General features: G+C 45.9%; 1 protein-coding gene and 1 long non-coding RNA gene across 10 annotated transcripts in view; both read left to right on the top strand.

The window, feature by feature from the left end:
- Positions 1-5,880, top strand: part of LOC149746814 (uncharacterized) — a 14,919-nt gene extending 9,039 nt beyond the window's left edge. The window contains exon 3 of the long non-coding RNA XR_016388633.1: positions 5,235-5,880. This is a non-coding gene — a long non-coding RNA (uncharacterized LOC149746814). The remainder of the gene's footprint in view (positions 1-5,234) is intronic.
- A 9,842-nt stretch (positions 5,881-15,722) lies between these two features.
- ANKRD10 (ankyrin repeat domain 10) lies at positions 15,723-49,069 on the top strand. 9 transcript variants are annotated; one of them, XM_089899364.1, is made up of 7 exons: positions 16,004-16,106; positions 17,495-17,739; positions 19,483-19,745; positions 23,465-23,556; positions 35,082-35,317; positions 43,715-43,804; positions 47,359-49,069. In XM_089899364.1, exons 3-7 carry the CDS (start codon positions 19,605-19,607, stop codon positions 47,832-47,834), a joined length of 1,035 nt encoding a protein of 344 aa, XP_089755490.1. In that variant the 5' UTR covers positions 16,004-16,106; positions 17,495-17,739; positions 19,483-19,604; the 3' UTR covers positions 47,835-49,069. The 9 variants fall into 9 exon arrangements, with proteins under 9 accessions (XP_022432459.1, XP_022432450.1, XP_022432457.1 ...); XM_022576746.3 differs by lacking the exons at positions 16,004-16,106; positions 17,495-17,739 and adding exons at positions 16,500-16,867; positions 17,771-18,263; XM_022576742.3 differs by lacking the exon at positions 17,495-17,739 and having other exon boundaries at positions 15,737-16,106; positions 19,593-19,745.
- Positions 49,070-71,138: the final 22,069 nt, after the last annotated feature.

The following is a 71,138-nucleotide window of genomic DNA, read 5'->3' on the forward strand; positions in this document are numbered from 1 at the left end:
CTCCATCATGGTTGATCTCACTTATTTATTCTGGAGTGTGTGAAACGTGACCCTGGTTCTAACAGAAAACGTGGGACACTGGGAAGTCTCACTCCACCCCACTCCCTGCTTTCCACCCGTCCCCTCCTGCCTCCTGTAGTTAAGCAGCCTCACTCCTTCCTGGCTTGTCCTTCCTGTATTGTCTTGGACACAAATGAGCAGGTGTATGCAAATGCTCCTTTTTGGGTACAAGGTTATTCTGTTTACTGTTTTATACTGTATGTTTTCTTTTTTAATTGAAATACAGTTGACACACAATATTATGTTAGTTTCAAGTGTTCTACATAGTGATTTGACATTTGAATACATTATGAAACAATCATCAGGACAAGTCTATTAACCGTCTGTCCCTAAACAGTTATCACAGTATTATTGACCATATCCCTTATGCTGCATATTACAGCCCTGTGGCTTATTTATTTTATAACGAGGGGTTTGTGCCCCTTAATCCCCTATTTTGCCATCCTCCACACCCCTCTCCTATGGCAACCCCCCATTTGTCCTCTGTATCTATGAGTCTATTTTCATTCTGTTATGTTTGTTTGTTTTGTTTTTTAGATTCGACATATAAATGAGATCATAAAGTACTTGTTTTTCTCAGTCTGACTTATTTCACTTAGCATAATACCATCATAGTATATATCTTCTTATCCAGTGTTTTTTAAGCCACTTTATTGAGCTATGATCATGTATGTTTTCTCATAACCTCTCCTTTCTTACATGAAAGGTAGCACACTGTAGATATTTTGTACTTTCCTTCTTTTAACCTAACAATATATACTGTAAAGCACTCCATGTTAGTTTGCAGAAAGCGTCCTCATTATTTTTTTTTACAGTTGCATAGTTCCCCACTGTGTAGACGTTAATATAGTTTATTCAACCACCCTGCTATGCATGGGCTTTCAGCTTATTTCCAATATTTTGCAAACAGTGTTGAGATGGATAACTGAAGCGTGTGTGTTTTCATTTTGTTGGAATGGTATCTTCAGGATAGATAGCTACAGTGGATCGCTGAGTCAAAAGACGAGTGTAGTGCGTGTGTGGTTGTGTCTGAACCACCAAACAGCCCACAGGAGGCTGTACCGGTTTGTGTCCCCACCAGCAACATATGCGAGAACCTATTTCCCCACAGCCTGGGCTGCAGAGTAAATCATCAGACATTTCCATCTTTGCCAACCTGACAGGTGAGAAATGGTACTTCGGAGTTGTTTAAATTCACTTTTCTCTAAGTATAAATGAGTTGGAACATCTCATGTTCATGGGTCATTTTTATATATTTTTGTGAATTATCCGTTGACATGTTTTTCTCATTCTTCTATACCTTCATTTTTAAGAATTCTTTATACATGAGGGATATTGGTCTCTGTCTGTGATGTACGTTGCAAACATTTTCTCCCAGTTGGTCAATTGTCTTTTGATGTTGCCTGAAAGTTTATAAACACAGGCTTGTGTGTGTGTGGGGGGGGGGTTATGGTTTGAATTGGTCCTTTCAGCATGTTCTGGTCAAGCTGGGAAACATAGCTTTAGAGCCCTGGCATTGACACTGCTGAGACACTTGGTAGAAACAAATGCAAAACTACTTTGAAGAAACAGCCTCAACCAAGCTACACATGATTTCCTCAGCCAAAAGCATCACCAGAGATGAGCTTATAATTCACATACGAAACATGTAAGGAGGCAGTGCACCACGGGGGAGAGTAAAAATAGCAGGTTCAGACAGGAAACTCAGATAATGGAACAACTTCACAGTGTAGGATGAGCACGCTTTGGAACTTTTTCTTACTTTGAGGTTACAGAAAGCTACCAAGAACATTGTTCCCACCCTAACAATGTGCTGTTTGTGATAACAAGGTGATATTTTCCTGGTCCCTATATGTTGGGTATCAAATCCTAGACGTTGTAAATATTACGTTCTTTTGATTTAATCCTCTGGAGAACCATTGATGTTTTTATTTTAGCCATCATTCCACCTGATTAGGTTCCCATGGTATATTTTGTCTTGCCGTGCGTGGGTGGTGGTTCAGTCTGTCACTTTTTTATTTTTTTTGGCCCCGTAGCATGCGGGGTCTTAGTTCCCCAACCAGGGATTGAACCCGTGCTCCCTGCAGTGGAAGCTCGGAGTCTTAACCATTGGATCACCAGGGAAGTCCCACAAATCTTTCACTTCTCAAAGTGTTTGCTCTGGTGGTTTGAGTGTCTTGTGTACATACGAGTTCGAGGGTGAGGCTGGGACTTGTGGGGTTCCGTACATAGAATTAGGAAATCCACTTTTCCTGCGTTCTCCCCTCCTGAATTCCCTCAGGCACTTTCTGCTCCCAGGGACTCCTAGCCTCTTTCCTGCGGCCAGGAAGGTGGATTTCTGTCTGAGTTTTGGTTCTCATGACACAGCATCTCACCACCGCTGAGGCTGAGCCTTGGGGCAAAGCCAGGAGAGAAATGAACACAGACACATGAAATTCATTCCCTCATGGGTAATGTTTCCACACCTGCTCTCTTCTCCGAAGCCTCAGGTCGTTCCTATGTGAACTCTGCGGAGGTTCCGGTTGTGATCGTTGGGAGAGATGACACAGACCTTACACAGGACTTAGAGCACCAAGAGGATACCTAATTCCCACTTGGGCTTTTTTAAAGTTTCATGAAATGCAGACCTTCCACCCATGAGAAAGTGCTAACAAAATGGAGCCTGAGCTACATAGTGTGACCTCCCCTGGGGACCTTTTACCTGCAGTTACTGCTTGACCACCTCCTACTTCCTCCCACAGCCCGAGTCAGCTTTTTGTTTTTTTTTGCTGTACACGGGCCTCTCACTGCTGTGGCCTCTCCCGTTGCGGAGCACAGGCTCCGGACGCGCAGGCTCAGCGGCCATGGCTCACGGGCCCAGCCGCTCCGCGGCACGTGGGATCTTCCCGGACCAGGGCATGAACCCGCGTCCCCCTGCATCGGCTGGCGGACTGTCAACCACTGCACCACCAGGGAAGCCCTGTGTGTAATTCTTGATCTTGATCATTGTGCTTAATTATTCCTACAGAAGAGGACCAAGAAATACTTTATCAGATTAAAAGCCTAGCAGCTCTGGAAAAATCACTGAAAGTCTTCAGAAGGCTTTAGGTAAAGGGAACTGGGGGCCACCCAGCGATCGATAAGTGTGGAGGACGGGTCCTTGTGCTGGGATTCTCTTCCCTGGTGAGAAGGGACGTAAGGCGTCCACTCGAGGGCCCTGCGTGCCCTGAGAGCAGCTCTGGAGGAGCAGGCGGCGCCGTCCCGGGGGCACCAGCGTGGGCGCGCAGGGGTCTCCTGGCCCACCACGTGTGCGTTCCAGGAGTCCCGGGCCACCTGCGGGCGTCGCCTCCCTTCCCGCTGAGCCGAGCGAGGCCATGCCTCTTTCCCAGGAAGAACTGGGACGCAGGGCCCCATGACACAGCCACGTGCGGTGGTCTCCTGCCCCCGTGACCGGGCCCAGGGAGGCCCCGCGCGGCCTGTCGGATGCGCCCTCCTCTGCAGGCGCCCCCCACCCCGCCTGGGACCCCGCTTCCCCCCCCAGGCCTCTCCAGCTACAACCCCCTCACCGCTGAAGTCAGTCGCTGCATTCCCCCGCGCCTCCTGCCCTGGGCCCACACTTGTCACCAGAGCCTTCCTATGAGCCTCTCCCCTAGGCTGGCCTCCTGTCCCCCGGGCCTCTCCGAGGTAGACTTGGCAGCCGCGTGAAGGCTCCAGGACACTCCTCCAGCGCACCTGTCACCCGCAATCGGCCTCACCTGATGAGCCCCGAGCACCTGCCTCACGCCAGGCACTGTCTCAGTTCCCGGCATTTACCACCTCCAAGCCCGACCCAGGGCCCCGCCCTTGCCGAGCTCTCATCCTAGGGCCTTGGGGAGGCTCAGGGGGCCTCAGCGGCCCAGCCTGTGGGAGCCTCTGGGTCCTGACACTTCCCATCGTTTGCTACCCCAGGACCCCATCATCCTCAGACAGTAGGGCCTCCACCCTGTCCTCGGTTCAACGCCCCTGAGGACGGGGTTCCAGGCTCGGCGCTGGGACCTCCCAGGGGTTCAAGGTGTTGCCAGGCACAGGCCCAGCTGCTCTGAAGTGGGGCCTCCCCGCCTTGGACTTTGGGGCCAGAGCTGGTCTGGGGTGCCCCCCACCTCCCTGCCGGCTCTCTCCCTTCCTGGCTCACTGAACGTCTCCCCTCAGCCCACGCGCCCCACTTCCCTCCATGCAAACACGCCCGGGTCGCCTGGGGCTCTGTCCTGCGTCTTTTTTTTTGGGGGGGGGTAGGAGTTTATTAATTAATTTATTTATTTTTGCTGTGTTGGGTCTTCGTTTCTGTGCGAGGGCTTTCTCTAGTTGTGGCAAGCGGGGGCCACTCTTCATCGCGGCGCGTGGGCCTCTCACTGTCGCGGCCTCTCTTGTTGTGGAGCACAGGCTCCAGATGCGCAGGCTCAGTAGTTGTGGCTCGCGGGCCTAGTTGCTCCACGGCATGTGGGATCCTCCCAGACCAGGGCTCGAACCCGTGTCCCCTGCATTGGCAGGCAGATTCTCAACCACTGCGCCACCAGGGAAGCCCTGTCCTGCGTCTTTAACATCCTCTGAGCCCGACCAGGGTGACGCCCAGCACCTTAAACTCAGAACTCCCCGGCCAGCCTCCTTCCCCCACTGGATGCCCACCTCTCCCGTGTCCTTCCAGTCCCCTGGCTCCTCTGCGGAAACTGAGAAGGACTCACTGAGGTGATGTTCTGACTCCCAGCTGGTGGGGCTGGGTAACAGTTGAGGGTGCAGGATTTAGAGCGCCCCAAGCTGGGTTCAAATCCCCATCGGGCCCCCAGTGAGTTGTGTGACCTTGGGGTAACCTTGGGCACATCCTAAGGCACAGCGTCTTCGTCCTCAAAGTGAGGTATTCAGAGCACCCGTCTCATTGGGGTGCAGGGAATTGAACGAGGTGACGTTAGCTGAGTGCTGAGCCCACGGTCTGCACACATACCTGCCCACCCAGACCTGTGGGAGGGCCGCACCTCAAGCGACCCCAGGAAGGCATTTGTTCTGAGTCAAGGACCACAAAAGAGGGGATCAGCGCTGCCCCTGGTCCCGCACTCCCCAGCCTCACTGGGGCTCACAGGGTTGAGTGAACCGTGGGAGGGTCTGCAATGCAGGCTCATAGGGACACCTAGAATTTCTCAAGAAAATCTCCTCTTTCCAAACAGGAAATTCTCTCCAGCAAAGAAGAAAGAAGTATACAAGTTTGTTCGAGGGAGGCAAAAACCACAAGGGGATGCAGAACCTAGCCTGAGAAACAAGGACTGCTCACTCACCCGCCGCCTCCAGGCAGAAAAACAAAATAGAATTACTAACGATTCTGTGTAAAGGAGAATTGTTTTATTCAAGGAGTGCCAAATAAAATGAACCTATTTAACTATTAAGTTAGAGGCAGTGTGGTTTTTTTCCTTAAACAAAAGAAATTAAAATCTAATTGAGCCTGAAAAATGTGTCCAAAGCTTCTATTGTCTACCAGGATGAGCTCTGAGAAAAACATAACCACAGAGGTTGTGCAGTCGTCAGTGTCCTCCAGAGAAACAGAACCAACAGGATGTGCATATAAATGCAGAAAGAGTGATTGTACAATAATTGTGAAGAATTGAGTCACGTGATTATGGAGGCTGACCAGTCCTGAGAGCTGCAGCTGGCCATCTGGATCCAAGAGAACAGATGGTGTGGTTCCAGTCTGAGTCTGAAGCCTGACAGTCTGGAGACCCAGGAAGAGCCGATGTTTCAGTTCAAGTCCAAAGGCAGGAAAAGGCTGAGGTCCCAGTTGGAAGGCCATCTGGCAAGAGGAATTCCCTCTTACTTGGGGAAGGGTCAGACTTTTGTTCTGTTCAGGCCTTCAGCTGCTCAGATCAGGCCCACCTACATCGGGGAGGGCAATCTGCTTTACTCAGTCCACTGATTTAAATGTGAATCTCATCCAGAAACAACCTCATAGAAATGCCCAGAATAACGTTTGGCCAAGTATCTGGGCACCCCGTGGTCCAGTCAGGTGGACACATAAAATTAACTATCATATCTGTCCAATCTGTCCGTGCAGAACCAGAGCCTATGAAGTCCTGCCAGCCATCCCTTCCATGCCCCCCTCCTGCCGCAGCATCGTGCAAGGTGCACAAGCACGTGTACAAAGTATGCAGACACATAGAGTACGTTCCGTTGCTTTGTGAAGGCTCAGAAAGCGCACACTGGGTTTCTGTCGTGAGGAACTGAACCAGCTTTCCAGGGAGCCACATGGTTTGACCCTCACAGAGGGGGGGCTGACATCCTACCTCCCCGTGGCCGCGTGGCCACGGTCCGACCCCGAGGGTGCTTAAGTATTTTGCATCTGATCCCTGAGTGAAACCAAGATCTCTACAGAGAAGAAAGCCTTCCAATCCCCAGGAATGACCCACTTTCAAGTAATTTTCACTGCACTGGAATTCTGGTTTATCAGAATGACGTTGGCTACGGCACAGAGAGATGGACATGCTCTAGGGTCTGGCCCTGACTTTGCACCATCAGTGTTTTAGCTGCAGAGGATTTGGCCCACCAGCATTTTCTGGGAGAAGATGAAAAATTTCGTTCAGCAACTGTCAGCGTGTCTTCCATGGTTTCTTATCCAGACTGGTTCTGGTTGTGGATGAGCTCAGCACATTGAGGTGAGCAGGCTGGAAAGTGATATTTGGGTTAAAATGTGAGATGGCCCCCATTTCTCCGGAGAGGTGGGTCTGGAGAAGGTCGTGAATCCTGCCTTAGAAACAACCAAGGAGAGAGAACTTCTGTTCTGAGGTGCAGACCTGGCAATGGATTGGTGTTTGTTCTAAAACCCCACTTATAAAGGCAGCTGGCGATTGGATCAAACTAAACCATCTTATTTGTAATTGCCGGCTGTGCACACTTCTCAGGACAGACAAAACCCTTCTCCCCTCGTTCCCTGATGTCACCAATATGACTGTAAAATAGAGGACTGGGGGATTGGAATCAGAGAATGAGGTCTTTAATCCAACCCCGAGACCCCAGACGAGGAAGCTGAGGCGCAGAGAGGTCCTAAGACTCGCGAGTCACCAAGTAACTCGGTGGCCGAGCAGGAAACAAATAGCTCTGATTTCCAGCCTCTCCTATTTCTATGGCATCATTCTGCAGCTCCCTATCAATAAATGGATGTTTCAGAGTCGTTACTTCTGTTTTTTTTTTCTACTTGACTCTAGTATTAGTTTGCTCGGGCTGCCATAACAATGTACCACTGATGGGGTGGCTTAAACCACAGAAATTTGTCTCCCAGCCTGCAGTCTGGAAGTCCAAGATCAAGGGCAGCATTGGCTCCTCCTGAGGCCTCTCTCCTTGGCGTGCAGACAGCCGTCTTCTCCCTGTGTCCTCACAAGGTGTTTCCTCTGTGTGTTTCCAAATCTCTTCTTAGAGGACACCAGTCAGAATGCATTAGGGCCCACCCTAATGGCCTCATTTTTAACTTACTCATCCTTTTAAGAGCCCATCTTCGGATATAGCCATATTCTGAGTTCCTGGGTGTTAGGGCTTCAACATGTGAATTTCGAGGGGACACAGTTCTGCCCAGAATGCCTCGCCAACATTTTTAGAGTATTTTGTGAATTGTTTTCATGCACACAATGCCATTGATCCCTCACCACAGTGCTTGAGAGGGAGGTGTCACCTCCACTTGAGACGTTAAGTGACATCATCACATGGCCTGTGGTGGACACAATACCTTAGCAGGCCTTCTAATCCAGAGGCCAGGGTCTTCTCACTAAATGTTCTAAAATCATGACCATCGCTCTTTGCCAATCAGGATGTATAGATGTAATCAATTTACACAGCCCTGCTGTCCCCAGGTACGACGAGATATTATAAGTCCTTTTCATGACCTTCTGTAGGTTAACGAGATGCTTGACTTTGACCTTCCCCTGGTCCACCTCTGAACCTTATAACTCCTCTAAGTACAGCAGTTTCCAAATCCTGAAAGTGTAATGATTTAATATTTTGACCACACAAAAGTGTCCCCAGTCTAAGCGACAGCATCCAAAACAGCTGAGTCAGCGCATTGGGTCCCCGGCGGAGAGCTGAGCCTCTGTTCTCTGCAGACCTGCTGTCCAACAATGTAAACATGCTTAACGCTACGGAGATGTGCACTTAAAAACGGTTAAGATGGCAAGTTCAATGTTATGGTTTTTCTAACCACAGTAAAAAAAAAGAATACCTTAAAATGTATATCTACAGCTACATCATGAAGAAAATAAGAGAGCCCGCAGAACAGGAGAAATTTGTTGTAATCATCTATCTGATAAGGGACTTGTATCTAGAATATAAAAAGATCTATTGGGGGGAGGGATAAATTGGAAGATTGGGCTTAACATATACACACTACTATATTTAAAATAGATAACCAACAAGGACCTGCTGTATAGCACAGGGAACTCTGCTCAGTATTCTGTAATAACCTAAATGGGAAAGGAATCTGAAAAAGTATAGACACTTGTATATGTATAACTGAATCCCTTTGCGGTACACCTGAAACTAACACAATATTGTTAATCAACTATACTCCAATATAAGATAAAAAATTTAAAAATAAGTAAATAAAACGATCTATTACAGCTCAATAATAGAAAGACAAATAACCCAGTAAAAATGGGCAAAGGCTCTGAACAGACAGTTTTCCAAAGAAGAAAATGGGCCTTCGGTCTAGACTGGTGCTTAACCAAAGGAACCGGTAGTCTTCCCTCAGTAGAAAAGTATCCTCAGCTAGTTCCTTTGATTTATTGCTAGATTAGCTTCCAACCTGCCAGAGCTGACTGACAGGCACGAAATGCAGGGTTCATATATGTAGTTTAAAATTTTCCACTAGCCACACTAAAATAAACAGGTGAAACCAGCTTGAATAATCTATTTTATTTAACCCGATGTGTCCAAAATAGTATAACTTTAATATGTACCCAATATTAAAAGTTATCAGTGAGATATTTTATATTCTTTTACTAAGTTTTTACAGTTCAGGATGCACTTTGCATTTGCAGCACATCTCAGTTGTAGAATTCGATTTTCACTGGGAATATCTGATCTGCCTTTAGATTTCAGGGTAGTTGTAGTCGAAAGAGAAGCTACCCGTAACCAAGTTGTTTTCAGGTTGTTTAAAAATACTCAGCATTTTCCCAATAACTGAATCAAGTTTGAGATTTCAAATTTAAATAAATTAAATACAATTTAACATTCCAAGTCTGTGCCATTTGGATTTTAAATTCAAGGAAAAGGTACTGGCCAGTTTTAAGGCAGTGCTGTTGTTAGATTTACATCTTGAAAAGATCATCTGGCTGCTGGGCAGGAAAAGTGGAGAGGCTGTCACACTGGTTTAAGTGAGAGAGTGTGGCTTGGGTGGTAGGAGGGGAAGAGGAAGGGAGGGGGGCCCCTGGAGGCAGGGCCACCAGGACCCACGTGAGGGCGTGTGGGGGAGTGGAGAGTGTTGACCCTGGTGCTGGACGTGAGCCACTGCAGAGAACCCAGTGCGGGTGAGTGGGGGTAGCAGGTCTGGGGCGACCCAAGCATCTCATCTGGGGCATCCGTGGAGACGCCTAGCAGAGATCCAAATGCAGATGGGGACTGAATTTATAAGACAGGGCTGAGGGAGAGGTCAGGGCTGAAGATGTGAACTTAAGGATCATAAGACATAAACAGTATAGGAAGGCATGGGATGGGACGACGTTGCCTAGGAAGGAAGTATGGAGAGGAACAAAAGGTCTAGGACCCAGGTCTGGGGTTGTTGAATATCTGGAGGTGGAACAGAAGAGCTGGAGAGTCACGGAAGCCAGGAGATCAGGGGGATTGGAAAAGGCGCTGAGGGCCAACCCGCTGAGCGCCCAGGTAGGTAAAATTAGGATGGAGGATTGATCACAGGCTTGGCCAACAGGAAGTTGTGTGCTGAGCTTGACCAGGGCTATTCCAGGGGGTCCTGGGGGCTGACACCCAGCTGGAATGGGCTGAGGAGGGAACCTGAAGCAACAACTATGCAAATGCTTTGAAGTTAGGTTATGAAAGGAAACAGAGGGACGAGCAGTGGCTGAAAAGGTATGCATGGGAAAGAGAGCTGTTGTCCCAAGGCAGAGCATCACGCTAGCGTTACTGAGCCAGCTCACCTGTTGACGGTGGTGATCCATGCAGCAGGGCAGGAGAAACCCCTGATCACTGGCTTACTGGATACGCACACTTCCTTTCCGTGAACTGCCTTTTCACATCCTTTGCCTGCTTTCTTTTGTTGTTCACCTTTTCTCATTTCTTTGTAGACTCTTTATGCTGAATACGAATGCTTTATTTGTTGAAAGACTTGCAAACTATTTCCTCCGGTCTGCCACTTATCTTTCACTTTGTTTCCGGTGCCTTTTGTCAGAATGAAGTTAGCAATTATAATATAGTCAGAGCTGTCCTTTTCTTGTTATGGGTTGCTTCATGAGTCTTGTTAAGAGATCCTTCACTACTCTAATGCCGTAAAGATGGTCTGCTGTTTCCTTCTGAGCCATTTTCACTTTTGCTTTCACATTTCTGTCTAATCCACAGGAACTAGATTTTTGAGCGTGGTATGAGCTCTTGGATTCACCTCTCTTCTCGTCCCTCATCCACGGAGGCGACAGCCTGCTCTCTGCTGTGCTTTGAGGAGCTAAGAGCAAGGGCCCACCCTACATTTGGGATGAAGGGGCCAGGGAAGGGCCATGTCAGGTCAGTGTGCTGTCACACCAGCAGCCCTAGGACAGCAGTGCCCGGGAGACAGGCAAGCTCTGAGGGGACACTCAGGGCAGCTGGCGCACGTTCTGAGTGGCTCCAGTTTCTGACAACAAGACCCCCGGGGGCCTGGACACTGTAATTTAGTCTTCAAGAGAAACAAAACATCTAGCAGGAGGTAATACCTCATACCAGGAAGACTTGGTAACTGAAATGTTTATAAATTGCTGGCGGTGGGGAAAATAATAAAGGTACTTTGGAGAACAGTTAGTAACCTAGATCTTCTCAATCTGAAAACACTTTCACATCCACACCCTCCACTGACCCTGACAAAGACCCTTTTGCCAAGCTCGGGTAACGTTCATCTTCTTTCATGAATGAGGAGATGAAGCCAACAGGCTGAGAAATGCTCCCCCAGCAAGGAGACCCGTTAATATGCTTTCTTCACGCGTCCTCGCCCACAGACACAGAGAAAGGGCGAAGGGCTGGAATACTAGCCACAGTGCCCTGGGCCACCGCTGCTCGGGCCTCCCTCCCCCTCCCCCCCATGCTCCCAGGAACGGGGTGCAGGGCTCCAGGGAAGCAGGATGAAAGAGGCACCCACGTGTTGGTCTTCCAGGTAGAGACCACCTTGGGACCAAGTGACCAGAGCTTTTTGCTCCCACCTGGCCTCCTGGGCAAGAGTACTTTTAATTTGACAACTTAACTCCCATTATTTCCTCAGGGGGCTAGGATTATACTCTCCGCGGTAACAGAGATTCCTGTCTGGCTCCATGCTCTTGTTTCTGGAACATTCTTAAAGAATAAATTCAACAGTGGGAGTGTCAGGATGGGCAAGGAAGACGTGACAAACATCCATCGCACCAGGTGCCTGGGTCTGGTCCAGCGAGCAGCTGTCAGCAGCTTCCGCCCAAAGGCTGTGGTTCTGCCTGGAAGGCCGGCCTCAGGGTGGCCACTCAGGGCCTTCCCAACCTGCTCCACGGAGGGGCCACCAACCCCGCCCACGGGGACAGCCGGGCACGTTTAATATTAGCCATGACTCGCTGGGGCTTTTCTCTCCAGTGATAACACTGGGAAATGAAGGAATCAGCTAAGACATTTTAACAGACTGTGTGGTTGCCAAATTAAAGGTCACGGGGTCAGGAGGCGCGAGCGGTCATCCTCAGCGGCCAGCAGGACCCTGCTCGGGAGCAGCCCAACCCGGCTGCCCCCATCTCTGGGTGCCGGCCGGCCAGCCCGCTGTTTCCTTTCCCTTCTGCAAACCTTCACCCTCCGTCCCCATGGTTCCGCTTTCACAGTCTGTTTCTGAAGGGAGTGCAGACCTTCTGTTTCTATTTCATTTTAAGAACGTTTGTGCTAATCACTTTTCTAACAAGATATAAGTAAGACAGGACAAGCAGTAAGATTCCAGAACCTTAAAGTTGGTTATGGCCAAGATCCCTGGTCCAGGGCGTGTCTCTCTTTCTGAAAAGCAGTGGCCAACGGATCTGAGTCTAGCCTGCATTTCACATCACCACTCAGGAAATTTGCACTGAGGGTTTAATGGGGCCCCCTGTCCACAGCGTGAGGACAAGAGAAGGCAACTGTGAACCAGGAGGACAGGCCTCCCCAGAAGCCACAGAGCTGGCCCCCTGATCACGGACCTCCAGAGCTGTGAGAAACACGTTTCTGTTGTTTGAGCCATCTGGTCTGCAGTACTTTTGACGGTAGCCCAAGTGGACCCAGACTCTTACGTCCAATTTTAAGCAGATTTGCCTTCTTCACAGATGGATCCGGCAGCGTGGTGGGAGGTGGAGGGGCGGGGAGAAGAGGCAGCAGAGAGAACAGAACAGTTGGGCTCTGGTCCCGCTTTTAGGCCAGGCTGAGGGCACCATCAGAGTGGACCCTCCTCCCCGCGCTCAGAAGAGTCCCGCCGCCATCTACCAAGTGTGTGGACCCCTCTGTGCATTTCTCACAGGAGCTTCCTTCCACTGAGTGCTGCCCACGTGAGCAATTCCTCACCACACGATCCTTTTTTGGAAAACACAATGCCAATCATAAAGGCAGGCTTGAGTTGGGTTTTGTTTCTAATACATATATTGAGTTTTGAATCTTTCTCTTTTCCATCATGTATTTGAATCATATCTTCAAATACCCAAGTTTGCTTATGTTAAAGAAAAAAATTATTTCACGCTGTTAAAGAAGACATTATTCAGAGACACTTGTTAAAGCATGGAAAGGCGGACTTGATCCAAGAGGGGGCCTCATATGGGTGGAGGGACCCCTGCAGTGGGACTGGTGAGACCTTGTTTTTTTCTTGCAGTAGAGGAAAGAGCTCAGACTGAACTCTGAATGCCACACGGGCAAGCGGGAACTCACAGCCAAGGAGCAGGGTGGGTGTCGGTGGATGGAGAGTTACTAAGAGGAGCCATCAGGGTCAATTAACATCCAGGGTTCTGGCTAAACCGACCTAAGAGGACTCTGGCTGAAGGCAAGCCAGGGTGAGCGGTCATCTGGGGGGGGGTGTGGGAGGGCGAAGAACCCAATTAGATTTGGAGGGTTAGCAGAGATGGGGGCCAGGGGATTCTAGCCAAACCAACTTGGCAGGATTCTTGCTAGAATTGGACAATGCTGAGATGAAGACTCAAGTCCAAAAGTTGAGGCCTCATTGAAACTCAGGGGATCCTGAGTAGAGTTCGGTCAAGGAGAGAATCTTTGTCATTTATTTATGGTTGCTTTATCAAATAAGAAACAAAGGATGTGAGTCATGAAGGCACTCTTTCTCCCTAGAGCTCTTTAAAAACAACAGTCCTAAAGAAAATCTGTAATTAGTAATAATTATAAGAGTTGGGCAAAACCTGGGACCAAGCAATTGGACTGTTGACTGTAGCAGTACTCCCTAGACTGCCCTTTATCATTCTCATACCCACAGTTACCATGCAGCATATTTTAGAGGTCCATCATCATATTAATCTATTTCTAGATAGCTCCTTCAATATGTATATGGTCCGAGTAGCCCTGAGAAACTGGAAAGTCATCTTAGCTGAGGAAGGATGAACCCTAAGCACCCTATCACTGTAACCTGCTTTGTTTTCTGAGACCTTAGGGCTCTTTATGCAAAATAAATCTCAAGGTTAAAAAAAGTCTAACTGTGGGTTGGAAACTGGTCTGGATATTATTCTAAGCTCTGCCACAGGCAGGCAGCTTGTCCCTGAGCAAGTTCCTTGGCCTATGTCTGCCTCGGCTTCATCATTCGCAGAAGGTAGGGTAAGGAATATTACTCCCCTCTCATTATTATGGATGACAAGGTGTGCTTATGTCCTTCTGCAAAATGGGCTGCCTCTTTCCTAGGAAGGGTGGAAGTCATCGCCCAGGTATATATCTTTTTTTTTAATTTTTTAAATTTTATTTATTATTTTATTATTTGAAAAAAATTTTTTTTGGCTGCTTTGGGTCTTCGTTGCTGTGCGCGGGCTTTCTCTGTAGTTTTGGCGAGCAGGGGCTACGCTTCGTTGCAGTGTGTGGGCTTCTCATTGCGGTGCCTTCTCCTTGCCAAGCGTGGGCTCTAGGTGCGCGGGCTTCAGTAGTTGCAGCACGTGGGCTCAGTAGTTGCGGCGCACGGGCTCTAGGGTGCACAGGCTCCAGTAATTGTGGTGCAGGGGCTTAGTTGCTCTGCGGCATGTGGGATCTTCCCCGACCAGGGCTCGGGCCCGTGTCCCCCGCATTGGCAGGCGGATTCTTAACCACTGCGCCACCAGGGAAGTCCCAGGTATACCTCTTAAAGAGATAATTAGATTAAAAGCATCATGGTGTTTACAAAGAAAAATAATTGAATTCTGGAGTGGACCAAGCTCGAAATGGGTTTATAGCATACTTCTACCTTTTTGGTCCAAACAAAAAAGTATTGCTCGAATTACTGAAATTTCCTTTCTTGCCTCATCTAACTGATGGGAGACAGATTCTAAGTCTTGTTCACACTTCCCATCCATGAGTACTTGCTCATTAAGGTGAGATACCCGCTACGTTTTCTCCTTTGCTGTGTCTGGAGCATTTCCCAGTATTTCATCCACTATTGTACTCAACCCACGTTTGTTGTGTGATGAGTAGATGACCGTGTTGCATATTTATACCATAAATTAACAATTTCCGTTTGCTAGGCGTTAGGTTTCTAATTTCTTGTTTTATTAACTAATGCTGCAATGTGCTACCGTATGCATCAATATCTTCCCAGACATCTGGTTACCTACTTAAAGCTGAATTACAGTGATTTAGAATTTTGCAGAAGAAAAAAGGAAAGCAGTATATACAAGGAAAACGAATATATACAAGTGAAACAGACCATAAGGTTACAAAAGTACTGTAAGGAAATAGCCATAAACGTTAATAGTGGTTATCCCTTGACAGTGAAATTACTGATAATCAGAAAAGAATACCTTAAAAAAAAAATCTGTGATCCTCAATCATTGAAAGAGAATTTAGTATTTCCTTGCATTATGCCATGTTTCTCAGTGCTTTTGCCATGGGTTCTCGAAAACATGCAGCCCACCTCGCCCGACAAGCAGGACAGAAAGCGCGGGAACTGCCCTCAGGTCCCCGCAGACGCCCCGCCTGATTAATTGAGCGAATTAGAGCTGCGCAGCCAAAACCTCAGAGGGCCGGGCCCAAACCCCAAACCTGCGCCTCCCGGAGCTTTTTATCAAGGGGGGTCCGGACACTGTCGGGCCTGGGGTCTGGACAGGAGACGCGGCGCAGAGCCCACGCCGCCTGCAGGGCACCGGGAACGGCCTGGCACAGTCCCCTGCCCTACACCCCGCCTTACCCCGCCCCCTGCTCCTGGCCCGGCCCCCCGCCCCTCCCCGCCGCTCCAGGAGTAGGCCCCGCCCCACGGCCCCCGGTCTCCGCCCCCGACGGCCCAGGCCCCGCCTCCTGTCCCGGCGTGTCCCGGCGTCTCCCGGCGCCAGCCCCACTCCTGGCGCCGCAGGCTCCGCCCCGCCCCGCCCCTGTGCGCGCTCTGCTCGGCAGCCGGCGGGACGCGGCGGCGGTGCTGCCCTCGCTCCTTTGTGCTCGGACGGCGGCGGCGGCCTCTCGGGTCCTGACTGGCGCGTCTTCTCTGCTCGCCAGCCCGCGCTCTCCGGTGACGGACCATGTCGGCGGCGGGAGCGGGCGCGGGCGTGGAGGCGGGCTTCTCCAGCGAGGAGCTGCTGTCGCTCCGCTTCCCGCTGCACCGCGCCTGCCGCGACGGGGACCTGGCCGCGCTCTGCTCGCTGCTGCAGCACACGCCACGCGCCCACCTGGCCGCCGAGGACTCCTTCTACGGCTGGACGCCCGTGCACTGGGCCGCGCACTTCGGCAAGGTGGGCGCGGGCGCTTTAAGGCGCCATCTTCCGCGGCTTTGCCCCAGGGTGTCGGAGGAGGCGGGGGCCGAGGCGTGGGGGGCGCGGGGCGTGTCGGGAACGCGGGGCGCCAGCTGGGTCGGCCGCCCAGGCGCCCCGAGGGGCCGGGGCGCATGTGCGGCGGCGCGGACGGTCTGGGCCCAGAGGGGCGCGCGGGGAGTGCCGGGAGCGCGGGCGGAAGAGGGCCCGGCGGCGGCGGCGGCGCCCGGAGGGGCCCGGGGCGCATGTGCGGCGGCGTAAGCTTCGAACGCCGGCGGCTTCCCGGAGGCGCCGCCCGGGCGGGTGAGGGCTCCTCGCCGCCGGCGGTGCTGAGGGCCGGGCCTCCCGCGGCGGCCGGCTCGGGTCGAGGTGCGGAGACGCGGTCCGCGGGGCGGCGCGCGAGAGTCCGGAACCTCTCTGAGGAAAACCTCTGTGAGGAAGGCCGCGGGGCCTCCTGACGCCCCTCCGACGGGGACGCCCGGGCGGGAGACCGTCGCGGCCCGAAGGTCGCGTTAGAGGGTTTCCGTGGTCAGCCCGTCGGCGCCCCCCGACGGCTGGGTCGGGGCAAGGTGACGCTCGGACCGAGTTGCTGGGGGCTTCCGTGTGGAATGTCGTCCGTGCGCTGGGGACTCGGCTCGCCCGGCTTAGGCAAACCTGTGGTGTTTGAAGTGTCACGAGATTGGAAGGGCAGCGTGCTGCTCTGAATTGTGGAGAGCTGCGGCAGCGTTTTCCTCGTCCGTGCGGTAAAGGGGGTTATTCGCTGGGAGCGGTGGCCGCAGAGGGAGGTGCACGGTGCTGTTGTCCAGGGTGGCTTTCGTGACGAAGACGTGGAGACCCCCGTTCGGGGCCTTCGGAAGACGTTTTCGCCCTGACAGGATGGGGTTGGGTTGAAGTCAGGAAACGCTTTTGCGGAGACACAGGCAGGATGATGGTGAAACGTGTTCCCGTCTTGGGGTGAAAAGGTTGTGTTGTGGTTAGCTACCTTTCTGCACCTGACGCGGCCGCTTCGCTTTGCTCGAGGTGCGGCGACGCAGGGGCTGAGCGCGCTCGCAAAGTGAAGCCAGGTTTACGTTAGCGAAGGGAGTGAGAGGGAGTCGTGACGGCAGCGGTGAGAGGCCGGCCGCCTGCGCCCTCGGCCGGGGCTGGGCGACAGCCCGCGGCGCCCGCAGCGCTGCTCCCCTCGGGCACCCGGCGCCGAGAGCGAGCGCCCTCCTTGCCGCCCTTCGCCCTCTGCCCTTGAACGCAGGCTTCCCCAGGCCGAGGGGTGGTCTCCCCGCCGAGGGCGCCTTGTGCACTTTTACAGTAAGCTGCAGGTAACGCTCAAAGCGTTGCTTCCCGGCATCGCTTGTGCCTTTGTGTCTTGGGGACAGGCGCCCTCGTAAGAGGCAGAGGCACGGCTTTCTGGGAGACGGCTCCCCTCGGGATTCCGATCCTCCCAACCCTGGTTGAGAAGGACGCCCAGTAGGACCATCCGGTACGTCCTGTGAAATGCGTCGGCCTCGTGACAAGTGGTTACTTAGACTGTCTCCCAGTCCGAGGCTGCTTCGGGCATCTCCGGGGATTAACAGTAGCCGAGAGCGCTTAGAGCGGTCGATTCACGCCTGTGTATTTTACGGTAAGAACTCACGGAGTCTCTGCTTCCGTAGAAGGCGAGCGGTAGGTGAACCCCGGAGACCAGAAGCTGCAACCAGAGGCATTTACTTCAGGGTGTTCAGTTGTCGTTAACCACAGTGAGCGGAGAGTCTTGGATACAGAAGGGGCCGCAGAAAGTGTCGTTCGGTCTGTGCGAAAAGGCTGTTCGGGCCGCACTCCTGAGCGAAGGCTCCGGGTCCTGTGCCCCTGCGCCCTGCCCACAGCTTCCCTCCGCTTGTGGGCCTGGACGCGCTCGCTCTGCTCAGCCTGGGCGACAGCCAGCCGAGCGAGCGTTCCGCGCGCTGTGAACCCCTCCCAGCCCTCAGGCCGCGTTCCTAGCGACGTGCCAGCTCTGCACGAGGGTCCTCACCTCCTTATGAGGCTTGCTCGCTCCCGGAGGACTGAACGTTATTCAGGAACCCTGATCACGCCTTGCCTTTACAAGCTGTCGCGCTGAACGGTATCTGTACAGAATTCCAAACCGGGTTTTCCACATCCAACCCACAGGTAACAAATTTTAAGTCCAGGGAGCTCTCGGTTGATGTTAAGACTAACCGCTTCTGGCGTACCAAGCGATTTTCACCCGTGTTTCATTTTTGTTGAGCTTGAGACCTGCTCATCTTATCACTAGGATTGGCCGTCATTTTTCGCTCAGTACGTTGATAAAGGCGATAGATAAAAATATACCAAAGTGGTACCTCTTTATCAGCCATTACCCTCAGATTCAGACTCTGGAGGACAGGTCATGTTCTAAAAATCAGTGTACCACCAGCTGTGAGCGTTCATCTCACAAAAACGTTGATGGCAGTGCCCTGTCCTTTACAGGGAAAGGCTTAACTTGCTGAAAGAGGATAAGAGACACGGGGTGAGACCCGACTGTAGCTGCTCTTCGCTTGAGGCCTGTTCTCAGGAGGAGAACTGTTGGCAGTGAGAGCTTTTTCGCCAGCTGCATCGTGCTTTGGGAGGGAAACGGGACCCTGAGGACATGCTGGGCGGAGCAGTGTAAACCTTTGAGGACGGCAGGCCTTCTCCCGCCGTGCTTGGCACACGGGAGGCACTTGCTAAATATTTGTTGAGTGTGCTGGTTCTTCTTCCAGAAGCTAGTACGGTACCGATGCCTGGCTGCAAAGTCCTGTCCTGACCCCTGTGCCTTTTTGTTTTAGCCACCTGCCAGGGGCAGAGCTCACCTGTGCTCTAGGCCTTTCTGTCTTTGATTGGGGGGGGGGGCGGTCTGTACAAACAGTATGAAAAGCCGAAGCGCTGCCCTCTCCCTGGCTCCACACATCTTTTCCCTAAGGAGCTGATCTGGAGCTGGGCCTCAATCGAGTATTCAGCCAGTGCGGCCAGTGCAGGCTGCAGAAAATTGTCTTTGACCGTGAAGGGTTTACCGACCAATCACTTTAACAGTTTTCTTCTTTAGAATAGAGCGTGCAAGTGGCAAACCTCAGTTCTGACAAAAGTCTGTGAATATGCAATCTAGTCTTTTCTGACTTTGGCTTTTTTAAACACTGAGGTATAGTGGATTTACAGTATTATATTGATTTGGGCTTTTTCAGTTGTAGGAAAAACAAAATATTTAAACTTGTGTAGTGTCAGTTGTTTCGACTTTCTATTCCTGTGTACCAACTTTGTTTTACAAGGACGAGGGAAAATGTTCTTTTAAATAGGCCTTTTAAAATTTGTATGATACTGGGAAGGAATGACTTAACTTTGTTTTCTTAAACAGAAAAAAAGTGTATGCCACTCACCTCCATTACAGAACTGAGATTACCTGTGTAGCGTTTAACAGTGTACTGACGTGCACGCCTGTCTCGTCCCCTCCTGCTGTTCTCCAAGCTGGAGTGCTTGATGCACTTAGTGAGAGCCGGAGCCACGCTGGACGTCTCCACCACCCGTTACGCACAGACCCCAGCCCACATCGCCGCTTTTGGGGGACATCCTCAGTGCCTCGTCTGGTTGATCCAAGCGGGAGCCAGCATTAACAAACCGGTAAGGGAGTGCCCATGATTGACGTGCTTGGTTTTTGTTTTCTTCTTCCAGTTCTAATTACATGGTGTGGAGTATTAAATTCAGGCGTTAATTAGAGTTTGACATCTTTACCTGTGGGCTAACTGGAACTTACGTTCGTGAAGTTATTTGTGGATAATTGGCCCGTCACATAGCAATGCCTTGTGTTCAGAGTGCTTTCGCCTGTATGTGACTTACTGTGCCCCACAGTGAGTTGCCCAAGGTCACAGCTGGTGAGTGAAGGAGCCTGGCCTTGAGCCTCGGTTTCCTGGCTCCTCTGCTCACAGCTGCCTTAGCTCCGTTTCCACAGATAATTGTGAGAACACATCTGTTCCAGCACGAGAATGGCAGTTAAGTCATCTGCAGTCATCTGTGTGGTTGTGGTTCAGGTAGCGTGAGCAGGTTGAGCAGCACGAGTTGTCTTCAGGTACGGGCTGGGGATGATGGTCAGACGCAGAGAAGTAGCCAGGTGTCCTGTAGGAAGTGACTCCTGGACACCAGATTGAGGAAGGGTGTTTTAGCAGTGGTTTAAAACAAGGGTCAGTGAGAAAGGGGGGGGGGTGAGGGATAAGGGGGCAGTTTGTTCTCTTTAAGAGACTGGGTGGGAAGGGCGCGCGAGGAGAACCCTGGATTTTAGGCCTGTTTCTGTCACTAAGCTGCAAGCTGGATGTGGGACAGCTCTTTGGGTCACCTGCCACCCTCCACTCTTCATTCTTTCACGCATGCTCCTCTACTGCTTTGTTGCTTTGGTCCGTGAATTCAGGAGTTACAAGTGGGCGACTCTGTACCATTGTGGTGCTAGGCGTCGCCTGTCCCCACTAGGCTCCTTCCTGCTCGTGGATTCTCCCCCCACCCCCTTTTCTCCTGGTAGAAGGGGCACGCCCTGCTTCCTCATCTCTCTGGCCTTGGACAAGTGGTTTACTGGTTGTAACTCAATCTCCCTGTCAGTAAAATACGGATAGCCCATGAGTAGCAGTAATTAATATTTAGTATTCATGTGGAGTTTTAAGTATAAATTTTCTATACGATGATTTTCATTAAATTGTTACATAACACTTAGAGAGATCTAAAGAAATTGTGTAACGCTGCTTTTCAAATCTTTTTAAACCCAGAAGCCCCCTTTTCATGTAATGATTTATAGCGGCTCAGTATTTTCCACAGGTAAAAGGTTTGACACTCTCCTCCTTCCCCCAGCTGCTCTAGACAGCACCACGTGGAAATCCCTCCTCAACTCTGCTCCCAGGGCAAGAGTCCCCAGATCCCACTCTCCTTACAGCTCTCCTCTTGTGTTTAAACAGCCCACCTGGCTCAGCATCCCCACGTCCTCTCACGTACGAGGGTATCGCTTGGGTTTCTTAAGTGTCTTGGCACTGCTCCCGGAAGGGCCTTGGTTAGCTGTGGTCTCGTCCGAGTCTCGGCTGTCGGTTTGGACTGCTGCGACAGGCACTCACTGACCCTGAGGCCCCAGTAGGCTTTCTGTTGGCTCATCTCAAGGTAGACAGTTTTTCTCATTTCCCACATAAACTTATGCAACTAGATGCAGGTTTTTCTTATTCTTTGCGTGCCTATAATTTTTTGAACCTTAGCATACCTTTTTTTCTTTTGGCATGTTAGTTTCTTACCATTCTAAGTTCCTTTTCCTCAAGTTTAATAGAGACTTTCTGTGCCATATCTAAGGTGGGCATGAGGGGTTACTGAAGCTCAGATGTGCTGTCTGGAGGCTCGGTGTTCGAAGTTTACCCAGAGAGGAAGTGAAGTTAGATCTTAAGTGGTGGCTGCCCGTGGCTGTCGCTTCTTGTAAGTCATCATCTCTTTAGTGACCCTTCTAGAATGGGGCTGGCATTTGGTATTGCCTTTAGTTCCTTGTAACTAGATTAGAAGTAAGATTGTTTTAATTAAAATTCAAGGTGACTTGTCCGTTTTCAGATCTCTGGCACCTCTCCCACTGTCCTTTATGACTCAGAGTTTGCCAGCAATAGTTCTAGAATCATATTACAGACTATTTGGTATTTTTGAAATATGACTGGTCTGAACTTGAGCTGTGAGTAACCTTAAAATGGCTCTTTGCTCTCATTCTCTTGGTTGCAGTTTTCTTTAAATAGTGTTTATTCTGCCCTTCCCAGCTTAAGTAGGCTCCTCGTATAACACACAACAGGAGCAGGGTAGCTTCGCTTTTTTCTCTGGCATCTACTGCTGTCCCACCCTGTTCTCGAAATAGTATAGAAAACATTTTTCTTCTGGTACCAAAGATAGCTTTTAAAATCCTTTTTGGTTTTCTTGAGTTTTTGTGGTGTTTGTCAAAATCTCACCTAAATCTTAGTTCTACTTTTCCTGGCAAAACGTGTACGTAATTTTTATTTGTCCTTATTATGTACCTCCTCTCTCCCTTCCTTCCTCTTTTCAGACAATAGGGTAGGTTTTCCTTTTGTTTTTTAAGTCTGATTTCACTAGATAGTTCCCTGTATAGCCTCATGATTTTGTTTCTTTCTTCAAAATTGGGACTATTCTGTTTGGAACTTTACGTCACTTTTGAGCTTATACATAACTTTTCCCTCCAGTAAGTGGTTGAGTCTCTCATATTATATTTTTCTGTGAAATGCTCTACCACTCCTTTCTGGTTTAGTCCTCACCTCAGTTTTCCCCCCGTGAGTTAATATTTCCAAGTGCCATGCACTGTGCACCATTGCCCCACTCCTGCTTTATGTCTTTATCCCTTAATTATGTGTAGTTTTCTCCTGCCAAGTTCGCATTCAGTGGTGATGGGATGTGAGTGATTCAGGAACTGTTGCTGCTTAGTCAGTTGGCATTTCTGAGGCAGAAAGTCCTAAATCAGTTTTTCTAATGGAAACAACTTCCTTCTGTTAATCGCTGTATCTTTCTTTACCTTTGTCTTTTTACCTGAGAGCCTATGAAGGAAATTGTGTTTCACATTTTTTTTTGGTCCATTCATACAGTGTAAAGTAATTCTTTTTTTTTTTTTTTTTTTTCTGATTCCTGTATGAGTCTTCAGAGTCATTTCCCCGAGTCTGCTCATTTCCTATGCCTCCTTCAACATTGTTTCCTGAAGGGTCAGTCAGGTTCTGATGCATCCTTTCCAAAAGTCCTTGAACAAAGTCCCCCATCACAGAACAGCCTGAGTTGTATACAGAGCTGCCTGTGTTTGACCCTATGTTCTCCCTTCCCATTTTTTTTCTTGACCCTTCAACCTTAGGGGTCTTGTCTAAAGTATAGCCCTAATTCAGGCTCGAGATAAAAAATCCAGGGGGAGGCACTGGTGTGTCTCGACTCAGGCTTTCCTATGGTGGCCATAGGTGAACGTGGGTGGACTAGACCAGACGTTAGCTATTAGGCCTTGATTACTATTTTTTGGTCTGAAGATAATAATTTTGGGTGTTATATGCATCTGTGCTGTGATCCATCATAAAAATTATTTCTAAATTGCCACCTAGAGTGTACGTGCTGTCATGGTTGGAGAGGCCCCATGATTTTTTTGTTCTTGACCTAAGAACTCAGGAGAACGTGCTCCTTCCTTGGTCTGCTTTTATTTTCTCTTCACGTCTACATTTCTTTGTGTTCTGCTTCAGATTTGGCTCACCTTAATCCTATTTCAGAGGAATGAGATGGTACGTGGCCTTTGTTAATTAACTTTAGAATGTGGAAGTCTTGTATGGATCTTAATGCTTTCCTTTTTGTTGTTTCAGGACTGTGAGGGCGAGACTCCTATTCACAAGGCGGCTCGCTCTGGGAGCCTGGACTGCATTAGTGCCCTGGTGGCTAACGGGGCTCATGCCGAGTAAGCATCTTCATTTATTCTTGCCAACCAAAGATGTGGTCAAGGGTGTCGTGTTTAGAGACAGGATTTAGAGCAAGCAAAAGTTCTGAGCTTTGTTTTCAATATTGGTAATAGAGTTTTGCTTTTTAGATCAGTTGGCGTTAGTGAGCAAGTTGTTGTGTGAGTTGAGTTGACCACTAGCAGAAGGGGCTGAATCCCAGCAGCCTCAGCGTTCTTGCCGTGAGAGAGAGAGAGCATATTAGGGTAGAAGGAACAGTTAACTCATTAAATTTGGAGCCTGGCATTGTTGACTTTACCATTGACTAATTGTGTCACTGTGGGCAAGTCTTCAAACTTTGCCAAGTTTTAATTTCAGAATGAGTGCCTCGAATTGGATTAGAATATCTTTTCAGGCCTCTCTGGCTCAAAAAAATTCTTGCAGACAGTTAGCTTTTCTTAATTTTGCTAAAAAGATGGTTTCCTCATCTTTTAGCAGATATGAGAACATCTTATGTTTTAAAACCTGTTATGATTGTTCAGTGATTTTATAATTCCTTGTAAAATGGAACTGTACACATTAAAGACTTAAAAACTCACTCTGAGTTTTTGATACTGATGGCATTATTTTAGAATATCCTTGTTTTAGCCCAGTTTACATCAACTGGCTAATTTCTAGCTTGAGAGGACAGTATTAACATTTAAGTGTATTAATTTTAAAATGTGATCTTGTATGCAAATCATTAGCTAGCCATGGCATTATACGTTTATTTCAGTATTTAATTCATTTGTATTAACTTTCTCTTAAAGATTCATTGTAAAAATTTTTCTTCTGCAGTTCACAGCATTAACAAAATGGATGCGGTTTTCACCCTTAAATATTGAGTGTAAGCTATAGAGCTGTAATAACCAAAATAACTATGATAATATCAGCTTTTTTGTTTTACCTTGAGTGTCTTGAATATTTTATAAAAATTAATTACAAACCACTTTATTCTAATTGGAAATATGAAAATTTAGACTTTGGGAGAAATAAAACCCACAGAACTGACTTAGTTTAACCCTTTGGTTTCCACTTCATTGTTTTGACTCTGTATTATAATAAATATTGAAAACAGATCCTGGACAGCAGAACCATATAGGTTAATGAAAGGCCTGTCTGATACCAAGGGCTATCAGTAGGCTCTTAGTATCTTAGCTTCTGTTTCATTAAGTATTATTGTTAAGATTAGACATTAGTTTGGGCTTGGATCATTTACTTATGTAGCCATTTAGTGTTATAAATATGACCTGTGTTAACTGTTACATTGCAGGGAACCTTGTGAGTTCATATGTAGTTATAATTTAAGGTAACGTAAAAACAATTGATAATATGAATATATATTACACAGTTTAGAAAACATCAAGATGATTCTCATTGCATTGCTTTAAAGCAACGTTGTAGATGCAGTTTTCTTAGCTGTTTTTTAGATTTAAAGCTTAAATCTTTAATTTTAACAACAGAAGCTTTGATTATAAAATACAGAGTCGTAAAATAATTGATTAAATTCCTTAATTGTCATTTATTGAAATAATGAATAATTAGAAGTTGATCTTTTCAGTGACTTATCTTTCTAAACAGTACTCTAATTGGTCCTGAGCATTTTATTACTAAGATGTTAGTTTTATTCACTTTAATGGATAGTTTAATCCTTTGAACCAATAAATATCTTTCTTGCGCTATGTCCTTTTTTTAATAGGTGTCTTTTTAAAATGAGATCATTTTATTTACAATTCTGTCCTTGTTACAGGACCCTCGAGTGTCTCTTTCCCACCAAGTGTGACTGAGCATGGCCTCGAGTGCCAGTTTGTTTTTCCTTCTCAGTATAAGAGCCACTCCCTCAAGACCCTGCATATGGTGATTTCCCTTGACTGAACTTTCAGATATTTTTTAGAAGAAATATTTAGCCTGAGCCACCTAGCCAAAAGCAATTTTTAAAATTATATGTCTTTGGCCTGGAGATAGAGCACAAGTAATCATTATTTATTGCTATTGTATATGTGGTTATTTAGTTTTAACATCTAGATAAAATGTCAGTTTCGCCAGTAAGCTAAATTGTACATTGCTTTTTAATATCTATTCTGCACATTTTTATAGTTTAACACTTTTAGTCTACCAACAAATAATAGTTTGATTCCCCCAAATTATGGTACTTAGAGCTCTTTTATTTGTTTCCTGTTATGTTGCTCATATGGTAAAGTGTAGTCCTAGCAAATAAAAACGCCTTTTTCTTTTAAGGTCATCAAGGGGCCCAGAATTAATTTACTTACTTGAAGTTAACTTATTTTGTTCCCAGTTCAAAGTGAGCCAGATTATTAATTTTAATATTACATGCTATAGTGTTTGGGAATTGGTGGAAATTTTTCCTTTTTCCGTGACCAGATTAAAAGCTGTCTTGTATCAGTATTTTATCACACTTGGTGGTAATTAATAATTTTGTTGTTAATTCCTACTTTGCTTTTTATATATTTGCTACGTAAAGTGGCCAAAATCTGAAGTTGCTGCTTTTTTGGTCATGGGGTAGATAATGGTGAGGGCAAGCGTACCAGGCATCTGTGGCTAGAACGGTTTGTTACATAACCTACTTGTCAATGTAGGCTGCATCTGTAAGATAACGCATGTCAGCTGCTGTGCATCGTAGCACATTTTCTAGCACCACACGTGAGTATGTTGATGGAGTTTCTTTTTCTTCTCTTGTTTTACATCTTGAGTTTTGGTGCCAAGTTTTCTTTTTCATGTGAGGTTTTGTTTCTCCTTATATGATTGTCATTGTTACTTGCCACTGTTTACATCTAAAAATAAAAACACACAGGATTAAGTGTCAGTTCTGTGACCAGACTGAACGCTTGTATACTTTAAATGATCTAAACCTCTACAGACGCTTCTCACTCTCATTTTTTTCTCAAGTAGGGAGTTTTTATTAAGTAAGTTAAACTGTCATCATCCTTAACTCTGCTTATATGGCAGTTCAGTTCTTCATTGCAGCCAGGATTTGAATGCCACTTGCTACACACAGAGGGTTTTTGATTGGAGGAAGGACATATAATAACATGGAAGAGTTGTTGCCTTATTTTTCTTTTGGATGATCAGATAAGTAACAATATAAAATTAAGTTTTAATGTGATTTCAGAGAAGGACTCTTGAAAATTTGCTGTCTGCTGATAATTAAGACCACCTTTTATGTGACCAATGAGGAGAAGCAAGAGAGCCTATTTGTGTTCCCACAGGCCAGCTGGGCACTGTTCTGTTCAGGTGACTGGGGGCTCTAGTCAGGCCAGTGGAAGATGAATGTAACCTGCATGGTGATTCAATCAGACATTTCCTCCCTGACTCCAAAAGATTGGGATCGATCCTGAATGTTTATGTGTTGCATTTATTTTTACAAAAGAAAAATTTATATATATATCAATAAATTTTTTAAAAAAGACCTTTTACAAACAACTTTGTAAAGTACACATTTCTAGCCTTGAATTATCTTGCCTTTTAGTATTTTGGCACTGACTGATTTTGGTTATTTTTGTCTTTATTTTCTTGAGAGATGTAGTAGAGAATGTTTCCATATCAACCAGATATAAAAGTAGATTTTTTTTTTTAATGCCTCAGAGTAGAAATAAAGGGATTTAGTGGGATTTAGAGATTCAGAATTGCTTGCATCTAAGGCCAATTTGCTAGTCCATTTTAATACCACATTATACCAGGTGCCAGTGTTTAATTATGTTGTGGCAAAGCCCCATAGCTTTTTTGTAGGAGAGCATTTCTGTAGAAGCCATTGATTCTGTGGTAACCAGATCTTCCAGTGGGTTACATATATTTTAACTTAATTATTTTCATCCCAAGAGGAGCTTAACTATGAGCATCAGATAGCTAGAGAAGCATCTGTAACCTTATATATAAGCAAGTCCAGTGATTCACTCTGAAAAAATCTTTCTTGCCTAATTTAGAAAATAGACACAGTTGGCTTTAGTAACAGAAGTCTTAAAATGTGGTCATAATAGACTTTTGAATGTTGCAGGAAAAAGTATTTTGCTGAACTTTTAAAAATTCTTAATTGAAATGGAGTTGGTTTAGTTTGGTCCATGTTTATGACCCACCTTTATTTGCTTACCCGTAGAGCTCTGTCTAGAAGCAAAATTTTCATTAGGGCAAATCATGTGATGAGCATATGTAATATGAGTGTCGGAAGTTGTTTTGCAGCTTTTGCCCTCGGCAAACTTCATTAGACATTTATTCATGTTTGAAGTTTGTGGTTTCTTTTCATTTGTTCACCTATTTGCCCTTCAGAATAATAGTCCAACCATGAAATTTATTAGCAGTGTAACTCTGAATTAGTGGTTTCTGATCTTGGATCCTGTGCATTCCAGTCCTGACCTAGTGTTCCCTCCCTGACCTACTTGTCACTACAGCAGTCTTGTCTGATCTTGCAATTTCCTGGCTCATTTTTCCTTTTATTAAACTGTTGCAGGCAAGGTGGAGGAATTACTTCCCGAGATAGCTGATGAAGTTCTGCCTGCTGGAAAGGAGCAGATAGATAGCAGGCTGACAGTATTCTAGAGTTGTTGACAAATTCAGTTTAGAATTTTGATTGTTTTTCATAACAGCTTGAATAATATATAGGTTTTAATATTTGTTTAAGCACTGCTTTTATATAGTGCTTTCAAGTAAAACCAGTGATTTCTAGATTCAAATGTCTTTTCCTTTGCCTAAATTATAGTGGGAGCAGGTTAAATATTTCATCAGACTCTTTGAATGATGCTGTTGTATTTTAATGTATGCAAACATAGCTGGGGTTCAGTTGCAACATAAAACTGTCCTCGGTAATGTTGAACTTGAACTGAAAACTTGGCACCAAATTTATTCAAGTAGAAACTTTAAAAAATAGTTTCTTCCTATTGTTACCTGAAGAATATATTTAATAAAGTCTTCATAATTACGTATTTAAGAGTTTGGATACCAAAGGGTTAAAAATACACGTTTTCCTTTTACTGAAGAAATTTTAGATGTTTGTAATGTTTTGTCTGTACAAATGGACATTTAGTAATGTTTTTTTATCTTTTTTTTTTTTTTTTTAATGATTCCATGTATTTGCTTATTTCCATCTAGGAATAGTTACTAATGTATTTGAGATACAGCATACCAAATTTTAAAGTAACCAGAATCGTGAGTTAATGGTTTTTAGTCCATACTGTTAAACTTTTGTTGAAATAACTGACATAATTAAATTGGCTTCATGCTAAAAATTACTAGAAGTAATTGAAAAGGCAGTGTTTTAGAGCAATAGCTCTTGGTCAAGGTGGTCACATGACAATGGCTTACGCTCAGTAAATGTGCTTCTGCACCTCATGTATGTATATGTATTTTTAATCAAAATGTTGCCTGCAAATATGTGATCCCTTATTATTTAAGTTTCCTGTTTTATGAACCATTGCCCGTTTTAAATCACACAGAAGATTCTGAATCTGTAAAAACTACACATGTCAATGTTTTACAGCTACGTAATTCGAATTGACTTGATTTTTTCAAGTAATCCTAGAAAGGGGGAGCATTCCATATAGAAACTGCTGAAACTGCCACAGGTGCTTCTCCGAAAACCTTACAGTTGTGGCATTGAATGTTCAGTATGGCTTCCTTTCTCCACTCGAGGCATACTGTTGAGGTATTTGTTGCGGTGATTGGTTTTAATGCTAATCTAGGAGTTCAGATATAGATTCTTTAGATTTGCATGCTTTGCTTACCCTAATTTATGATATCTACCTATTTACTTGTAAACTAACAATAGTTAAGTTGAGATCAGAATTTTAACAGAAATATTCTTTATATGAAAATTGTGGTCATCTTTTATTGTCACATGGCATTAACAAAAAAGAAAACATCCTGAAGGTGATGTGACAACTCAGATTCTGAAAAGTATATTTCAGATACTTCCTGATCCGTGGTTTTGCAAATTAAAAAAAAAAAAAAAAGAAAAACTTATTAGAACGGCTTCTCATATTCTGACGTTGTGACACTATAAGTGGAAAATAGATGGGGGATTAGCTGGCAGCAGAGTGGAGTTTTGTTTTAAAGTTCTTTGGGGAGACACTCTTAGGTATAATAAGTCTTAACATTCTATTCAGAATTTTATTACAGAAAATATAGTATATGAGCCTTTATGTTTTAACTTCAGTAAAGTTTTAAAAAAGTTTATTTTGCCAGTTATTCAGCAGGATAAATAATTCACAGTAAATATTAGTCTATGCCTTCCCATGTTTTCATATTGCAATTTTGAAAGAACACTAGGAACTACTGGGAGAAAATGGGTAGCCTGCCCAAAGTGACTTTTCATAGTCTCGGTGAAGGTTGTCATAGCTTCCGTGACAAACTGGAGCGAGTTGATTTTTACTAGTCTAAGAATCTGATCATGTCAACTCTTAAAGAAAGTCAGCTTTAAAACTTCAACAGACTAGACCCAGTTTGGACATCAAGTTGACTGGTGTCTGATTTTTTTAAATCTCTGCCCATTTACAAAGATTTTTCAAACGGATACCAGAGGGGGCCAGAAAGGTGAACTGGAGCTTTAGAACAGCCTCACAGCACGTCCCCCATGGGGCTTCTTGCTGTCAGAAATGGACAGAGGTACATTTTACATGAGGCGTCATCTGCCCGAGTGCAGTAAACCAAAGTCACGAAATTCATGTGTGTTTTTTAAAGACTTAGTCTAAAAATATTGTGTACACTTTCATTAGTGCCCCAATTCTCATGCAAAATACAGTTTTTGAGAGTAATTTTGAACAGTATCTTCCAGATACTGAAAATTTCCATTTGGACTAGTGTGTGAAGACCACAGTTCAGATTAACTTTGTCTTTAGCAGCCCCTCACTTCGGGTTGGTAGGAGTAGTCAGCAGTGAGCGTAGTGTGGCCATGTCACACCTGCAGTGATACCTCGGGATCGAAGAGTGAAGGCTTGACTGTTGAAAAAGTACTGTAACAGAAGAAAAGACCAAATTCAAATGTGAAATTATCACAGAACCTGTAAAATCCTAAATCACATTCATGTGCCCAGCTCCCATTGGATTTTAGGGAAATCGTGGAGGGTTGCTTAGGGTGAATATCCGCTTAAACGTGTAACACTAAATAGAGCTGAAGGGTTAATACATTGATGATACGTTCTAACCAGGAGAACTGTTTCAGCTCCTAAAACGTTAAAATTGAAACATGCTTAACAAATAGGAGAGCATATATGTAAAAGTGCATTTAAAGGCCTGAGCCTCTTTTGTTAAAGTGTTTTAAGAACTATAATTCTTATTCTTTATGCTGCTCTTCACCTAGAAACCCACGTGATTTTCAGCCTCTGTGTAATACGTTTGAAAACCCCTTCTGCTTATTAAGAAGTGACTTGAGGAATTCAGACCTGTAAAGACAGTTTCCGCCTCATTCATATTAAGCACGTCGCCTAATTCAGTCGTAAGACACTTAGAACTTTTAACAGAGAACACTCAGGTGGAGTAGGAATGATTATTTCTTCTGCATGCTCTCTTAAGGTCTTTTATTTTACATTCTTCTGAAGTTTACCTTTAGATATTCTCTTGATATTTAACATTTTGTGATTTAACAGATTTGGCAACTTCTAAAAAGTTATTTTTTTGTTTGAATTGAATAGTGCAGAAAATTACCAGGGAGACAGTTTTCAGGAACCCATAGGCATCTGTTATTTAGAGTAGGGGACTAGTCAGAAAGAGAAAGACAAATACCATGTGATATCACTTATACGTGGAATCTAAAATATGACACAAATGAACTTTTACGAAACAGGAACAGACTCACAGACATAGAGATCAGACTTGTGGTTGCCAAGGGCGAGGGGGAACAGGGGAGAGAAGGATTGGGAGCTTGGGGTTAGCAGTTGAAACTGTTGTGTACAGAATGGATAAACGACAAGGTCCTACCGTAGAGCACAGGGAACTGTCTTCAACGTCCTGTGATGAAACATAATGGAAAAGACTATGGAAAAGAGTGTGTGTGTGTGTGTGTGTGTGTGTGTGTATATATGTGTATAACTGAATCACTTTGCTGTACAGCAGAAATTAACACTGTAAATCAACATACTTCTATAAAATAAAATTTTTTTAAAAAGAGTAGAGGACTAGTTTACCAGTATCATCTATTGATTAAATGTTACTCAATTGGTCCAGCCCATTGTTTGTTTTTGTATGGCCCATAAACTAAGAATGATTTTTATGTTTTTAAAGGATTGAACAAAAATCAAAAGGATAATATTTCATGACACGTTAAAATATATGAAATTCGAATTTCAGTGCCAGTAACTAAAGGTTTATTAGAACATAGCCAATGCTGTGTTCACACATCATCTAAGGCTGCTTTCAGGCTACAACGAGAGAATGGAGACTGTGGCCCGTAGAGCTTAAAGTTTTTGCTGTCCAGCCCTTTACAGAAAAAGTGCCTGCCCCGGATTGGTGATCCCAGTCATTCCTTTCCACCCAGTTTTTGTGCACCATACGATTGCAGAGCCACTTGCAAGGTTTTAAATATGAGCAGAGCAGAATTAGCGTGTTAAACTACGGGTAAAGAAAGGAGGAATGAGTGGGGGTACGTAGGGAAGGAGATGGGAAGGAAAACATTCGGAGGTAGGAGAGGGAAGTGGGCGGTTCTGCTGGCCTGTTCCAGGGTCAGGTATTAACGGACCTTTCTGCTTTAGAGGAACGTAAACACTGTTAAACTGAATGTTACATTCAGTCCTTAGTAACTGAGAAATAATATAGTTGAAAACTTCTGTAGTTCCACCAGAAGTGGAGAAGGGATACTGTATGTTCCTGTTTCTAATAATACTACTGTAGGGATAGTGCCAAAATTATAATCTCCCAGTTAATTTTTCCAGTTACCTTACGTCCCAGATTCTGATATCTGTCCATACATTTTCTGGAATGTTTTGAACTCCCCTTTGGATCTCTCTTTGGATCCCTCAGAGTTATACGAGGAACCAGTTGAAGTTCAGTTCGGCTTGTGATTTTTCTTACTGGCTGGGTCCACACATGAGGAGTACATAGCATGAGTTGACTCTAGTGGCTGTTCTTTCGAGTTTTGAAGATAATACTTCACACCACCTGGAAATCTGATTGGCTTCGTCCAAGCCGAGTGATGTGCAAGTGTTGGGACCACTCGTGGTAGTTGGAGACGGGCAGGAGACGCTGCCTGTGTTCTCAGGTGCAGGCAGGCGCTCCCACTCAGACACTTACAGCCTCTGTGGTCTCCGGATATTGGTGCGCACTCGCTCTTTCTCTTTAAGGCTGTATTTCCTTGCAAGAACAGTAAACTTGCTGTTCTAACTCAGATTCAGTCTACTGTTCAGTTTCTGAATTAAGAGTAAAGGAATTGAGTGTAGTTTGGATGTTCTTGTTTTCAGTGACTTAGAAAAGTTGGCATGCTCCCTGAGCATCTCAGCTTTCTTCAGTGAACTGGCATTTAGGGCGGTAAATACCATTTAAAAAATCTGTGTGCTGTTCTTTATTTTATCATCCACTGAGGAGTAATCTTTACTGTCAGCGTTATTTGTCCTGATTTTAAGCAGCAGCTTCTCATTTCTGTATTCTTTAATTTTTGGAGAGCAAGTTCATATTTATCTATAGAAATGATCATTTTTTAAACTTTGCTTATGTTCTGGGTCTTCGTCTTTTCAAATTGTGTAGAGTTAAATTTTTTTTTTAATTTTATTGCAGCTACTTATTCTGTTCACATTCTTGATAGAGTAGACCTTTTTGGACCATTCACTCATGATATCTTCTGAAAATGTAAATACACCATTTAAAAAAATTATCCAGTGTTACACTTGCTTGAATGTTAAATTTCTATAACATGTTGATATTAAAAATCAAGTATGTGATCATTTTCTATACACATAACTAATGTAACTCACTCTACCCAAACTTTGATATTTCCTCTCTATTTAATTCATATATCAAAATATTGTGAAATTTTAGAATAATGTTTATCAGAAGTCATAGCCATGAAATCAAATAAAAATGTCAGTTTTAGTTCTCAGTAGCCATGCACACAGCTGCCTTATATTTTTAAGAAAATATTGTTGGTTTTGGGGATTTTCAAGTTTTGTCTCTTTTATATTTGATCAGATTGAGTTTGGGCTTTTGCCTTTCTTCAAAATGTATGATACATTTCTTTATCTCATGCTTTTAAAAGTGGGAACATATTTAGTGATTGTCCAAAAGTATATAGCTTTTTCATTTCTGAGCTTGGAACCTTCTGCGTATGATGGCTGGAAATAGGAATACAGGGCTTATTGTTATGTTTAAAATGGAAAATCCTTATTTGTCCCTGATTCTGTAGTTTTCTCCCTGAAATGGCTTTTTTTTTCATTCACGTTAATCTAGGGAAAAAGCATCCAGGGTTGTGCCCTGTTCTTTCGGGAACAAGACAAGGCCTGTGTTTGGTCACAGCTGCACTGTCTGTGGCAGAGCTCGCCGGGAGGTGTGGTACTGCCTCGGCCCTTCAGTGCTTCTCCAGTTTCAGTGGATCAGTGTGCAGCTAACAACCTGTCTTGCTTTTTACAGATTTATTTCACAGAGCAGTGTATTTTCTTGTCTTCCAGGGGAACTTCAACGTGGAGTTGCTTTTGTTCCCTCAGTTTTTATTGTTTCCTAATTAAGATATACAATTTCAACTGGTTCTTTCGTATTCATCTTATTTAGAGCTTTCATTTATATTCTGCCACCACTTCTGATTTAGTCTGACTCTTAGCTAATGCAGAGGACATCAGACCGTTACTTGTTAATGTTATTAGCCACGCAGGATGATGTTGATTCTTTTTGATGGTAGGACTCAGCCTAGGGGGATGAGTTCCTAGGACAGTATTAGAAGGAAACACCCACTCAAATGCTCTGAACTTCTGCAAGTTTTCCTAAGGCCAGAAAACAAAATACAAAAAACTCAGCTTTTCAGATCTCCAGTCTGATGATAAATTAGTCTCAGGACATGCTTCTAAACTTCCACTTATAGTGTCACATGTTAGCACAAATTCTGGCTTGTCGTTAAGCCAGTTGCCTTTGTTGTTAGGAAGCCAATTGTTATAAATGCCATGGACAATTCAGTACATGTTTGTTTGTTATGATTTTACTCGAGCTAAAGGAATGGATTATTAAAATTAAGTGCAGATAATATAGAATTCAGTTTCAGGTTAAGTCTGAAGTTAGCATAAATTTATATTCTTCAGACTAACATAAAAAATGATTTTGAGGAGTTAAATAGGAAGATGCCTTTTTTTTAAAGTTTAGTATATTGATTTTTAAATTACTATCTCCCAAATCTTGCTTCGTAATCAAATGTGCATAAGAGAGAAGTTAGTTACAGAGCTAGGATGAGTAACTCCTTCTTTAATTCAGACTTGCTGTAAATCTGTATATGCTCTTTCATATCGCCTGCAGATAGATAGTCAGTTCAGCAGGAACAGAGACCAGATGCAAATGGTGATGGGATGTAATTCAGTGTTTTTGTGTCGTACAGCCTGAGAAATGCCAGTGGCCTGACGGCAGCAGACATTGCTCAAACCCAGGGTTTCCAAGAGTGTACCCAGTTTCTCTTGAACCTCCAGAGTTGTCATCTGAATCCTTTCTATAACGGTGGCCCCTTCAATGGGGGCCATCCGAATGTATTTCCTAATCACATTAGTGTGGGAACAAATCGCAAGAGATGCTTGGAAGATTCGGAACCCTTTGGAGTAAAGAAAGCTAGAACCACAGGTGAGACCACTTCGTGGGTGGGAAAGAGCAAACTTGTTTCCTCTCTTTAACATGTTTTCTTTTTTATGGCTGAAAGCGCCTTCGAGATGACTCCTTCACGTAAGGGGTACTGTGCCCGGAGGACTCTGGTGCAGTGATGGAGGAGTTTTTCCTGTGTTGCCACTTTGAAGATTGGCCATTTAACGAAAGGGGAGGATATGAGAGGGCAGTGTTGACAGCTGAAGTGTAAATGTGTGTATATAACTTTCTGCACACCCAGGTTTACCTGCCACGAATTAGATTTTTCTCGTTTGTTGTTCCTGTTTGAAATACAACTATTAAAAAAAAATCTGCCCCCGTGCCTCATTTTTTTTTTCCTGTGAATTTTCCTGGGCTTACAACAATTGTTGGTCTGATAGTAAAATACAATTTCACATCTGGGAAGGTAGATGTTTGCATTGGACACAGTGTGGTGTGTGTTTGTCACAGCAAGGCCTGGTGTGCCACTTTGACGTTGAGGACTTAAGTCTCTAAGGTAAGTTATTTTAGTTTTAAGTGTTCTTCCACCTTTTTATCTTTAGATGGTTTCGGGGTTTGTAAATAAGAGTCAGCTAGTCACTCTTTACGGTTGAGGAAAAAAATCTCCCTTTCATTTAGGGGGGAAAATTAAGAAGAATTACTGGCTTGGCAGGAATATTTAGCAAACTTACATGGAAAGGGAAATTTAGAGATGACGGTGAAAAGTAATCATGGTGAAATTATGCACTCAGATAACTTTGCCGGAGATAACTACAAAGTTGTGCCCTTTGGCTTTAAAAAAACAACAACTATACATGTATAGTCTGAGCAAAACCTAAAGTCAACCTCAGTTGACTTTAATGTGTCAGCTTTATCCTCTTCCCAGTGCTGTGCCTCTTTTGTGTAACTGGAGTCTATCCAAACAAAAACATTTCTCCTACAGAGTCAGTAAAATTGTATCATCTCCTTCACAGCTTTTAAAATGTTGGTCAGTATAAAAACTTGTGATTATGTGACTTTTCTATAGAAATGAATGTATGAACTTAAAAGTAATAGTTTCTCAGATTCATAGCTTTTGTAAGTTAACGGGCCTAATCGTTTTTAGAAAGGTATAAAAGTCACACGCACAACCTGAAGGTATGTCTAAACTTCAAGAAGTATTCCTTGTTTTGTTTAATGCCTGGTTAATAATTTTGAGATGGTATTGTTAGCTTCCCTCTACGACCTCATGCAAAGAATTGGACGGGTGTCCATATCATGTTAGTGTGTAGGATAACTCTTAAATTCTGTTTAGTTTTTTAAAAAGGATGTCATTTAACATTCTAAGAAGACTCAAATGTACCTAAAGAGTTTTAAACTAGTCTCATCAGGTTTTAAGTTCGGTTGAATTGGCCAGTATCTTCTTATTGAAGTATCTCTTTCAAGCCTTTCCAAGGATTCCTAAAACTTAAGAACTTGTTTTCTAGACCCTGGGGGTGCACAATTAGGGCTTGAATAATCATGCAGGTATTTGGGAGATTTTATTCTCCTCCTCTAGACAGGGATTCGTCTTGGCTGACTGAGTTAGAGATTGGTGTTTTGCACATGAAACTCACAGTGCAGCTTTCCCAAAGGGCCCATTCCTTAGTGCTCAGGTCGAGGATGCCAGTTGAGAAGAAAACGGGGTTGCAGCCTGGCGTTTGAGTTTGCAGGTGATGATTACGCACACCTAAGCCTCAGTGCTGCTCCAGTGCACGTGGAGAGAGCGGGGGTCTTCTCACCCTCAGCACGTGCACCTGACTTCTCAGCTCCTGTTTCCGGGCCCTCGCGTGGCTACTGGCCCCTGAGGTTCAGCCCACACGTCACTCAGGACTGTGCATATGTGTGGATGCGCATGCAGAACAGATGGGCCTTCGTCCCACCCTTGCCCCTGCACTCCTTTTTCTTTTCTCTGGGAGAAGGTTTCTCTTTTTTCTTTTTACCATAACATACTCACTGTGAATGGGGTATTGGGGCAGTAATGCTCAATTACTAAAACAAGGTTTTTCTTCCCAACTGCCTGAATTTTCTAAGTGAAATAATAGTTGGCTTCAATAGCTGTATAGTTATTTACGTTCTGTGACTGGGGTTTTTTTGTATGTGTGTGGGTTTTTTTTTTGTATGTTGCTTTAGTTCATTTTCATTTAATTTCTGACATCTTGTTTTGATTTGCTATATAAATGTGTGAGCTTGAGGTTTTGCTCATTCTGAATTACTCATTTTGAAGATAAGTTTTTAGTTCTCATGCCAGAGTAAAAAAATATGTGTTTACCCCCTTGTGTAACATATGCATATAAAATACATCTTTGAATAACTTCACATGTAAAAGTATTTAGAGAAATTTTAAATCTTTTTGGGGGGGTGCAGTTTAAGTTTGCTGTTTTAAAAATAGATGCCTGGAATAATATCTTGGCAACATAAATGCATAGCGTGGACCTTATCAATAAACTTAGTCTATTCTGTCTTACTAGAATTTAATAACTACACATATTGATGTTTTTAGTGTGGAATATATATTCACAAAAGCAATCACTTCCAGAAATTTTTCTGGCTAAGCCAACTCTTAAAGATGTATGTGTCCTGTAAAATTGACTCTTAACTTTTTTAAGTTTGGAATCACAAGTGTGAAGGTTAACCTACTCCTCTCCATAGAGAGTAGGATCTCTGTCAATAAACTGTTTTCAGATATTTTAAGGTAATTTTTCCCATGGAAACCTTATTGATGTAAGAGAACGTAATGCAGTGATAATTTGTTCTGCTCAAATACAGACTGTCCTTGGAAGCAAGTTTTACTACAGACATTCATACTTTAAATGCCTTTCATGCGGTCATTCACACCAGTATCAGAATGCACTCTGGTCAGAACACAGATGTGATAGTTGTGGCTACGTCCTCTCGAAGGTGATAAAAAATCCAAAGCTATGTGGGTGGTTGATATAAATGAAAAGTACTTTGGGGTAGTATTTTCCCCGGTATGGATTTTGTTCATTTAGGATGGTGCAAGGATGTATCAGTATATAACTAGGTTTTGGGTTGGTTGGGTTTTCTTTTCCTCCCTGTTTACCAACCATTTGCTCAGGATGGAATGACAGGTGGACCTCGGGACTTCAGCTGCAGCTGCTCAGTAAAATTTGTGTTAGGTCTGTGAGCATTCTAGTTAATCTTCAGGAGTAAATGCAATTATTCACAAGTGTATTCCTGGAAAACTTGTCCCAATTATCAGTGATCCAGGATAGAGAAGAATGCCACTCCCATCCATGAGAGAAACTTTTCATCTTGTTTTTAGTCCATAATTGTTGGGGTGCAGCTCCAGAGTGTTCACTGGGGAGAGGCAGTGTGAGTTACAGACTGACCCAGGAACCTACAGTTTTATTTGGGGTTAACAGTTGCCATCAGTAGGAGGCTGTGGTGGTACCAGACCTCACGTGTTAAGTTGACTTCACGGTTTTGTTTTAGTCAAATAGATGTATTACTGAGCTTAGCATCTCATATGTCACGTGTTAGGTATTTAATATAAAACACCGTTTAGGAAAAATAGAGCATGACTTAGCTTCAAGTCAGCAGTAGGAAGTTGCTCAGCAGATGACCCCCAGGATGAATTTAAGATAGAGAATCTCCCTCCACTTTCTGCTCTGAATTGTTCGTTTTGACCAGGCTTAAAAAGACGAGAAAGGAGGATGGGTGTGGCTTAACGAGCTTGTTAAGTGATACAGGTTAGCTAATGACTTAAAACTTCAGATGATAGAAATCAAATTGGTAATGTAGTTCCATGTATGTGACATACACTAAAGACTTCAGTAACTTCTCGTGTATCTTTAGTGTTCTCAAACTTGCAGTAAATGGCTGTATTTACTTTTAAAAACTTGACCAGAGAACATTCCTAATTGCATTGCAGTAACAAATGATTGTTTTATCTCAGTCCCCAAAGACACAGCATTTTATAAATACAGTCTGAATGAATGACACTTAAGAACCAAGTGATTTTCTGTTTTAGTCTTGAGCTCAGCAAACCTCATGCACCTCGTCCTCTGCACACTGTGGCAGCTGCAGCGGGAATCAGCCAGGGCCAGGTCCTGGCACGCTTTGTTCCGGGTGGTCTGTGTCACGTGCACCTTCCCTTCCGTGTTCTTTTAGCAGAACCCCAGATCCCTCGTTAGTGTTTCCACAACTGTCACTGCTTCTCCGTGTCCTGGGCACCTTCACTAACCTGCCCTCTTGAATCTCCCCACCCCCAGTCTGCTGCAGTTGGGGCCATGGCAGGAGTCCCACGAAAGGTCACCGTGTGGTAGAACCACCTTCCTACTGGCTTTATGTGGTGGTGTGATTTTAAGAGGACCTTTCTTTGCGAAGGTAGTTATCTGGGTAAAATGTACCGTGTAGTAGAAGAGAACAGTTGTAATGTGTAATGCAGGGAAACCACTAAGGAAACATTTCCTTCCCGGTTCGTTTCATGGAGAACAGGGTCCCCCGATGGTCAGAGCTCCCAGTTCAGTGGGAAGGCCAGAGGGGTGTGAGGTAACCTTGGTTGTGGGTCAGCACCTAGGATTTCCCACGCTGGCCCCCTCAAGAGGCACAGAGGACTGAACCACTAGTCGGTCCCCTGGCCCCAGGCTGCACTTGACACGCTGAGTGAAAGTGCTTGACAGTGTTCGCACATCGCATGGTGTCAGCTGTGTGGGTTGTGTCTAGGTAGTGGCGCCCTGTTACCTAACTAAGTGTTCACATCTTAAAGCACAGGACTGTGTAGACTGGTTTTTGCCTCGTAAGAGATTTCCTTGCCTTAAAAGTTAAGTCTGCTGAGGCGTTTCTCACGAGCCCTAGATGTGCATTGTAAGTGCGCCTGGCAGTCAAAATCCTGTTGTGTGCATGTTCTGCATCTTGGGGTGAGTGGGGTGCCGCTTGTACAGTAAAGGCACGTCTTCCTAAGTTGACCTAGCCAGCACGAAAATAAGCTTCCTTGATGGCACAGTTTCTGTAATGCTGCAGACCCCTCCCTGTCTTTAAAAGTTAAGGAAGGCTTTTCCTATCTTCTTTTAAAACTCCTTGATCAGAAGTTGTTTAGTTTTAGAATCGTGTCACTGGTATCTGGCTTTAGGAGTTTTTTTCAAGTCTTAGATGAAAATTCAGATGCGGGTTTCTGTGTTGCCCTGGGCACCTTCCCGAATGGAGCATCTTTACTGGCACCAAGGTCAAGGATGAGGGGCTTCTTAGGCAGTGGTCACACCTGGTCATGACTCCACCTCTGGGGGAAGAAAACTGGGAGGGTTTATTTTGAGCCAATCCTAGGTGATTTTCTGTCATAAATACGCATCGTCTAACGTGTACTGAAGTCATGTCTAGTCAACAAATACCTGCTTTGGCAGTCAAAGTAAAAGATAAGGACGCTTTTAACAAATGTTCGTTTTAACTGGAATAGGAAAATGGGAAGGGAAAGTGCTTCTTTTCTAAAACAAATAGAATCAAAATGGATACTTTTGGAAGAAAATTCTTTTTCTGAAATGTCTACAAGCCACTTTTCTCAGATGCGGCCTGGAATATTTCGGTAGTTCCTTTGGCAATGGCGATAGGTGTGTTGGCAGAAAATGCCGCAGGTGGCGTGCTCCGTGGCTGTGGAGAAAGGAGTCGAGTCCAGATGCAGTGTCCTTCAAAATTCTGAAAGGCCAATTTTAATTTCATGGCTTATAGTGCAGTTTTAAAAGGTAAATGATTACAACCTCAGTGCTCCCGTTGAGCTGTTTCAGCCCTCCCCGTTTCCAGGTGCTAGAAATAAAGACATGAAGGCGTCGGTATAAAATACATCACCCAGGGTTCTAGGCATCTAGGTTAGCAGCCACGTGGCTGCACATCCCGGCAGATGGAGCCTGTATGGGAAAAACGCCTTGCAAAGATCACATATCTACGGAGAGGGTAATTAAATTCTAGGCTGTCTGTATTAGCATATGCCTCCCACGTTCAAGAGTTTTCTTTACTAGAATCTGAAAGCTTTGGGCTGCTTCGTTGTTATCCCGCTCTATTGGTGAGCAGCTACCTGCATGAACAAAAGACACGTGTAAAAGGATAGCGTCCCTAGTGCACTGCGTAGGCCTCTGGTTAAGGGATCGGTCTCTGCTTTAAGGTGGTATTGTGCCCGCTCCTCTATACCCGCTTTTGTTTTGAAAATCCCTCCCTTTGCCACCAGCTCGTCTGGCCCCCTAGTGGCAGGTCTGCCTTCTTGTCCTTTTTCATTTTATAGCTAGTCTGAGCTGAGATGACTACTCTCGTTACTCTTAATAGTTTTGCTTGCTTTCTGTGTGTGTGCCTTTTCTGGCTAGAGCCTGGGCATCATTCATCGATGGAACACTGCCAGGCACTGGGCTTGGGGAGTGAAGAGACACATTCCCTGCCTTCATGAAGCTGTTTTCTTGTTGCACTGTTGGGGGAGGTGGGGGGGGGGAGGTCCTCGTGTCTCACCTGTCAGCTTTCTTTTTAAAACCTGCCTTTCAGAGATCTGAAACTGCCGCTATAACCTAGATGTCACTTTCCCCAATGAACACGGGCCCTGAATTCCAGAACAAAACCAGGCGTTAAGAGTATGGCTACATAAAGCTATCTGCACCGTATCCCCAGTGAAGTCTGACCTTCTGTATGAGGACGTCTGTGGCTTTGCCCCGGTAACCTGCACTGGTTCTCAGTAAACTGCCTGATCTGGCTCATCAAATGTGGGCCTTGCTGCTGCAGGCCCCTCATCTCCGCGGTGGCTGACCGAGAACCGAAGGTTGTGAGGCTTCCATCAACCAGTACCTGGAACATCCCTCTCCCAGCCCCCCACCCCCACCCCCATTTTCTAAGGCGTCCTGTTTACCACTGACTTTTTGAAAGTGCCTTGTTTCATAGCGAAGATGGAGCCTAGACTGTCACTGACTTGGGGCCTGTGGAGGATTAAGAAAAGCTTCACAAGACTGAAGTCCTCAGTTTGTTGCCTCTGGCTTTAAATCACCTCCTTCTGTAGGGTGCTTTTGGCTTCATACCTGTGCAGATTTTTTCTCAACTGCGCAAATCACACGGCTCTGTTTCTTCCATATACTGATCATTGAGAATTTGTGTTTCTCTTTTATTAAGGCTTTTTTTCATTTAAAACTGTTTCAACAGTTTGGAGAATACTCTGGAACTGATAACGCTCATTCCTATATTGAAAATGACTCGTGTGTGTCCAAGATTAGAAGTAATTGAAGCTGCACAGTTCAGGTCTCTCTGTTTTTAAATGTTTATTTGAAAGAAATTACACTGAAAGTTGTTACTTATTTGTTGTATATACCCTCTGACCCAGAAATCATTCTAGTTTATCTTGGAAAAGAACCAGAAGTGTATGCAAAGGTGCATTTATAGGGATGTTAGTTATGGTATATTCATGATAGGAAAGAAAAGGAGCCACCCACACCGCAGTGGGGAGCTGGGTGGTGGGTGAACCGTAATCCAGACATACAGTGGGTTATATTCAACTTGAAAGATCCTTTTGAATTTACTTGGTGGGATGCATTCATGCCATGGTAGATGAATAAAGGCGAGGCATGAACGTGATTTTCTTTGGATCCAATTTTGTAAAAATGCGTGCTGCTTAAGACTGGTGAGCCATACGCTGCGTGAGAGTGGCTGCTCCCGAGCAGTAGGCTGCCCCGGGGTTGCAGGCGGTATTGCTGCACAGGGTATGTGACCCCTGGAGGAGTGGCCAAGTGTGCACATGAGCTGTTCTCCAAGATGCGGGGGTGGGAGTCTCATAAGAAAGGTGCGTGCGTAGCGTCCTTTCCAAATGTCTTGGAACCCAGACGTTTAGTGGGTGTTTCCAGTTGCGTTGCATCTTGGTGCAGAGGGCCAGAGCTGCTCTCGGGTGGTACTGGACAAACCTGTCTTGATCTTGGCTTTTACTTTATTTTCTGTTAATGAAATAAGTTAACTTTTTTTAAAATTTGAGGACCGTTTTAATGGTTTTTATGTTGTTCAAGAATTGTCATTTCTTTATGAAAAACAACTGAAGGAACATGTGGGGGCATAACGTAGAGTGTCCTGAATCTTTAAAACTAGTTAGAAATGTCTCTGAGTTGTATAACTGCTTTACGTTGTCCAAATAACAGCCCTAAATGAAAATTTATGCCGACAAGTAAATCTCAAGTAGGTATCTGAAATGCCATGACTTTTCATCGAAACTGCACATTTGAGGAATTGTTTTCTGTTGGGGAAAGTACGTTTCTTGGTAGTGTGCCAAGTCCATTAATAATCCGTAGATTGTAGAGTTACCTGACAGTTTTGGAGCCTCCAGTGCTCTGACAACAAGGAATGAGAAGCATCTGTGTTAAAGTCCTCTGCTTCGGTGTAGGGAACCTAAAATTGCCTTTGTTTTCTGTGCAGCTCAAAGCTCGGATGACCCCATGCCGCTCCTGAATGGCGAGGCGGAAGACGATGCTGACAGCATGCACGTCGATAGAGAGTTTGTAACAGGTGGGAGTGGACAGTTTCCTGTTAGCCACAGCAGCGGTCCAATGGTCGAAGACACCAAACAGCAGGAGGGTGGTTCTGTTGGACCGAAAGAAATAGAAATCTATACTGTTTCAGCAATGCAGACCCCCTGCCGTTGCAAGAACCAGTATGCGTGTTATTTCTAACATGCGTTCGCTCAAGCAGTTTTTGCACTTTGTCCAGTGTTTTAAAGAATGTTATGCTATAACCTGCATATCTTGGACAAGTTTGTAGCTATAAGGAGAAGTGTTTTGGTGCATTTTATGGATATGAGAAATATAAGTGCAATCTTCCTATTTTGATTTGAGACTTTTGCTCAATGTGCCTTGTTTAATTTTAATGAGGTTTCACGTTTTTCATTTTCTGACGTAGGACCTTGGGGTGACTCTACCAAAACATCTATTGCTAGTAATTTCGAAGCGATAAACAGCAAAAGGAATGTCTGGCTGTAAACACTGAGAACTAGTAGATGTTGTGGTTTTGACTTGTAACCAGTCAGGCCACTGTGAAATCTCTAACTCAGCATTCCTGGTTGCTTTGGTCTGTGTGGCGCTCACTCTGAATCTGCTAAGATGCTGAGCACTGTGTCTCACAGAACACACGTTTCACTAAAATTGGTGGTATATTAAAACAGTTGATAGTCATTTTTGGTTTTTAAAAGGTAAGGGCTTTGTTTCTTTTACTATTTAAAGATTTAGCCATTTAGCGAATGCTTTTTTCTACCTTTTTTTTTTTTTTTTTTTTTTTTTTTTTTTTTTTGCGGTACGTGGGCCTCTCACTGCTGTGGCCTCTCCCGTCGCGGAGCACAGGCTCCGGACGCGCAGGCTCAGCGGCCATGGCTCACGGGCCCAGCCGCTCCGCGGCATGTGGGATCTTCCCGGACCGGGGCACGAACCCGTGTCCCCTGCATCGGCAGGCGGACTCTCAACCACTGCGCCACCAGGGAAGCCCTCTACCATTCTTTTATCTAGGTAACCATGAAAACATTTTAGCCATTCTCTTAATGTGTTAATATATTTGGAAATAGATACTGTTTTTTAAAAAGTTTTATTATTATATCTGTATGCTAAATTCTTTACTGGGGATAAAAGATTATATATATTGTTTCCCAGAGGTACATGAAAAAAATCATTTTTGTTCACTAAGATGAAAAGAAAATGTGTACATCTTTCTAGAAGCTACAGAATTGTTACGGATGGAGTCACCATTTTGCCAAATACTTAAATGAAATGGGTAGATTTTCCAAGGGAAACTCTGATTGGATAATACATTTAAAGATCTTGGCTAAAGATAAATAACAGAACTCAAAGCCAGCTTTTTAAAAAATGTCATTGCTACGTGCTTTTAAAAAGGCAGAAGTAATCACTCTTTAATCTTCAAACGTTAATTCCCTCGGTTTTCGGATTAAATTTAATGCCGCTCTTGAACCTAACGTTGAAAAGGCCAATGTTTAAACTCAACTCATCCCATACGATAGGTGCCAAGTAAACATTCCCCATGTTTTTCATCACTTCGTTTATAACACTCTCTGACTGAATAAACAAAAGGTATGGAATTGCTAGCGGTCACTTGCAGTAGGTGGGCGAGGGGATGGGGTGCAAGAGGCGAGTCCTGGAAGGCACGTTGGAACGGAGTGTACGGGTGGCCCTGGGCGGTCCTGCAGACCGTCGGCAGGTGCGGGTCTGACCAAGCAGCCGTAGGTCTTAGCCAGTCTCTGGGAGGTTTGCTGCTCTCGTGCTCAGTTTTACTAGATGTTTCATAATGACATGGGGTTACAACTAGCCTTGATTTTGAGAATGCATCATGGGGCTAATTTACTTTAGCTGGGCACCGGAGAAGAATGATACACATGCAGTGAACATTAAACAAAAAACATCAGTGTAGCTAACTCGGATTTCTGAGGCCCAGAGTCACCTAAAGATATAGTTTCTATCTTTGTTAGTGTAGTTGTCTTATTAACTGTCAAGGTCAACATCCTACCCATGAGCTTTACTACCCAGGGAAAGCTGTTTATTTGGGGGGAAAATAAATAAACATTTCCCTGGGAATAACTTGTTTTATTTTTACCTCATGTTCAGTTCTTCAAACACTTGTTCTCCAGCCTTAAGTTTAACTAAATAGAAAATCTGTCGTTCAATTTGAAAAGAAATAATCCATAATCCGCTGAAGAATTTATAGCAGCTGTTAAACTGTGTCACTTAAACTGCCAGAAAATCGATGATTAATGGAATGTTTAGAAGATGTTTTTGTTCATTGAACAAGATGTGATTTTTTTTTTTTTTTGTCATCAGAAAGATTTTCAGGACACACAGAAACCTATGTCTGGGTGCCAGTCGGGGGTCATAGTGTGCGGGCTGTTAGGGTCATGGGACACACACCTGTGTGTCCTCATTCTAGAGGTTACAGAGTCAGTGCTTCTGTATTTAATGTCACACTTTACTTGAACAGTGCAGAACACTGGGGTAAATTTTAACATCGTTAAGCAAGTCGTAATTTTAGATCAGTGCTTCTGTATTTAATGTCACACTTTACTTGAATAGTGCAGAACACTGGGGTAAATTTTAACATCATTAAGCAAGTCGTAATTTTAGATCATTCTCTGTACTGTTCTGTGAATTCCTGTGAACATGAATATTAATCCTTGAGTTTCACTATACAGAAAATACCTTGTAATTGCCTATTCCCATGTGTCCAAACGTTTTGTGATTGACATTTTTTTCCCGTAAGACATCTCCCTCTTAACAGATGTCTATATGTGTAGATTATGGTTTCTGAAAGTGGAACCTTGGAGATCATAGTCACTGTAACTGCTGAACTCAGAAGAAACTCTTCAGAACTGTGCTCTTGGCCCAAGACTGTATGCATGGAATCATTAGGGTTCATGGTTCTTCCTGCAGTCTCACAGTGCTATGTGGCATTTTGCAGAAGTGCTGTGGGATTCGAGTGTCGCTGAGGAAAGCGCTCCCTGTTCCTATTCCTGTGTGCGCGTCCCTGGCTTGGAGGAAGCGCTCTGAGGAGCCTCCTGTGACGCTGTCAGACTTTGTCCCGGGAGCCTCCTTAATTCACATGCTTCATCAACTGCTTTTCTTTCTTTTTCTTTTTTTTTTAATTTCTTAAAAGCTGGAGACGTTTTTGGTTTATTTTAACCCTTTGTGGGAACACGTTCAGCTCTGATGGACTTTTTCACACGTGACGTGACGATTTTTCAAACTGCTCTCCAAAGTAGTCTTTAACTGAGAGCAGTTCAGTGCCGTCGGTGTTTTTCATGCAGTATGTTTGTCAGCTGAAGTTCTTTCATTTGGTTCCCCAACACTAACGAAATCTATAAATGTTTCCTATCTTACCAGGCAAACGCTTCTGTTGTGTTTTACTTTTAAATCACGTATGCACCGTTTTTTGCCTTGCAAGAGGAACTGGTTTGTTTAAAGAAAGGAAACTAAATAAATCCTTTAAAACAGTAGCAGGAATGAAGCATTTTATACTGTCTCCTCCCCTCTGGTTCTGAATTTTGGTGACAGGTGTATTTCTTAATGCAGATACGAAAAACAGTAGCTCCGTATCGAATACACTGACAAATGGATGTCTCATCAATGGACATTTGGACTTCCCCTCCACGACACAGCTCAGTGGGATGGAGAGCAGGAGTGACCAGTGCTTGACAGGACCTAATGGAATTGGCGGTGGACTAGTTCCAGGACCGCCGTTTCCGAGTAGCCAGGGTTCTCCCTGTGTTAATGGGACTGAAGAGCCAGAAAAGGGCACGAGCGTTAACCCCGAGATGTGCGGCTCTCTGCACCTGAACGGGAGTCCAAGTAGCTGCATAGCCAGCAGGCCTTCCTGGGTGGAAGATATCGGGGAGAACCTGCACTACGGACACTACCACGGGTTCGGAGACACTGCCGAAAGCATCCCTGAGCTGAGCAGTGTGATAGAGCCCTCCAACTCCGTGAAGCTGGAGGAGGGGCACGACAGCGCCGTCCTGGGCACCACGCACCTGTTCCACGGCTCTTAGGGCCGAGGCCGCCCCCTTGGACACATGAGGCCTCCTGCTAACCAACTCCGAATGCTGGTGTAGCATCAACCTGAAGGAATGCCACAACTTGTACTATTTTCTTTTACTTCAGCTTTCTGAGAAAGTGCACTCTTTCCTTACTCGGCAGGTTCTCGTCGAGTCCTAGCATGAGCACAGGTAGGCTTATTTAGCGCACACGTGTCTCTCCGTGGGACAGTGGGGGCCTCTCTCAGGGTGCACTTTTGAAATTTAATTTTTCTGCTGCCGATCTCAATATTTTCTTTTGAATACCATCGCCGTAAATTGCCACTTTTCCTTCCGTCAAATTAAATCGTATCTGATCAGGACAGATTGCAGACAGTGAATGAGGTGCCTGGTAATTTACCCCTTTGCACGTGGGCATCATTTTGAAGAGCTTGCTTTTACTCTTTCCAGTAGAATTTTTGACAGAAGACAACTCTTTCCCTATGCAAGGTACAGCCTTACAAAGATTTCTTGCAGTGATTTGTATGAAGAAAAGAACGTTTGTCTTTTGCAAGGTACAGCCTTACAAAGATTTCTTGCAGTGATTTGTATGAAGAAAAGAACGTTTGTCTATTTCAAAGTCTTTTCCAAAGTCTTTTCATTGATAACTTTGCTACGTGCCGTGTGGTGAAGGTCTTACTTGTAGGCACACGTATTGGTTTGGGGACATGAGTGGTCCCTTCTTTAATGGTGTCGCTCACTGCCCTGGATTTCACTGAAAGCACCTGCAGCCTGCGACTGGCTTCTGATTTGATGTGTTTTTATTCCACATTTCCTACTTGGACTCTAGGATTTTCGCCACAGATAATGGTTTCCCCTATATGTAGTGGAAGTTACTCTTTGTAGGGGACTGTCAGGTCAAAATATTTAACTGACTCTTTTGACATATATTTTCTTTTTTCCTTGTTTTTGTTCTTTGGGGTTTTCTGCTTTAAAATATATACCACCATGTATATCCAGTTCACTGAGGGGTTTGACTCTCTCTTAAGCTGCATTAAGTTTATGGTTTTATAGAAATTAGCTTTTGTTTAGGCAACTAGTGGTTACACTGTGCAAATATTGTCATGAATTTTTACTTTTCTGATTTTTGTAATAAAAATTGGTGAAGATAGAGGATGTGTCAGATGAACAAAACCAATGTTCTCAGAGTGTTACTAACATTTTGTTTTTAAATTGTCCTTTACACATGGAATAAACAAACGCTCACGCCCGATGTGTCTCTGGGTATGCTTCCCTGCGTGAGGGTGGTCCGTGGGAGGAACTGGAGGGGTCGACTTCTACTGCTGCCTTTCATTTTGCTCGTAAGATTCCATCTACTCTTCCTGATCCTCCCATGTAGTCCTTTTCACGGCTTTTGGTTCGTTCACATGCTCTAATTTTATGAACACTCTCGCTGGATCTCTCTTGGGGGTAGGGGGAGGTGTAAATTGCGGTCAGCTAACAGTATTGTCCCTGCATGCTTATTTTCATAAAAGACCACAACCATAGTTTCCTAAACTTCTTTGGGCCGGCACGTAGTAATAAATGTAAGCCTTTTAAGTATATAAATTAGAGTTAATAACGGCAACAGAACAGCCATTCTGGCATGCCTAGTATGTTATTTAAAACGTTTATCTTTGTACGTGATGGAAAAACCTGCTAGACCAAGTGAAGGAGCACGAGCCTACGAGCCTTTGGAATTGTCACAAAAATTACTCTGTGCTGAGAGCAGAAGTCAGAACATCCGCCATGTCACCCCCGCCTTCTCCCGTGCAGGGTCAGTCATCACGCCCGGATGCAGGTGACCTCGGAAACCTTTTTAAGGGACTGATCATGAAGCCACCCAAGTGGCTGAGTTTCAAGACAGAGGAAACCTAATGCCGTTCCCTCATTCCCTGCGTGGACTGTATTTGAAGGTATCTCAAAGGCTTCATGGTGAACTAATATTTGCTGGAAAACATTAAATGAATCTCTTAAAATACGCTAAAGATCAGATCATTTGGTTAGCCCTGGAATTGGGGAGAATATGACTGCTTCTTGGGGATAAGAATATTGCATAGAATCTATATTTCAGCAACCTCTGTACTTCAGTGGGTGCGTGATACATTGTGGTTCAAAGTCACTGACATAAAGTGCTTAGAAATAACATAAGAAGATTGTTACGCTGGAATTCTGTCTTGCCTGGAATTTGCTTCAGAATAATGTAGGACTGGAGAGTGAACGGGACGAAACTCAAACAAGTTCTGGGCTGAGCTGATATCAACATTGAGTACATGAAGGTTCGTTATTCTGTCTACTTCATATATAATTGGGGAAGAATTTTTTAAATTAGGACTTTAAGAAGAAAACAAATGTTCTAATACTTTAAAAACTTGCGGACATCATTTTCACATTGACCAAGAATAGGCTCAAATTTTGCTCTGCTCAACTCACCAAAATTCAGTTCATGCTGAACTCCCACGGTAGTTCACTGGTTCTTAACATTTGGTCTGAAGAGCCTTTTAGGTGCTTGTATTAAATACTAGTGGCAAGCAGCTGGAAAGTGAAATAAATAAGTCCACTTACAGTAACATCGAAACCATAAAATACCTAGGAGTATGTCTTAAAAGGTGTTCTAGACCTCTACACTGGAAACTATAAAACAAACTTGTGAGAGAAAGGTCTCTATAAATATGTGGAAGTATGTAGTAATTGAGAAAGGAGAGGTATTTTAATAGCCTTTGCAGTTGATAATGGGTATTGGATACAAAATCAAAACTCTACAGAGGTGGTTTCTACAGCAATGGTTTCATAAAGGTTCAATGTTGAATCAGAAACCATATGGATGAATTTCTTGTACTCAGTTACATTAAATCTGTTTATCTTGTACTTTGAATGGACGGCTAATCCATGCATGATTTTATAACATCATGCCTTAGCTATTTGGAAAATATTCTTTTTTTTTAATCTTCCTTTTTTTTTTTTTTTTTTGGCTACACTGCACAGCTAGTGGGATCTTAGTTCCCCGACCAGGGATCGAACCCGTGCCCCTTGCAGTGGAAGCACGGAGTCCTAACCACTGGACCGCCAGGGAATTCCGGAAAATATTCTTTAACTGAGGTCTGAAGATCTTCCAGATGTTGAAACATTTCATTTACTATTTAGAAAAACTCATTAATATCACTAACTATAAAAATCCGAAGCTGACTTCATTCGCCACATATACTGTCATTTGTTTTCCTTGAAGTGGCAGGCTCACTTGGTTAATCTTTTTTTAAATCACATCTGCCAAACATAAAAAGTCATATAAAGTCTTAATAACCATTGTCAATTATTTTTCAAATAAAAATGATGTTTCTAGAAAGAAAGCAACTGGTTATGTTGTAACACAACCACCCAGGCAAGTGCTTTCCCTGGAGGCAATACTGTACTTTGTTCTACGTGCTTTCCATTTCATCACAGGACATGTACTCAGTGGTTGAGATGTAATATGTATTTTTTGCTTCATCAAGGACATTTTTAAGTGAAATTGGCCTTTTTTAACTGCACAGCAGTGAAGAACATAGCGATAGGACAGTCGTTGCTGAGGCTTCACCGTTGCTTCTGAGCCACAGTGCAAATGACAACACAGGAGAAAGCAACTCACATCTTGATAACATAGCTGTGACCTTTTGGGTCCCTGAAATGGTCCCAGGGTCCCCGGGAGTCTGCTCATCCCAGTTTGAGAACTGCTGGGTCAACTGTGCCGTTAGCGTTTGGGCCGATGAGACCTCAGCAACTGAGGGATAAATGCTGGGATCTAGACAGGGTTCTTTGAATTGCTCTTTAGGCCTTTCTGTAGATTGAATTTTTTAAACTGAGAGCAACAGAGAATGGAGGAAGACTAATTGGAGACAGAAACGTAGAAACCTTTCTGAAGAGTTTTCCTGAAAAGAGGAGCCAGGAAGTAGGCTGTAGGGAGAAGCGGACGTGACATCAAGAGAGAGTTTGAAGATGGAAGATACAGGAGGGAAGGCTGGAGGCCCAGGTGAGCACGTGAGAAGGGGTGGGTCCCCTGATGGCGCCCGTTTCTGGTGAGTTGTGAGCCCCCAGCTTGGGCAGGTGGTTTCCAAGAGACACTGGCATCCCAACCTGTGGATGCAGCCATAGGTGATCCTGGGCAGGAGGGCCCAGTTGACTTTGGGCTGAACCGCGTTACAGTTCAGCTGAGCCATCTGGACAAAGCAGCGGTTGGAGTGGCTGGGATTTAAGCTGCGGAGGGGGGGCGGGGGCGGGGGCAGTTCTGATGGAGGTGATGGCGTCGGCTAGTCAGGCACCGCGGGGACAAGACGGTACAGTCACCGTGAACAGTGAAACAGCCCGAGCAGAGTGAAGGGCCAGGGTGATCCAGGCAGCAAACCCTCGGGGGAGGAGGGACAGGCTCCGGATGGGGGCGTAAGTGCAGCCAGTGGTGGGGCGATTGCCGGTGCTGGCTGATGAGGGGGTGAAACTGGGCCAGGCCACCCCCAAGGCTAGGTGGGGCCTTTCATTTCCTAACAATACTGTAAATATGAAAGAATTTTTTGCATAAATTTGTCTCATATCCAGTCATCTTGCTGAATGTTCTTAGTCCAATACTTTCTTGGTTAAGGCTTTTTTTTTTTTTTTTTTTTTTGGCGGTACGCGGACCTCCCACTGCCGCGGCCTCTCCCATCGCGGAGCACAGGCTCCGGACGCACAGGCCCAGCGGCCATGGCCCACGGGCCCAGCCGCTCCACAGCACGTGGGATCCTCCCGGACCGGGACACGAACCCGTGTCCCCTGCATCGGCAGGCGGACTCTCAACCACCGCGCCACCAGGGAAGCCCCTGGTTAAGGCTTTTAAATTTTGTAGTCATATTTTATACCATACATAAAAATTAACTCAAAATGGATTAGAGACTTAAATGTAAGATCTGAAACCATAAAACTAGAAGGAAACATGGAGAAAAACTTCTTGACATTGGTCTCAGCAGTGATTTCTTGGATATGACACTAAAGGCGCAGGCACAAAAGCAAAAACAGACAAGGGTCACTGCATCTAACTAAAAATCTACACATCTACTGAAACAACCAACCAAGTGAAAAGACAACCTATGGAATGGGAGAAAATATTGGCAAACCACGTATCTGATATGGGGTTAATTCCCAAAATATGTCAGGAACTCCTTCAACTCAATAGCAAAAAAACAACCTGATTTTAAAATGGGCAAAGGAAGGGGATTCAAGATGGCAGAAGAGTAAGACGCGGAGATCACCTTCCTCCCCACAAATACATCAGAAATACATCTACACGTGGAACAACCCCTACAGAACACCTACTGAACGCTGGCAGAAGACCGCAGACCTCCCAAAAGGCAAGAAACCCCCCACGTACCTGGGTAGGGCAAAAGAAAAAAGAATAAACAGAGACAAAAGAATAGGGACGGGACCTGCACCAGTGGGAGGGAGCCATGAAGGAGGAAAGGTTTCCACCCACTAGGAGCCCCTTCGCGGGCGGAGACTGCAGGTGGCAGAGGCGGGGAGTTTCGGAGACCCGGAGGAGAGCACAACAACAGGGGTGCGGGGGGCAAAGCAGAGAGATTCCCGCCCAGGGGATCGGTGCCGACCAGCACTCACCAGGCCGAGAGGCTTGTCTGCTCACCTGCCGGGGCGGGTGGGACTGGGAGCTGAGGCTTGGGCTTCGGTTGGAGTGCAGGGAGAGGACTGGTGTTGGCGGCGTGAACACAGCCTTCAGGGGGTTAGTGCGCCACGGCTGGCCGGGAGGGAGTCCGGGGAGAAGTCTGGACCTGCCGAAGAGACAAGAGATCATTGTTTTGGGGTGCACGAGGAGAGGGGATTCAGAGCGCCACCTAAACGAGCTCCAGAGACGGACGCGAGCCGCGGCTAAAAGCGCGGACCCCAGAGACGGGCATGAGACGCTAAGGCTGCTGCTGCCGCCACCAAGAAGCCTGTGTGCGAGCACAGGTCACTCTCCACACCCCCTTCTGGGGGGCCTGTGCAGCCCGCCACTGCCAGGGTCCAGGGATCCAGGGACAACTTCCCCGGGAGAACGCACGGCGCGCCCCAGGCTGGTGCAACGTCACACCGGCCTCTGCCGCCACAGGCTCGCCCCGCATCTGTACCCCTCCCTCCCCCCGGCCTGAGTGAGCCAGAGCCCCCGAATCAGCGGCTCCTTTAACCCCGTCCTGTCTGAGCGAAGAACAGACGCCCTCAGCGACCTACACGCAGAGGTGGGGCCAAATCCAAAGCTGAGCCCCTGGGAGCTGTGAGAACAAAGAAGAGAAGGGAAATCTCTCCCAGCAGCCTCAGGAGCAGCGGATTAAATCTCCACAATCAACTTGATGTACCTGCATCTGTGGAATACCTGAATAGACAACGAATCATCCCAAATTGAGGAGGTGGACTTTGGGAGCAAAGATATATTTTTTCCCTTTTTCTGAGTGTGTATGTGTATGCTTCTGTGTGTGATTTTGTCTACATAGCTTTCCTTTTACCATTTGTCCTAGGGTTCTGTCTTTCTTTTTTTTTTTTCTTTTTTTAGTATAGTTTTTAGTACTTGTTATCATTGGTGGATTTGTTTTGTGGTTTGGTTGCTCTCTTCTTTCTTTTTTTTATTTTTAATATTTTTAAATGTTTATTTTAATAACTATTTTATTTTATTGCTTTCTTTCTCTTCCTTCCGTCCTTCCTTTCCTCCCTTCCTTCCTCCCTGCCTCCCTCCCTCCCTCCCTCCTGCTCTCTCTCTCTCTCTCTCTCTCTCTCTCTGTCTCTCTCTCTCTTTCTTTCTTTCTTTCTTTCTTCTCTTTCTCCCTTTTATTCTGAGCCATGTGGATGAAAGGCTCTTGGTGCTCCAGCCAGGCATCAGGGCTGTGCCTCTGAGGTGGGAGAGCCAAGTTCAGGACTTTGGTCCACAAGAGACCTCCCAGCTCCACGTAATATCAAACAGCAAAAATCTCCCAGAGATCTCCATCTCAACACCAGCACCCAGCTTCACTCAACGACCAGCAAGCTACAGTGCTGGACACCCTATGCCAAACAACTAGCAAGACAGGAACACAACCCCACCCATTAGCAGATAGGCTGCCTAAAATCATAATAAGTCCACAGACACCCCAAAACACACCACCAAACGTGGACCTGCCCACCAGAAAGACAAGATCCAGCCTCATCCACCAGAACACAGGCACTAGTCCCCTCCACCAGGAAGCCTACACAACCCACTGAACCAACCTTAGGGACAGACACCAAAAACAACGGGAACTACGAACCTGCAGCCTGCAAAAAGGAGACCCCAAACGCAGTAAGATAAGCAAAATGAGAAGACAGAAAAACACACAGCAGATGAAGGAGCAAGATAAAAACCCACCAGACCTAACAAATGAAGAGGAAATAGGCAGTCTACCTGAAAAAGAATTCAGAATAATGATAGTAAAGATGATCCAAAATCTTGGAAATAGAATGGAGAAAATACAAGAAAAATTTAAAAAGGACCCAGAAGAACTAAAAAGCAAACAACGATGAACAACACAATAAATGAAATTTAAAATTCTCTAGAAGGGATCAATAGCAGAATAACTGAGGCAGAAGAACGGATAAGAGACCCGGAAGATAAAATAGTGGAAATAACAACTGCAGAGCAGAATAAAGAAAAAAGAATGAAAAGAACTGAGGACAGTCTCAGAGACCCCTGGGACAACATTAAACACACCAACATTCGAATTATAGGGGTCCCCGAGAAAGAAGAGAAAAGGAAAGGGACTGAGAAAATATTTGAAGAGATTATAGTTGAAAACTTCCCTAATATGGGAAAGGAAATAGTTAATCAAGTCCAGGAAGCACAGGGAGTCCCATACAGGATAAATCCAAGGAGAAGCACACCAAGACACTATCAAAAATTAAATACAAAGAAAAAATATTAAAAGCAGCAAGGGAAAAACAACAAATAACATACAAGGGAATCCCCATAAGGTTAACAGCTGATCTTTCAGCAGAAACTCTGCAAGCCAGAAGGGAGTGGCAGGACATATTTAAAGTGATGAAAGGGAAAAACCTACAACCAAGATTACCCTACACAGCAAGGATCTCATTCACATTCAACGGAGAAATTAAAACCTTTACAGACAAGCAAAAGCTAAGAGAATTCAGCACGACCAAACCAGCTTTATAACAAATGCTAAAGAAACTTCTCTAAGCAGGAAACACAAGAGAAGGAAAAGACCTACAATAACAAACCCAAAACAATTAAGAAAATGGTAATAGGAACATACATATTGATAATTACCTTAAATGTAAATATATTAAAAGCTCCAACCAAAAGACATAGACTAGCTGAATGGATACAAAAACAAGACCCATATATATGCTGTCTACAAGAGACCCACTTCAGACCTAGGGACACATACAGACTGAAAGTGAGGGGATGGAAAAAGATACTCCATGCAAATGGAAATCAAAAGAAAGCTGGAGTAGCAATTCTCATATCAGACAAAATAGACTTTAAAACAAAGACTATTACAAGAGACAAAGAAGGACACTACATAATTATCAATCCAAGAAGAAGGTATAACAATTGTAAATATTTATGCACCCAACATAGGAGCACCTCAATACATAAGGCAAATACTAACAACCATAAATAGGGAAATCGACAGTAACACAAGAATAGTAGGGTACTTTAACATCCCACTTTCACCAATGGACAGATCATCCAAAATGAAAATAAATAAGGAAACAAAAGCTTTAAATGACACATTAAACAAAATGGACTTAATTTATATTTATAGGACATTCTATCCAAAAACAACAGAATACACTTTCTTCTCAAGTGCTCATGGAACATTCTCCAGGATAGATCATATCTTGGGTCACAAATCAAGCCTTGGTAAATTAAAGAAAATTAAAATCGTATCAAGTATTTTTTCTGACCACAACGCTATGAGACTAGATATCAATTACAGGAAAAAATCTGTAAAAAGTACAAACACATGGACGCTAAACAATACACTACTTAATAAACAAGAGATCACTGAATAAGTCAAAGAGAAAATAAAAAAATACCTAGAAACAAATGACAATGAAAACATGATGACCCAAAACCTATGGGATGCAGCAAAAGAAGTTCTAAGAGGGAAGTTTATAGCAATACAATCCTATCTTAAGAAGCATCTCAAATAAACAACCTAAGCTTACACCTAAAACAATTAGAGAAAGAAGAACAAAAAACCCCCAAAAGTTAGCAGAAGGAAATAAATCATAAAGATCAGATCAAAAATAAATGAAAAAGAAATGAAGGAAACGATAGCAAAGATCATTAAAGCTAAAAGCTGGTTCTTTGAGAAGATAAACAAAACTGATTAACTATTAGCCAGACTCATCAAGAAAAAATGGAGAAGACTCAAATTATAGAATTAGAAATGAAAACGGAGAAGTAACAAGTGACACTGCAGAAATACAAAGGATCATGAGAGATTACTACAAGCAATTGTATGCCAATAAAATGGACAACCTGGAAGAAACGGACAAATTCTTAGAAATGCACAACATTCCGAGACTGAACCAGGAAGAAATAGAAAACGTGAACAGACCAATCACAAGCACTGAAATTGAAACTGTAATTAAAAATCTTCCAACAAACAAAAGCCCAGGACCAGATGGCTTCACAGGCGAATTCTATCAAACATTTAGAGAAGAGTTAACACCTATTCTTCTCAAACTCTTCCAAAATATAGCAGAGGGAGGAACACTCCCAAACTCATTCTACAAGGCCACCAACACCCTGATACCAAAACCAGACAAAGATGTCAGAAAGAAAGAAAACTATGGACCAATATCACTGATGAACATAGATGCAAAAATCTTCAACAAAATACTAGCAAACAGAATCCAACAGCACATTAAAAGGATCATACACCATGATCAAGTGGGGTTTATCCCAGGAAAGCAAGGATTCTTCAATATATGCAAATCAATCAATGTGATACACCATATTAACAAATTGAAGGAGAAAGACCATATGATCATCTCAATAGATGCAGAGAAAGCTTCTGACAAAATTCAACACCCATTTACGATAAAAAAAAAAAAAACCTTCCAGAAAGTAGGCATAGAGGGAACTTACCTCAACATGATAAAGGCCATATATGACAAACCCACAGCCAACATCATTCTCAATGGTGAAAAACTGAAACCATTTCCACTAAGATCAGGAACAAGACAAGGTTGCCCACTATCACCACTGTTATTCAACATAGTTTCAGAAGTTTTAGCCACAGCAATCAGATAAGAAAAAGAAATAAAAGGGGGCTTCCCTGGTGGCACAGTGGTTGAGAGTCCGCCTGCCGATGCAGGGGACATGGGTTCGTGCCCCGGTTCAGGAAGATTCCACATGCCGCGGAGCAGCTGGGTCCGTGAGCCATGGCCGCTGAGCCTGTGCGTCCGGAGCCTGTGCTCCGCAATGGGAGAGGCCGCAACAGTGAGAGGCCTGCGTACCGCAAAAAAAAAAAAAAAAAAGGTGAGATGAAAGTAGCAACACATAAAAATAGCCTATCAGGACTGCTTTCTGCTTGTCTCACATTATACAAAAGAATTGGTTTTTCTAATTTTGTATTACATATATAGATGCATTCTAAAAATGGGACTTTGTGAGTGAGCCCATAATTTTGTTGTTGATAATTTGTTGATAATATACATTATGCTCTGTGTACATGTAGAAGGTAGAGGTAGGGAATCTAATCACAGGAAAAAATGTACAAATATTTTAGGTAAATTTTATTTGGGTTGCTCTTGTAGATACAACAGCACTGTCACACTGTTTACTTACTTGTATCCACTGTGAGTCTAAAAACTCCTTGACTTTGCATCCCCAGAACTTACCATGCTTGAAAAGTTGTTTTCAAATTAAGTTGTAAATAAATTTTAAGTGAATAAAAAATAAAATGGGCAAAGGATCTGAATAGACTTTCCTCCAAGGGAAACATACTAATGGCCAACAGGTATGTGAAAAGGTGCTTTTTTTTTTTTTTTTTTTTTGCTAATCATCAGGGAAATGCAAATCAAAACTATAATAAGACACCACCTCACATTGTTAAGATGAGTATTTTTGTGAGTATTTTTTTTAAGTGTTGGCAAGGTTGTGGAGAAATTGGAACCCTTGTACTCTGTTGGTGGGAATGTAAAGTGGTGCAGCCACTATGGAAAACAGTGTAGGGATTCCTCAGAAACTTAAAAATAGAGCTACAGTACGATCCAGCAATCTCACTTCTGGGTATATATTCAAAAAAATTGAAATGAGTATCTCGAAGAGCTGTCTGCATTCCAATGTGCATTGCAGCACTATTTACAAGAGCCAAGGTATGGAGACAACCCAAGTGTCCATTGACAAGTGAATGGAAAAAGAAAATGTAGCATATATATGCAATGGAATATTATTCAGCCTTGCAAAAGAAGGAACTCCTACCATTGGCAGAAATGTGGATGGACCTGGAGGATGTTATGCTGAGCGAGATAAACCCGCCACCAGACAAGAGCCGCATGTCCCTCTGCTGAGGAAATGACACAGACAACAGAACAGCAGTTATGGGGGAGGGGGCGGGGCCGCCACGGGTGTACAGTTACACCAGATGAGTAGTTCCGGAGATTTGTTGTACAGGTTGTGCCAAAAGGTAACAAGAAGGTATTGTGGGGCTTCCCTGGTGGCTCAGTGGTTAAGAATCCACCTGCCAATGCAGGGGACACGGGTTTGAGCCCTGGTCCGAGAAGATCCCTTAGTTGCTTAGAGGCAACTAAGCCCATGTGCCACAACTACTGAGCCCACGTGCCACAACTACTGAAGCCCACGTGCCTAGAGCCCGTCCTCTGCAACAAGACACCACAATGAGAAGCCCGCGCACCGCAACAAGGAGTAGCCCCTGCTCACCGCAACTAGAGAAAGCCCACGCACAGCAACGAAGACTCAACGCAGCCAAAAATAAATAAATAAATTTATTAAAACAATAATAAAATAAAATAAAATTCAGCACTTCCATCTTAAAAAAAAAAAAAGGTATCGTGTACTTAAAAATCTGCGAGGAGGGTAGCTCCCCTGTTAAATGTCATCACCACAAAAGACACAAAACTGAGACACGGAAACTTTCCAAGGCGATGGATGTGTTCATTTCCTTGGCTGTGGTGATGGTGACAGGAGTCTGTACATATGTCCAAGCTCACCAAATTATATACATTAATATGTCCAGTTTTTTATATACCAATTATACCTCAATAAATCTGGTAAAAATAAAGTTAATTGTTAGCCATTATTTAAAAATGAGAGTAATGCTAGTTTGTCTTTGGCAATACTTGTGTACTCAGTTTTATTGCTTTGTTGCTTTGATTGAAATGTCTGAAGCAATATTCCATGAATGGGCATTTCTAAATGGCTTCTGCCTTTAACACCTTCAGTATTTCCTCATTTAAGGTCGTATTTGTTGTTGGTTTCTGGAAGACACTTTTGTTATAGTCTTGAAGTTCTATCCTATTTCTATTTACACCAAGCTTGTGATTAGGAAATCTCATTTATCAGTTGCGTTTTGGTCGTGCAGATAAAATCCCGAGTTGTCTTCTCTTCTGTGGAACGTGGGATGTGATAAGCTGTGTTGATGGATCTCTCAGGGGGGAAGCCGTCCCCACGCTCTGGAATAAACCCCTCTTGACCACAGTCTGAGTTCTTAACTATCACTGCTGGGTTCAGTCTGCTCATGACTTACTTGGTGTGTTTGCTTGTCATGAGGAAGGAATGTCTCTACTGTGTATGGGGGGATCTTTATTAGTTGTTTGTGAAGCTTTTATGAAATGATTGGTACTCGAGTCTTCTCTGTTCTAGAACAGTTTGTGTAAATAGGGATTACATGTTCCCTGTATATCTGGTAAAATCACTTGAAAAATCATCTGACTTTGGCAGCTTTTCACCTTCTTTTGGTGGTGAGTCTTTGCTATGCTTTTCACGGGATTACGTAGTTATCAGGCTATCTACCTGGGCTCGCTCCCACTCCGCGGGTGAATTTTTCCACAAAGTCATTAATTTCATCCATATTTTCAAATTTATTGACAAAAAAATTGTACAGGTAGCTTTTACAGTTCTTTTCATCTCTTGCATCTCTCGCCTTGCATCCCTGTTCTAACTCCTAACTTCGACTGTGTATATTCCCTCTCAGTTTTCCTAAAAGTCAGGCTTGCCAGGAACTTGCCTTTCCCAAATATATTTTTTTTTAAATAACCAGCTTTTGGTATTTTTTATTAGTCCAGGGGTTTTTTTTGTACTCTATTAATTTAGTCACTCTCAATTTTATCCTTCTTATTCTCTTTTATTCATTCTTTTTCTGGTTTCTAATAGTGAATGCTTAACTTGTTCATTTCAAACGTTTCCTGCTCAACAATAAAAGTAATTATCAGTAAAGCTATAAAATTTCTTCTAATTATGACTTTAGGTTCATCTTAAAGGTTTTAAGATGAAATATACTCCCTTTACAGATTTCTACATAACTAGTCACTTAGAAGTTATTTGCCTTTTGATCTGGGAATCATTTCCTAAAGTGTTTTTCAAATTTCCAAGTGGATAAATATTTTGGCCTCTTATTATTAATTTCCAGATTAGTGTGGTCTGTAAGAACTCGACTTTTCACAATTTATGAAAAACTCCTTTGATATCAAAGAAATTGAGAAATTTCTATTTTCACAAGAAGAGAATATCTCACACACATACACACACATGTGTGCTCACACAGACCCTGGCTCGTTGATTCTTATTTGAATCCTGAATGTCTATTTATTTCCTTCTTGACTGGTCAGATTCTGAGAGAGGGGTATTACAGCTTCCCACTGGGATTGGGATTTTACAGATTCTCCCTGGATTTGTGGGGGTTTTGCCTGATGTGTCTGGCTTGGTGCACTGACTGTTTTCTTTCTTAAGTGGACCATTCGTTTTAACTTCGCGACATACCCCTTAGCCCAGAGGATGCGTGGATGCAGCATCCGTCCAGCCCCCCAGCCCTGTTCCTTCCCCGGAGGTGACCCACCATGGATGGCCTCCAGGCTCTGCGCCCGGCCTGGGTGGGCCTCAGGGGGTGGCGGCCCCACCTTGATCCCACAGCCCCTGCCTGTGGGTTTGCCTCGGGTTGCCCCCTCTCGGTGACCCCTCCCACTGACTCTGTCCCCCTGGGCCCCATAACCCACCCTCCCCCACCCTTTCAAAACTTGGAGAAAGCACAGTCCTGCGGTCGTCAGCCACCGAGTGTCCCCCGTGGTGGCCAAGACACTGTCCCACCTTGGTGCACAGTCCTGTCCCTAAGCTCTCCTCCAGCGATCCACACCCAAGGCTGCCATCCGTGCGTGTCCTGTCACCTTCACAGGACCTTGAATTCCACTTGGCCTCTCCTCTTTGCTTAGCGTTTGCCTGTTCCTTTCTTTCTTGACTACTCTTTTGACTGTCTCATAAAAATAATATAGTTCAGGTTCATTTTGTTTTCTTTTTAATCTAATCCGAGTGACGGGGAGGATGCACAGGGGGCTCCTGGGCACATGTTCTACATCTATACCAGGATGATGGCTTCACAGGCAAGTCCCCTGGCTGCTGCTCTCATGCCATACAACGGTGGTCTGCACCTTTCACATGTGCTGCGATTCAATGAAAATGTGAAAACAGAACCGAGGTGGTGCCGTTCTTGTGTGGTGTTGACGGATCCCCAGACAGAGCAGCAAAAAGCGCCATCCTTCTCAGGGTCCCAATAGGTCCCGTTGTTGCCTCAGCCTGAGGTCAGGAAGCTGCTCATAGAAGGAATATTCTTTCCTCAGTAAAGTCACAAGCAGCCTCCGAGAAATGTTTGACTTAGTCACACGGTCAAGGAGCGAGCAGGACCTCACACTCGGCTGGAGTGAAGACTGGAGCGGAGCCGGGGGACCCAGGACCGGGCGCAGCCTCTACCTGCCCCACCTGGGAGGCTGGGCAGAGCAGAGTGCCCAGGTGCACCCAGGGAGCCTCTTCCAACCATCAGAGTCTGTCCAGCGGAAGCCTGGAGGCTCCAGGAAGCGGCCCAAGGCAGGGAGGGTCCGGAGAAGGGGCAGTGCCTCCGTGGAAGTGTCCTGAAAGCGGGATGGACTTGCTGGCCTCAGAGACTCATAACAGGGGCCCCTGCGGGGCATGAGCATGAATCCAAGGGCAGAAGGGCGGCCAGGGGTAGAGGGAGCATCCCTGGTCCCATCTGGAGGGGCATCACCTGCCCAGCACGGAGGAGAAATCTTCTTTCTTCTTAAGTAGCTGGGCAACAGCCAACTTCACCACCCCTGGCCTGTAAGCCCCCTCCCCTTCTCTAGATGGAAAAGTGGGGCGCCCACACCACCGTGTGCCAGGGGCCCCTCCACTGGCTCTCGGTGCTGGTGGGGCTGCTCGACGGAGGCCGTGGCCAGCATCGCCATCCCTACGAGCTGCCTGCCCCCCAGCAAGCTGGCGGAGAAGCTAAGAGGAGGGGTAACAAGTCAGGCAGCGTCTTCCCTGGACACTTTACCCTGCGTCTGCGAACACTGCTGAGGGTTCTGAATTCTGGTTACCAGCCCAAACCCCTTCCTGAGCTTCAGCTCCAAATAGTCATCAGCCTTCTAGAAGGTTCTCAAACCCAGTCATCCTGCTGTCCCCTGTCCTGGCAATGGGGACCCCATGTACCAGCTCCTGAAGCTGGAGGACGTGCGTGCCCTTGACCCCCTCCCTCAAGCCACTCACCATGTCACAGCGATGATAATCCTGCATGTTTCCGGAACCCCCCTCCCCTCCATCCCACGAGGCTGCCTTCGTTCAGGCTTTTATGGCCTCTTCTCGGACTGCGCCTGTCTCTTTCACCTGAACCGTCGACCTAACTTCCACACCACTGAGAGTTCTAACATCCAAGTCCAGCTGTGATAGTGGTGGATTCGGGGCTTTTAGTGAAGAGCTGAGTGCAGATTCCCTTCCTGTGAAACTGAGGGCTACGTCACCTGACTCATCTCCCAGGCAACGGTGGGGAGGGGGCATGAGAAGGCGGGAGCTCAGAGCCACCTGGACAGGGTGGTCTGGAGGGTCAGAGGGAGAGCGGAAGGGCTACGGCACAGGCTCTGGGGACCCACACAGCCGCGGCTCGCGCCTCAATCTTCCCAGCTGTGAAATGGGGAAATCAGTACCTGCCTCAAGGATTGGTGTAGAATTAAATTAGTTAATGCTTGGAACATCCTTGAAAGGTGCTTGGCTCCTGGAAAGCACCACGTGAGAATTACTTATTACTGCCTGTTTCCTGGGGCCAACAGAACAAAACACCACAAACCTGGAGGCTTAGAAAACAGAAAGATCGTCTCCCATTTCTGGAGGCCGGAAGTCTGAAACAAAGGTGCCAGAGGGCTGGTACTCTGTGCAGACTATGAGGGAAAGGTCTGTTCCAGGCCCCTCTCCTCGGCTTATAAATTTCTGCCTCATCTTCACACGGTGTCCTCCCCGGGTGTGTGTACCCGTCTCCGGGTCCAAATTCCCCCTTTTTATAGGAACACAGATATGGGACCATGGCCCACCCTAATGATCTCATCCTAACTGGGTCATCTTCAAAGACTCTATTTCCAAATAAGACTCTATTTCCAAATAAGATAGAGATCCCTCTATCTCACATGCACAAGTAGCAGGGGTTAGGGCTGCAGCCTCTTTCAGGGGGAACACAACTGAACCCATAACACAGCCGTGTGGAAATACCTAGTTGAACACTGCTATATGTAAAAGAGATAACTAATGAGGACCTCCCTGCAGAGCACGGGGAACTCTACTCAGTACCCTGTAATGATCTACATGGGAAGAGAATCTAAAAAGAGAGTGGATACGTGTGTATGTGTAACAGATTCACTCTGCTGTACACCTGAAACTAACACAGCATTGTAAATCAACTCCACTCCAATAAAACAGAAAAATATATATCTAGTTGACGGTGAGTAAATGGGCGTTTCAGTCTGAGACTCAAGAAGACCTAAGAAGGTATATGGATTGAGACGTGGTCAGATTCTAGGTGACAATGGGAATGGGTGAGTTCACCTAGCGAGGCTAGGAAAGGAAGGAGAATGTAAAGGAGGCCAGAGGAAGAGGGGCCTGGGCAGAAGGCGGTAAGACTGGGCAGGCACGTCGGAGGAGCACCGCGCACTGGCTGGCTGGACACAGGGAGTGAGCTTTCAGGAGGCAAGGCGCGCCCGGCGGGGCCCAGAGCTGCCGAAAGGTCCAGGAGGGTCAGACGGGAGAAGTGCCCCATCAAACCGGGGGGCAGGGGGGCCACGTGCGTGCAAGGCTGCGTTTGTGGAAGGAAGGGACCAAAGTCCGCACGGTTGCAGAGCACGCGGAGGGGAAGGCAGCTGTCACACACTAACTCCCCAGGGACGTGGGGGACCTTAGACAGAAAGGGCCACGTGGTGCGAGTGCAGACAGGCAGGGGGCCGGAGGAGTTGGCCCTCAGGACTGGAGGGCTTGGCCGGCTTCTACCTGGGGGGAACCAGGCGGTAGGGAGGGGCGAGTCCAAGTCACAGGAGACAGATTGCACAGCTGATGGATCCAGGTCTTATAAATTAGGAAAACGCAACCTAAGTCCAATAATCACCGTGTTTTAATGAGGGACCCAACGCTCTGATGTAAAGAAATAGAGCTAAGGGATTTCCCTGGCAGTCCAGTGGTTAAGAATCCGCGTTCCAATGCAGGGGCATGGGTTTGATCCCTGGTCTGGGAACTACGATCCCACACGCCGCATGGCCATAAAGAAAAAGAAAAAGAAGGGCTTCCCTGGTGGCGCAGTGGTTGAGAGTCTGCCTGCTGATGCAGGGGACGCGGGTTCGTGCCCCAGTCCGGGAAGATCTCACATGCCGCGGAGCGGCTGGGCCCGTGAGCCATGGCTGCTGAGCCTGCGCGTCCGGAGCCTGTGCTCTGCAATGGGAGAGGCCACAACAGTGAGAGGCCCGCGTACCGCAAAAACAAAAACAAAAGAAAAAGAAATAGAGCCAAGAGAGATTTGGGACCCAGGCAGTTATGGAAATGCCGTGAGAAAGAAGCCCTCAAATTCCTGCACCTCGGACAGCAGCCCATCCATTACCGTTTACATTTGAGACACTTAGACCTTTGGTCACAGTCAATCCAATTCAGGTCACGAGTTTACAAAATCTGTGTGCTGAGGCTGTCCGTGTCGCCGTCCCTCGGGAGAGTCCCAGATGTGATGTGAGGAGGTCAAGTCACCAGCCCCACCCCGTTCCCCTGCTGTGGGCATCTGGGCCAGGACCAGGACCCTCCGAACGAATGCTGGCGTGCGAACTCGGTTTCCTCCAGTCGGGCCTGCTGACTGCTCCGTCCCGGCGTCCTGGCCCCTGTGCTGGTCTGAGTTTCTGCCCTCGACGCCCGCCCTCCCCTGCGGCCCCAGATGCCCCTGGGTTGGGGGACAGAGGGACGCACCGCAGCCCGTTGCCTTGGGTCTTCCTCCCGGGACGACGCCCACGGCTCCCGTTCGGCTGTCCTCAGGCCAGGCTGTCGAGGGCCCCAGAAGGAAGGACGGCTTCTCCCCAGGGGGCCCAGGAGGCGGGGACGTGAGGATGTGCGGGGCTGGGGGAGCGGGGCCTGGGTGCCCTTTTCCGGCACGTGGGTGTGCAGCGGGGTGCCGGGCGGAAGGGCGGCAGGGCCCGGGGACCCGTCCCCGGCCCTCTCCTAGCACACGGAAGGCACAGCTGCGGGGCCGCGGGGAGCCCCGGGGAGGAGAGGCCGCTCCGGCAAGGCCGGCTTCCCTGCACTGGGCCTCGTCTGCCTCGGTTGCCTGTTGTCTCGTCGGAACCTGGGCATGATGTGTCTTCCGGTCCCCAGCCCAGCCCCTCTCATTTGCGGGTCGGGGTCTTCCGCGGCTGATGGGACAAACCACCTCGCACGGCGGGGCTGAACAACAGAAGCGGGTTCCCACGCAGTCTGCAGGCTGGACGGGCTCCCTCTGAAGGCGCGAGGGGGACCCTTCCTGCCTCTTCCAGCTCCCGGGGGCTCCCGGCCTTCCTGAGCACCATGGCTTGCGGGTGCTTCTCTCCGCTCTCTCCTTCAGAATCTAGAGAATTCAATGGGCCCCTAGGCAACCTGCGATTTGGCCGACAAGACAAACACTGGACACTAGCCATGGCGCCCATCCGTTCAGGCCTCCGCGAACGCCCAGAGGAGCAGCTTCCTTTGTGTTTGAGCTGCAGACCAGCCTCAGGACCCAGAGGCTGTAAACAGCTGGGGATGAGCCTCGCCGGGCAGCCCAGCTGGTCTAACTCGTGTCCCTAGCAGCGGTGGCTTTGGGGGTGATGCCAGCAGGAAGAAATGACACTGTGGGAGCTGTTCCTATCTAAAGCCTTCATCTTCGGATAGAGTGTGTTTTCTTCCGGTTTCAATTTTTAATGAGGTTTTGAGTGAGACAGGTTTGACCAGTTTTATCCTTCAGCCGGCTTGAAGGATGAATATATTTACAAAGTAAGTTGTAAGCTATCAAACCTGATCCCTCTATCTCTGAACCTGAAATATTCCCTTCAGGAAATTACCAGAAGGAAATGCAAAGGTTTGGGGGCGCTCATCCTTGGAGGCAGTTCCCTGCGGAGCCTTTGAGCTGCAGGGCAAGCTTTGCAGGACCACCAAGCCCGTGGCAGGTGAGGAGGGAGGCTGGAGCCTGCACGTGACTCCGTCTTTGCCCAGACTTGGCTCCACCTCCAAACGTTTATCCAGCACCCACTGTGTGTGTCCACTGTCCCGAGTAGGGGGGCCCCAGGATGCAGGAGGTGGAGTGGTGCCTGCCCCGTGGGCAGGACCCTGCAGAGATGCCCCCTCTGTGTGCGGGGACCAGCTCCTAACCAGGCCCCCCAGCACTTTGTGAGAAGGGGCTGCAGCGTCTTCCCCCCGAGCCGGCTTCCCTCTGCGGAGTTGGGGGCCGCAGGGTCCGCGGAGTCCTCAAGCAGAGCAGCGACGCGGGGAAGTGTCCGAGCAGGAGGTGGGACTCTGGGCCGAAGTCTCCTTCCTGGAGGCTCTAGGAGGGGGGCTGGGCTTGAGCATCCTCCTGCAGGCTGGGCAGGTTCCAGGGAGAGGGACAGGCATCTGGAAGGGGGGGCTGGACCCAGCTGAGGGGCTTCTGTGTGGTGGCGGGGATTCCCACCATCAGGTCCATTCTCCCCGGGGGAGAGGAGCCAGGGGGCCAGTCAGCTTTCAGCCCCTCGCTGGCTGCTCCCAGGGGCACCTGCGTGTGCTAAGAGGAAGGGCAGGGGTCAACCCAATGCAGCTGCCCATGGTGACCGCTGGCCCCTGGACATGGGTGAGCCCGCAGGTGAGGGCTTCTAGAACCCAGCTCTAACCCGCCAGCCACCCTGTTTCTGCTGCCACCTGAGCAGGGAAGTTGGGGACCGATGGAAAGAGTCATGGAATCGCTACATCTCCTCAACCTGTCCTGATGACGTGTCCCACCAGGGCTGGAAACCATCCCCAGAAGTGCGTGTGTTAATGCACTTTCGCTGTCAGTACTGCATATAATATTATTTGAATAAAAGAAAGAGGAAGAAAGATAAACAGTGTTCATGTAAATAAAAGGTGAGGTTTTGATACATTTTTTTGGCACGTCCAATAGATTTTGTGTACCTGCACTTCAGTAGGGCCTTCCCTGGAAGAGAGGGCAGCTCAGAGGAGACACATCTGCTGGACGTCGCTCTCGTTAGTTTCCACTCCCTCCACCTGCTTGACTAGCCTTGGGATTTGGGGGCCACGCCCTTTACATGTCTTAATCAGTCACCCCACGTTGTCGAATTCACCATCAGCAATTTGAGCCCTCATTTTCTACCGTAATATGAGGAGGCGATCAGTTAATTTATGAAGATGGCTGATTGCTCTACAAGTAGCCCATCACGAAGCCACTATCCTCCAGATGAGCCTGGAGCCTGCCCGCCGGCATCTCCTGAAAGACTGACCCTCGGCTGGCCGGGCTTTGATGGTCACGGGGTGAGGGACTGGAAGCCATCCCAGCTGGCACAGAAATTCGCTTAGCAAAACCAACCACTTGGAAAGTGGGTCTCCTTCCGAGCAGGACTCACAGCATCCTGGGCCCCCGGGAAAGAACCAGCACAAGGGCAGGATGGGCGCTGAGATCTGAGCATCCCTGAGTGTCCCGTCACCGTGGCTCCAGTGCTGGACCGGGCTGCGCTCAGTCACGCTCCATCCCTCGCTGGGACCCAGGCTAGTGTCTCAGTGCCCAGGGCTCAGCTTCCCGGTCCCAAAGGAGGAAGTAACCCCGCCCCCCCACCGCAAGTTCTGGTGGGTTACACCGTGTCAGCGACGCTAGCCTCCATCCCCACTAGTCATAATCAGCCTGTCGTAGGTGGTGGTCCTAACCTAGTCTCAGGATTTGGGGGTCATCCCCCTTTAAATGGATTAACCAATAAACACCACATTGTGGAATTCACCACCAACAAATCAAACCCCCAGACTGAACATGCAAATCACCGGTTGGTCGTGACCATGAGGGCTTCGGAGGATCTGCCCTGGTGCGCTGCTTCCTTCTCCAACTCCTGGTAACAAGTCTCTGTATGTGTATAGATCCTGCTGGTTCTGCTTCCCAGAGAACCCTGATTTGTACAGTTCAGACTCCTGGGCACCATCCTGGCCTCAGCCTGGGGCTGGACGGGGCCTTGAATAAGTCATTCAGGTTGTTCTGAGGTTTCTCCTCTCAGAACAGAGCAGAATGTATGGTAGCATGATAATTATTCATCACATTTCTAAAAGCATTGTCGGAAACCTGAGCTGCTCGTAACGAAACCCTGGAAGTTGGTGGAAGTTCAAATGAAAAGCTCCTAGGGAGGTCCGGATGTGACAAAGAGGCCTGTGGCCTGGGCGCCTCGGGCCCGGGGGCCGAGGCGCCTGCTGCAGGGTCTGGCCCCGAGCCACGCACGCCCGGACTACCCAGTGGGTGTGTGAGTGACCCACACGGTTGTGTTGAGGATGTGGATATATTTAACAGAGAACGGAGACGGCCAGGACGGAGGGCTGCACCAAAGCCAGGCTTCCTTCTGCTCTCAGCCCTCATGGGTGCGGGCTGGCGGGGCGAAGGGCGCACAGTGTCCCCTAACCTCCAGCAGCTCACCCTGCTTCTGGGACACACGAGTAAACAGGGAATTATGATTCTGTGCCACGAGGGGGGAGTACAGGGTCCACGGGGGATGAGCTCCCCCAGGACGGGTGGTGGGGTTGTCAGGGGAGATTGTCCGGGGGGGGGGGGACCACGCCGAGGGAACCTGGGCAGGACGCACTGGCTGGACTCTGAACCTCCTTGTTTCTGCTCCCTTTGCTGGCCGGCCCATCTTCCGAATAAGACCGTACTCCTTCAGCTGCTTTCTTGTGTTAAACAAAAAGCAAACAGCCCAAGGTTCCAGAATATTCCCCACCCAATGATGCTACTGCATTAATATTAGAGTCAATTCATTGGGGGTTGGATGTTTAGTTTTTCAAATTATAATAACTGATCATCCATTATGAAAAGAACCTTTGATATCTAATAGTGGGAGTTGACGATGTGTTTACGACCTGATTTCTTGCACAAGGCATGTTTCTTTAAAACAGACAAGCATCAGTCACTGTATCCATTCGTGTACTTGGGTTGTCAGAACTGGAAGCAGGCTCAGGCCCCCGGAAGCAAGACGAGGCAGCAATGACGTTTCGTACAGGGCTGGCTGGTGACACAAACGCTGGGGCGCCCCGGAGCCCCGGGAAGCGCCTGCAACCAGAGACTGCTGAGAGTTCAGTGTTCAGTCTCCGCCTCTCTCCCCATTTGCTGGATTCTCCATCTCTCCCCAAACTGGCTTTCGCTGGTCTCTGATTTACACGAACCGGTTCAGCCACATGCAGAGACCAACTGGCAGAAGGGGAAGCCCTGTTCCAGTCCCCAGCAGGGTCCACCCGTGCCGTCCCCTGCGGGTGGGAAGTGGCTGGAACATTCAGTAGCGGGAACTCTGAGCCAGAAAGCGCTCCCACGGGTCTGCACACCTCACACTTCAGAGAAACCAGAGCAGGTCCCTGGGATGTGTAGGCCCTTTGCACGCCTGTGTTCCCAGTCCAGTATGTATTTATCTCTGAATTGAACAAACTCTTGGAGACAATAATTCCTTATTTCCGAGGATTTCCCTAGGGAAAGTGGCAGGAAGTGGCCATCTGCTGCAGAGAGGCAGCCCCCAAAGCCCTTGATCCGCAAAGGTCATTTCAGCGCCATACTCAGGCAACACATCACCTCCCCATAGTAACCCCACGGG

The sequence above is a fragment of the Delphinapterus leucas genome, chromosome 18 (genome assembly GCF_059928025.1).
Source record: "Delphinapterus leucas isolate spDelLeu-1000000601 "Yukka" chromosome 18, BTC_Dleu_Yukka2, whole genome shotgun sequence".
NCBI classification, from domain to species: domain Eukaryota; kingdom Metazoa; phylum Chordata; class Mammalia; order Artiodactyla; family Monodontidae; genus Delphinapterus; species Delphinapterus leucas.

Bases quoted from the DNA above. Each gene is read 5' to 3' on its own strand.
- ANKRD10 (XM_022576742.3), top strand. From the start codon at position 15,897: ATGTCGGCGGCGGGAGCGGGCGCGGGCGTGGAGGCGGGCTTCTCCAGC. The intron at 16,107-19,592 runs GTGGGCGCGGGC...CTGTTCTCCAAG, and splicing joins GGGCCGCGCACTTCGGCAAG to CTGGAGTGCTTGATGCACTT. The intron at 23,557-35,081 runs GTAAGCATCTTC...TGTGTCGTACAG, and splicing joins GCTAACGGGGCTCATGCCGA to CCTGAGAAATGCCAGTGGCC.